This window comes from Nestor notabilis, unplaced genomic scaffold, assembly GCF_000696875.1.
Source record: "Nestor notabilis isolate BGI_N333 unplaced genomic scaffold, ASM69687v1 scaffold386, whole genome shotgun sequence".
NCBI lineage: Eukaryota > Metazoa > Chordata > Aves > Psittaciformes > Psittacidae > Nestor > Nestor notabilis.
The window spans coordinates 1-64842 of NW_009933079.1; the positions used below are offsets into that span (position 1 = coordinate 1).

The window sequence follows — 64842 nt, forward strand, 5'->3', positions numbered from 1 at the left end:
CGTCGCCGCCCCGGCACCTGGGACACTGCCCCCCAGGGGCTGAGGCCCGGTTACAGCCTGGCACCCGTCGGTTCTGTGCTCTCGGAGCCCTGCACCCGCGGTGCTGAACGCCCCGATGTGTGCACCCTGCTGGCAGGCAGCTGCTGTTCACCTGATGGGCACATTCATTTGGAAGATGTCTACCTCAACTTGGCCATTCTCCCTCTGAGCAATCAGACACTGTATTTGGTACATAAAACTGAAATAAATTGGTAATAAATGAATTCCAAAACAAGGAAGTGTGCAGCAGCTTGTGCTGTCACCGGGACCTTGTCACTGGCCACCTTGTCCCTTTCTGCCTCTCTCTCAGCCCTCTTCTCTGTTCCTAACATTGTAGCCAAAAAACCAAACTCCAGATCCTGAACATGCACAGTTATTCCTCGCACTGCTCATCACCCAGCACAAACTGACCGTTCTCACTAAAACCTGCGTGTGGAAACTGCAGCTGTAGAACTGCATCACCTTGAGAGACACACTGAGAGTCCCCACTGGGGGATGGACACCTCACCAACACCCAGCGAAAAGCAATTCCTGCCTCAACATGCTCATGGAGAAACGAGCACCTTATCACAGAACCATATTTAACATTATGAGGACGAGAACGTCTTTCCGAGATCTTTGGCAATGTTTTTACCTGCCCTTCAGTTCCCCACTAGCTGTGTGTGAAGTTCGTGCAACACTGTTAGGACTGAACCAGTGCAGAGTCCCAGCCGCTGCAGGTGCAGCAGCAGCAGCCATTTGAATGCCTCTTTCAGGAGTACAGCTCCAGTGTTAGCACATGGTGCTCAATAGCGTTACCACTCTGTGTTGGAAGAACACACACAACACGCAACACCAGGAGCCTGGTGAATTCCAGGTTAAAACCCGAGGATGGGAGCTCAAACTGGAGAGAAGGGCAGGTTGTGGGGCTGGGTGTAGGACTGTCAGTGAACCAGCACGCTCCCTGCTCACAAAGCCGCTGTCTGTTCTCTGGTGGAGGGGCAGGATTCTGTGATTCCATGTACACACATATTTTATTTCCCCAGGTTGAAAGAAAGGTGCACAAGCTGCTTCACAGTTATATATCTGTACAAGAAGAACCAATTGTTTTGCATTTAACTTAGAAGAAATATGTGCTGATTTAAGGACTCTTAGTGTGGTGCTTAATTACAAATAAATAATTATGTTCAAAGTTCTTGGTACAGAAGATGGTCACAATGCAATTTTAGAGTACTGGATTTCAGAAAGAGGTTTTTTTTTTTTTTTTGCCAGAAAGGACAGGAGGCTGAAAGGAAAAATTAGAAAAAATTATCTGAGAAGTTACTCCACATTCTGAACTGGAGAAAAGTCATCATCAGAGGAAGGTCTCGCCCACCTTTTATACTTTTTATGAAAGGTGAATCTCGTTGAAGGGCAAACAAAGCCCAAGAGAAGTACACTATGGTTTTTTTTGACAATCTGGACCAAACCATCTGCTGAGATCACTGGACAATCCTAAGAGATGACTCACAGGGGCTGTGTTTTGTCTCCTCTGCTGCTTTCCCCTGCAGCCACCAAGACAGGAGTCACTCTGCAGCAAACCTTTGATTTCATTGTGCTCAGGGTGAGCGCACTGAAGACAAACCCACAGACCCACTTGCAGTGAGCCTCTAGCAAACCTCTGTGCACTGTAACCAGTCTCGCTCACATCATGCCTGACACTCAGTCCCAGCACACACAGTGCTGCCCTGGGGGGAAAACAAGGTGCCCTGGGACAGGAGGGACGAGTGGAGCCGTGCTGGAGCACCGGAACCCCCGGTACAGCTGAGAGCCCAGTGGCACCTCCGCTGTGTCACAAGGCCCGTGTGGTTCTGGAAGCCCCAGGGGTGCCCAGAGCAGCCGGGTGCTGCACAGTCTGCAGTGGCTGCCCGAGCCCAGGGCACCATGGAGTTCCTGGGCACCACACAGCTAGCCAGCTACTGTGGCCCCAAGAAAAGCTGCCTGCTCCCAGATATAGCTCCCACCAGCACCACCAAGGACACCTACCAGGCCTACTACCTTCCGGGCTACCGCCACCTCAGCACCTGGCGGCCTGGTCTGCTCCACAAGGTGGTTTCGGTCCCTCCCAATGATGACAATGGGCAATTTAACCCCAGCGGGCGGCCGCCCACCGTCCTGCCGGCGTTGCGCTCCAGCCTGCACGCCCGCTACAGCACTCGTGACTGGCACCATGCTAACACGGTCCAGTTAAAAGGCTCTGAAGTCTCCAGGTACTGTGCTGGTAGAATGAATGTGGATTCAGTGAGATTGATGCAAGACAAGGATCAACTGACTTACCAGATGCAAGAAGACAGCCGAAGAAATCTGATAGAGAGGATCTCCAACATTGATTACTGGCGATCTGAGCTCATGTATGAGCTAGAGTGTCTGCTGAAAGAGAACCAAGCCTTGGAAACAACAAAGAAGCGTCTGGAATGTGCTGTGGATGAACTGCAAGGACCACTGAAGGTAGGTTTGACATCGCTAGTTATCGCCTGACTGCAGAATGAAAACTCCTTTCTCTCTGTTGAATACTAGTATGACTTTTACTGTTAGCATCAAGACAGATCTTGGTGAAACAGTACGCTCAGCGAGCAAGAAACTTGGCCACCACAGGCTTTATATATAAAAGTCACCACAGGAACCTTATCAAGCCATTTCTATGCCCTCTTTGCATTCCTTTCTGCTTGAGGCTCCCAGTCTCCTGCAGGCACTGGCCAGTCAGCTCAGTACATTACAGCAGAGCAGAAAATGGCCCTGTAAGCTGCAATATCCCAATATTCTTAACTAACTCTGAATTTTCTGCTCTTAGTTGGTGAAAATAGTATTTTCACCCTAGAGAACATACAGTTTGTGTTACATTTTGAAGTTCTCCAGAATCTTGAAGGCAAATTAATTGCAACAGAAAAAAACACATTAATGTAAGAGTCAATGAATGATGCTACCAATAACTAGAGTCAAAGTTCTCTCATAAACATCTGGAATACTGCTGATGGAGCCATGTCTATAACGTTTCTAGGCGAGTACAAATAGAAAACTAAAATTCAGTATTCAGTAATGACTTGTTTAGTTGTCTGTATCTGTACTGACTCAGAGTGTTTGGCTGAGGATGCTTTCTACGCAGGGAACATTTTCTGCTGAAAGGCTTTGTGCCAGCTAATGCCTTTTCCTTTATTAGTATGGTTCTAAACAAGTGCATGGGACCTGGGGCAGGTTAACTGAATTCTCTATTGCCTAGTCATGCAGTCATTCTCTTGTACAGGTATGCAACTTCCAAAGTTTGGCATTGGGTAAAGCAGAATGAAGGGAGATGAGATGAAAAGGGTTTTGCCTACCACCACAAGTGGTGGTTTTGACAGCACTTAAACAAAGCTCAGTCATGTTGAGGTGTAGGCCTTGCTGCACATTAATAACCAGCTTATCAAATGGCAGCTATAGTGGCAGGTAATCCTTAAAAGCGTGTATATTGATAGATTAAGTAGTAAAGAGCCACTAAGATGGATCATTTGAGCCACCTCCTATTCTGTTCCACCTTTGATAGATGGTCTTTACTTGACATGTCAGCTCAGTGGCCCCTGCAAGCAAGGTTCAAGGTTTTACTCCATAATGCAATATTGAGCCTATTGCAGATGTTCTTTGGTTTGCTTGCAGATAGCCCTAGAATGCTTGTACCACCGTGAGAAGAGAAAGGGTATAGACTTAGTTCATGACGATGTGGAAAAGAACCTCATAAAGGTAAGATCAGGCTTACTAATTTATTTTTCCAACTGTGGAAGTAACTAAAATCCAACTAAATATTTACCAGGGTAAAAGCATTGTAATAATTTCTTCCTTTCGTTCGTTTGGAAGACTGGGGAGGGGGAAGAGGAAGAAATTTGGTAAACCTATATCTATTGGGGATGGTTAACATTCTGTTCATCCTTCCTGGAGCAAAAGGAACAGCCTAGCACTCTGTGAGGTCTTGACCAGTTCTGTCTTCCCTGATCCTATAAAAAACAAGGTAGAAACATTTCTCAAGACTATTTTCTGAGCCATGGTCTATAAAATCACAGAAGTTCTTTGGTCTTACAATATAAAATGCTGGTTTACTGCCTTGCTGTATATATAGCATGTTACTGAGCAAAGAAAATGAGATGGATAGTAGTGATTGCTAAATCTTTTAAATAAGAAAAAATAAATCACACAACATTTTGCTAACATATTTCAAAGAAGTTATACTGCATGTGGGTGAGAGCAAAAATACTAGAAAAGAACATTATGGGACAATGGCATTTCTTCAAGCACTTTTCTGGATACAGAAGAATGTGCAGACCACTGGGATAACAGAGATGCATCTGCTGAGCCTACAGCCTGCAACTTGGACTTTCAGTTTTAATGAAGAATCAAGGGTTAATATACATTAGCTTAAGTATTTCAGCACTTAATTTAGCCTGAGAATTCAGGGTAGGATAAAATACTGGTAAATGTTTCTCATGAACAGACGAAACCCCTATTGTTTCAAAATGACAAATAAAGGCTGCTTGCCGGATCTCCCCAGGTGCTCCTGTGAGCAGTGGAGTGAGCTAGACAGTGACAAGAAAGACCAACAGAGGCTCATTTTGTAATAACAGGAAAGCCGGTCCCTAAAGTTGTTGTCACTCTTATACGTACTGTACAAGTACAGAGACATAGCCTGCAGTTCTAAATCTGGGCTGTCTTAATGACTTCCAAATAAAAAATCCCTTTATTCCCCACTTCAAAACTCACAAAACTGTACACACTTAGTGAGAGGATATGTTGGGGTAAAGCAGAGTTTTTAAAAAGGAAAGAGACTGGAACACCATAATGTCATTTGAGGGACCATAATTACCATGTTTGCAGTTTTCATATTCAGTATTTTTTCTTTATTTTAAGCTGAGTGGAACCAGGCTTTGAATTTCTTTGACTAATACTTATAGTTTTGAAGAATATTACAATATACTTCCTCAGGGAGCCTGAAATTAGATTTTCAACCTACTCTACTATTAGCAAAAGATTTGTATTGTTCTAGGAAAATGCAGAAGCAGCTGGAGAGGGTAGTTTAAGGGATTAAGGTTCATGTTTCAAGTATCTTCATTATACTTAAGCCAAGGAAAATTTGACTTTATCTTTACTAAAATGACTCCACGCAATAAAACCTCCTAACATGTTTGATTGATAGAATATAAAAAGCCATACAAAACCAAGTCAAAAGATACAACTTTGTAGCACTGAAGAAGAGAGGGACCAAAACCCATCCTTTCTTGACCTAGACTGCAGGTGAGGTATGCAAGATGGTTGCAACATCTAGAATGCAGAATAAAAAGGATACATTCACCAAGACAAATGAAGTTTGATGAAAGCACTGACACTGTATTTTCCACTGTAGGAAACTGATGTATTCAAGGAATGCCAAGAAATACTGACAAAACTTGCACAGAAAATCGATCAACAGCTTGGGTAAGGCTTTACATTCAATTCCTCTTTTAAAAACAGGAAAGCTGAAATCAGTGTGGGCTAGTACCTAATGAGAGACTGGAAACAGCAAATGCAAAGCAGAGAGTTGGCCTGTTAGATGCTCATTGCCCTCCACTTTTAATTCTTACCAGTGACAAAATTTACATGTTGAAATGCAGAAAAGTAATACTATTTCAAGATAACTAGGGTTCAGTTTTTAAAGACACATTTAATCTGAAATCCTTTATTAAAATTAGGGACAGCAAAATTATAGCTTCATTGTGCCATTGTTGTTATGTTGCACACTGGAGTGAAATTCAAATGTAAGGTTTTTTTGATTACAAAAGTAAATGCAAAGAAAATTTATTATTGACAACAGAAACAAGAATCTAAGCACATCATAAGATATGAAAGGAGTTATAGAATGGAGTTAAATTATTTATATATATAATCATATATGTTTTTGTTATGGGAGGCTTTGGAATGTATTTTATTTCTTTGAGAGTACACAAATATTCTAGTAAATGTAAATTATATTTAAGTCTTTTCATTTAATTAAGTAAAACTATTATAAAATTTATAGTAAACACTATAAAGTGTTCTGTTAACTACGCAGAACTGACACAAATCTTAAAAGTCATGCCTATGTGACATGATTCTCAAAAGCAACAGTTCAAGTACGCACGGGCAAGGAAGATCAAATTGTACAGTTCTTGGTTAGTACATTACAGGAGAGGAAGGCGCAAGTAGATTTTATAAACAATTGCTCTTATTAATGGCACTGGGGACTTGCATGTGTCATGATAGAGGGATTTCTGCAGTTCATCCCACTATGGTAATGTATTTGCTGTATGATCAGATGAAAGCTAAGTTCATGTTTGTTGGCATGAACTCTGTGTATCTCTCCAGGCTGGCATTTCTGGTTCCCTTTGATTCAGTTCTGTCACCACATCAGCAGGCTGATAGCAATGCCAATTGACAAGTGCAGCACGGAAACAGCAATGTTTGTAAGAACGTCACTGTGTCTGCTGTCTTCCTGATGCCCTGGAAAGCAAGACTTTGAGTCTGTCTTCACCCACATTACTCTCATTCTAGCCAGGGTCTGCCAGGCCTTCCCCCTTATTGGAAGAGCCAAAGGAGATTAAGTTCCTCCAAAAATTCCTGTGGGTAAGAAGGCAGAGATGGAGCAACCTATTTCCCTCCTTGTGATCAAGATGAGCAGAAATATTTAAACAGATCTTCTAGTGATACATAATTTGAATCACGCTAAGTGAATGTCTCTCCAGATCAGGAGAGATGGGAAACCATAACTCTGGGCTCCCCTTTTCTTTCTCCCTTACAGCTGTGCTGGTATGAAGGTTATCAATGAAAACCTCCTCCCTTTTGCGTTCTGAGGCTTTCCTTCCTGGCACACAACAACTACATGTTTTTCACCCTTGTGGTTGTCTGTCATCAAAATGACAAACGTTATTAAATCTGATGTGTTAAATACAATTCTTTGAGGAATACTCACTGGGGGCTAGAAGAGGTGAATGGTACAGCAATTCCCTCTAGCTACCATGCAGCACCAAGTGTTTTTCAGGCACTGTAAACAGCAACAAACTATAAAGTGAAGCATTATAGGAAGCTAATGAAAGCAATTAACTGTTTAGCACAATAGCATTAAAGGTGGTTCAGATTAAGTTAAGCCTTTCCTCCATCACAGCATCAACAGAGATGCACAGCATGCCCTGGAGCAGGATCTTTCTGACAAGAACTCAGCCCATTTTATTGATGAGAAATGCTTTAACCTGAGGAACACATCTGACAGCATCAACTTTTACTATGGAGTGGAAAAAGCAGATAAGACGTGAGTATCAGTGGCTGTTGTAGCCTTCCTCCTCATCAGTGCTGGACAGGAACATTTTACAAGGGCCTGTAGTGACAGGACAAGGGGAATGGCTTTAAACTGAAAGAGAGTAGATTTAGATTAGACTTTAGGCAGCAGTTCTTCCCTGTGAGGGTGCTGAGGCGCTGGCACAGGTTGCCCAGAGAAGCTGTGGCTGCCCCATCCCTGGCAGTGTTCAAGGCCAGGCTGGACGGGGCTTGGAGCAACCTGCTCTAGTGGAAGGTGTCCCTGCCTGTGGCAGGGGGTTGGAACTGGATGAGCTTTAAGGTCCCTTCCAACCCAAACCAGTCTGGGATTCTATGATTCTCTTTCCATACTGCATGCTGTAAGTAGGAGCCTGATTACAGCACAAGTCTTAGCTTTATCTTTGAGAAGTGATTTAGAAAGAAGTGGCTTCTCTCTCTCTATGGCCCTGTTTCATCTTGATGTGAAACCCTTCGTCATCTTCAGTTATTCCCTGCCTCCTAACAGCTGCCACTGTTGGAGGCCAGGCAGAAGCTGGCAGCCTGCAGCACCTGGAGCACTGATATGGGGTGAACTGTGGTTTTCAGCAAGGGCCACTGTTCACAACCATTGCAGCTGACTCCTTGCCCTCAAACTCCTTTGTGCAGGGGGCTGCCTCTGGTTTTGATTTATGCCGTTTGGTGGCCTTCAGGTTTCAAAACAACAATAAATAAAAATTCAGCTAAGGTGTGCAGTTGAGTGCAATATACACAAGCACACACGAAGGACTATATATGCTTTCTGCAAAAGCAGCTTGGGTTATCTGGAAATGAGTCCATCAAGCTATACTGAGATATGTATTAAACAGGATGATCAATAAGATTTGGTACAGCTTTAGCAGCACAGAGTGAATTAAAATTACTGAATCAAAATGTCCCAATTGTATACAGTTTTAGAAGTGTTTATTAGTAGTGGCCTCATCAAAACCTGCGTCCAGTCCAACAGCAGAAGACAAGCAGCTTGCAATAGAGGGTAGTGTTTTTGTGCTAATGACTTGTTAGTTCCCTTCTCACTCTTTAACATGGCAGTATCTGAATGGTGAGTGTGCTTCACAATCTCTAATTATAACGATTCTGTCGTGTTGGATGGAGAAAAAAAAACACCCCAGTATTATTTGTTTACTTATGTTCTGCTTTTCATTAAAAGCTCACTTCATGCACTGCTGCAACTAGGGCATATCTGAAGTAAACTTGGCAGGCATTCTGCTGATTCTAGTAACACCACCTACTTTTAGGATTAGCCATGAATAAAATTATTCTTGTCAGCTCTAGTAAAAAGCAGATTCATGTGGATAAGTTTCACAGCCTCCTCCTTTCTGACCAGCCATTATCCAAAGAAATGCCATTTTTCATTAACATTTTCCTGAAACCACTTGGCAGCCTGAGCCCTACCTGCAGCACTCCAGAGCAGAGCAGGTGCTTTCTGCCTCAGCAGAGCCAGCCAGATAAATTACAGTCTGAAAAAGCAATGTTGGAGAACAGATTAAGTACTTCAGAAAGTCAACATGGAAACCTACCTGGAATTTAAATCTCTGCTGAGAAAACAAATATAATTCATGAGGCCATAGAGGGGGTAAAAATCCCACAAAACCAAATACCCTGCAGAAAGTACACTGGGATTGTCTGGATCAGCAGCTGTAAGCACTGTCAGCTCAGGTTTACTACACTGATTTACGTACTTTACTACAGCATCAGGTAGGCAACTGCCTGAAATGTGTAGGTCTGGAATTCCAAATCATTTAGGAAGATCAGTACTTCAGTTTGGAGAGCAAAGAATACCCTATGAAAAACTGAAGAATCAAAAAAGACCAGCGAGAAAACAGGCACTGACAAAATTAGGTTTTTTCTTTTTGCTCCCCTTAATACTTACTCTCAGTGTTCAGTTAAAATCTAGAGTAAATGTGAAACTTGCAAAGTAGTGACCTATCCCTGCAGAGTTTAACATACTGGCATAATTCTTAGAAGACAGGTTTGTATGCAGAAGGAAGTCTCAACACAGACTGAAGTTTGCTTCAGCCTTTCAATTTGGCGAGTAAAATATCTGTACCTTTTTATAAAATACCCTAAATATTTCTGGGTGACGACAGCAGTGATCTAGTAGGCTGAGCATGCATCAAAAAAGTGGTGAATTTAACACCAAACAGAGTAGCTTCTGCTGCCTCAGCAGTTTTCAAGCCAGGGGCTCAGGCTGCAGTTCCAGAGCCGTGCAGACTCCTGGTTTGGAAAGATCTGAGTCTGGGATTTATGTTCAACTGATCATGAAAATGATGGCCATCTTTGAGGCTTGGACATGAAGCCAAGCATCCCAAAGTTTGTTCACATGCAGGACATTGCAGCAGGAGTGTTCATAGTTGGTATTTTACAGTGCATGAGCCCTGTATTCAGTCTTTACATTTGGATTTATAGGCTTTGCAGTAGTAGAGCCATTTCTGTTTGTCTCATAGATATTACTAAATTTAACTGTAAGACTCCTGAAAGTTTAAAGCAGAGGTGTTCATTTTAATGCATGGAGAAGTACGAGGATGGAGATAGTTATCCAAATGACAGTGGGACAGTGCTGGTGCTGGGAGAAACTTACAGTTCTCCTTACTTGTAAGTCAGTGCTTTATCCATTTTCTTGCTATTATTCCTTCTGATGAGGAAGGCTTCTAGGAGGTTGGAGCCACATGCTTTATTATGCAAGTCATACATGAGGTATGGCTGCTCTGATAGCAGACCAGAGCTGGCCGAAGGGCTGTGGAATGCTTCTTGCCCATTTTCTCTAAGCTAGGCTGGGCTCTTAGGTTGTCTAATGGTTGGTGACACACAACTCGGCCTCCCCAAGATAAATATTTGAGTTCACAAAAGTAGGTGGTATTTGAGTCTAATTTGATGGTGTGTAATGTACAGGAGATCATGCTGAATAATCTAATAATCATCAATGCCATAAGCACTTTGAAACTTGACACAGAAAATGAGGCAAATAGGCTGAGGTACAGCAGGTATGAACTCAGACCATCACCTACCCTGTTAAAGACTGAAAAACTATTTTTAAGCATCAATAAACAAAAGGTATGCAAGAAAAGCCTGTTCTTTATACAACAGAACATAAACCTACTTACGTGGGAGTTGATGCCAGGGCCACTAAGACCTTTAGTTAGCCGTTACAATATTTAAGCAAGCCACAGAAACACTGTTGAAGCAACAGCTCTCCAAAAATATTTGCTCATTGTTGCCAAATCTTTGGTTTATAGAGGAAAAAAGGAAAAAAAAACCAAAAAGAGGGTGTGAAACCCATAGTATCACCTGATGCATGTGATTGCAGGGGTTGCAATGGATTAACATTTGGTGTTACTCCGTGTAATTAACACTGAAAGGAAACAACTCACCTAAGCTTCTATTTGTAAAATTTTCCTCGTTTTCAATTTCTTACTAGTGTTTCAGTTCCTGCAACATGGGCTAAATTCAGTGAAGACAATATCAGGTACTCACAGCATGCCAGGGCCAACTCTGTCAAGCTGCGAGAGGATGCAGAGGTTGCACTGGAGAGCACCTCTGAGGAGATGTGGAATCAGTTCATCAGTACCAACCTGGCCTTTAATAAGCGGATCGCTGAAGTGGCTGATGCAAAGAACAAACTCCAAGCACAGCTGGCCAGGGTAAGATTCACAATGAGGAACCATGCAACAACTGTCCATAATCACACATTGGTTATGTTCATTCTCAATTTACTTGTTTTAAGGAGGGAAAGATACCTTGGATGGTATTTTATTCTATTTTACATTTATTGATGATACTCCCTGGCCATTTCCTGACATAGAAATTGTGCATTAATTGCCTTTTTTTTTTTTCCCCAACAATGAACTAACTTTGGAAAGTGTGCAAATAAAAAGGTCCACAAACAGCAGCATGTTTTTCAGATTTAGAGGAAGTAGAAGACTTTAAGATTCTACATTTTCATTTGCAGCAACAAAGGAGGAGTCCTAAACTAGCTAAAATTTAAAAGTATTTACATACAGAATGTCATTAGTCTACCTTTGACAATTAAATTCCAAGTTTTCCTTCCCTTTTGATACATTTCCACATCTTTAGCCTGAATTTTGGCCTGAAAACAATCTGATATTTCAGAGCAGGTCAGACAGTGAACTTTTTCAGTATTTGTTCTGCTTTGTCTTCACATTATACAAAGCAGAAATGACACAGAGACAGACCTGTATCAATCTCTGGCCATTTTTATTTTTTAGTATGTTTTCACTGAAACAAATGATGTGTTGGAAGTGTATTAGTTGAATTTTGAAATATATATTTTGAAGTTAACAAGAGGTGCAGCCTTTGTACTGACAGATAAAGTCTTGTTAAGCTAGCAGGACTCACTGTGCTAGTTTCATATGACTTCAGTCAGAGTTCAGTAAGTTCTTAGATTAATATTCTTTCTCTTATGGAGGAGCCTTGCATTCATTCTTTTCAGTGTACATGTGGAAACGATAGAGTTTTCCTGCCATTCTATTTGCCATAAGTAGTTTTCAGGTTATTTTTAGGGACTCTTAGGAAAGTGTAAAGTAACCAGCTAAATATGTATTAAGCCACAGCACATAAATTCACATTTTCTCTCTCCCCTCCCTACACCCCCTGCTTATAAAGCATGAAAGATGTTGAATGCAGGTTTTTGTGTGTTTTAGACTGTATATGATCTAGCCAGCTACACCATTTTATCCCTGAATTGGCCATCTATCCAAGTTTCTCATGGATTTAAACCTATGAACATTTGCTTCACATTTTTCATTGACCTTTTCAACGCTTTTAAGTGCCTCTTTTATAAAAGAACTTGTGGCACAGGGCAGCACAGGGTGCACATATGGAATCACGAAATACATACAAGCAGGGATTTTGCCACGGAGTCCAGCTGACACTGACCTAACTTTTGACAACTGGTATAGACTAGGAAAGCCAATATTCATGTCCCTATACTGTCACACCATTAAATAGCAATAATAAGCTATCTATCTGGAGAAACTTCAGTAATTATATTTGTATAAAGAATAATTAGTTTGTACCGTATACATGGATAAAAAAAAAGTACCAAGATTGCACTCTATGAACTAATGCTGCCGTTACTACTGAGCCGCTAGTTAGCACATACATAGCAGAGACACTTTACTCATCACAAACTCCACAGTAATGTAGTTATGTCAGAATAACAAAATGCTAGAGGATGAACAAACTGCATATGCTGCATATGAGGAGTAATCCAGTGTTGGAAAGGAAAATACAATACATTTACAGAGCAAAAACATTGTGGTTAAGATGTGAGTAAAGTTATATGGTCAAAGTCCTGTTAATTCTCTTGCTTATGACCATACCTCAAAAGTACAAGAAGAAGGAGATGCCTCGTGAGAGCAGAAGTAAGGAGGGAGTGCTCATTTAACTGTTTTTGCACTGAATTCTCAAGCAATGAATGCTGTTCTCCAAGATACCCTTCTTTCTGCCTAATTATTTTCCTAGCTAAGCAGGCTAGCTCCATATAATGAGAGGAAAATGAGCATAGAAGAGGTTTGCTATCTTGGAAACATGAAAAGCTATCTTTTTAATGAGGTCTGGAGCCCATTTTGGAATAAAAAATACTTTTCCAATTTGTGAAACAGCAAAATCTCTTCCAGACAAAAAAACAACCAAACCAACCCAAACCCCAAAATGAACCAAAACCCTAAAATCTTACAGGGAACCTCCTGCAACCATTTCTGAAGTCAGTACCCTGAAAAAGTATGCTCTACTAGTGTCTGTCATATATACTGTGGCGATGACTGTGCTGTGTGCTATAGTTAGAATTCATCATATATATACTTTAAAAGTCTCTTCTGGCATCATCTTTTTTTTAAATTTATTTTATATGTGTATACATGTATATATTTTATATTATTACATATGCCTATATAGCTAATGGCTTTATGGCCACATGTTTACAGTCCTGACTTGCTGTGCAAGACTCCTACTGCTTCAAACTTGATTAGTGGAATCTACTAAAAATCCAAAGGGAACATGGGCATTGCTCTAGTAACGATCTGCTGGAACATTCTGGCATTGCTGTACTTAAATTGTAAAGGGACAGAGAACTTGCTAAATCCACAAGTACTTATAGAGAAGAAAAGAGAATCATTAGAATTTTTGCTTGAGCAGACAAGACCCAAAGTAGAATCAGGGGCCAGACAAAAGCCAGACAAATCCAGGTGGGCAACATAAGCACTTATTTTTCAGAGCAAAGGAATTCATCACTGCATCAGCTTAACACAGATAGATGGCTTCATTACCTCCAGGAACTCAAAATAATGATCACTGTTCTCCTTGAAAGCTCTGATCTCTACAGGCATTGGCTTACAAAGAGGAATTTCTACAGGATAGACTAGTGACCCGACGCAGTGCAGACTTAGTGCATAACCAAGACTTCTTTCTGACCCTAAGATCAAAAATACCTCATTTCCATTTCCGTCCAAACTGCACAAGTCTATGTTTAATTTATTATACTTGATTCTGGGCTTAATCTTGGTCATAACAATGTGAGATTCATCCAGAATTTGGACAGCAGAACCCTGGAAATACGAGGTGCTGGAGAGAGAAGCCCAGAAGCTCTAGCAAGATAGGTGGCAAGGGTTAGATCACAAACCAAAGACAGCATTACAGCTCCACTGTGCTTCATCATCACTGGTTTTACAGAGCATGTGGTTGTCTGGGGATGCAAATATTCTGCAAGAGTTTAATCACAGTGTTATGACTCTGGCCAGGCTCAGAGCTGCTGTAGGACCAGATTTTTAGGCAGGTGAACAGCAAATACAGTGCAGGCAATTCAGTGTAGAAGAGGGTGGTATGTTGTCTTCAGCATACCTCCAGAAACACATGAATTATGTCAAGAGACATTATGGTAAAGATATTTTACATCTGGTGTAAAAGTACACAAATCTTCAGGAAAAGAAGGAAAACCTTTAATCAGGGTGCCAGGCCCTCATTAATATGTTTATATCTCTTTTCCATGAAGGTAATGTTAATGTAAATAGTTACCTTGGCTCCAATCTCCTGGAAATAACCAATAGGGCAGGATGTTTATGTACATCAGCTCTGGGAATGTCAGACCAGACAGCAAGTGACATGTTTGCATAGTCCAGTATTTATACCATACCTCAATAGCAGATTGTCCCTGCCAGCTCCAACACCTGTACCATGCTCAGAAGTGTTTCTATGCCCAGAGGCAGAATGCCCAGCACCACCCGTCCTGCAGATCTTGCTGTTCTACCACCTGAGAGCACAGGGATCAGAAAGAGACTAAAAAACCAGGTACATGTTTAGTAAAACCATTAAAAAATAGCAATGCACTTCAATAAATGAGTTGCCATGATTCTAAGAGTATTTCTACTCTTAGCCTATACCTGAATATGTATACTTTTAGTCAATATCTGAAGAGCCTACAGTATTTTGTTTCAGTAAGTTACTCCATCTCTTAAATAAGTTACTCCCTGAGAGTCTCCATCTTTCACACATTTTTCTTAATTTTTTTATTAATTTAAGAAAAAATACCTTCTCTGTCTTAGCAAGTATTATATTTATATAGTGGCTAGAATAATTGAATACATCTTATTTACACAGCTTTCTTCTAATTTGAGGGATAAACCTATTTAATTTCACAACTTGCATAAGATAGAGAACAAAAGCCAGGAAAACTGCTGTGGCAATAAAACCAGAAACTGCCTCTGAAATAGTTTGCAAACTCTTTATCTGAGAGGTTCTGAACAGATCTTTCCTATGGCTGTTGGAATGGACAGGCCTGTTCCTCTGGATAGAAACACAAAGAGATACTGATACCTGATCGAGGTGCCCATGCAAGAAGCCTGTAGGAGAGGTGCAGCAATGCTGTGAGCTGCATGAAGGATATGTGTATAGCGGGGGGAGTACTTTCCCCCTGGCACTTGCCCCATAAAGGCTTTCATCTCAGAGCGCAGTGCATCCTCACACGACTTTTTTTAACTCAGTTTTGTTGATTGTTTTTTTCCCTCACACCTTAAAATTTCGGTTATTTATGGTATTTCATGCCCGTTCATGGTGGCTGGGTACACAGTTAATCTTATCATTTAATATTGGAACCTGCTTGAGAGTAAAGTTTTCAGGTGATTAATGAAGACCAACTCAGAAGTGGTTGGCAAGGTGTGTGCTGGTTGGTGTAGGTAGCTCAAACTTTCCTGGATAAACCTGTTTGAAGGAGGAAATAGTTATTTAAGCTAGGAACAGACTTTCAGCTAGAAACCAAGAAAAATTACAGATGAAATCTAAGACACTCACTTGAAGCCAAAACTAGATTTTTCTGTCCTAAAATTGTTGCTTGATCTCATGAAATCATAAAGACTTGCACAGACTAACTACATCAGAGTACTCACTATGGGCATGTAGCAAAACCATGTAGGAGAAGCCTGGCTCCTCAGCATGCCATGCAGCAACGCTCCACTTCCTGGATTAGCCTGAGGGGAACATGAAATGGGGAAGGCTAGAGCTGTCATAACCCAGTAACAGCCACTGCGCATCAGGATGTATTCAGGTTGTCATGAATCCGAGTCTTTATTTGTAAAATAACCTTCATGTCTTCTCACACTGAGACACACAGAGCTAAGTAAAGGCAGCCTGGGTGTGAGATGCTGCTGGCACTGATAGAGAAGGTAACTTCTTTCTGCCACAACATTCACGTGTGGGAAACTGAGGTGGTTGCTACTATTACTGCTCCCTCCCCTGCAACCCGTCTGCACTCATGCAATTCATATGAGCTTGGCAGAGCAAAGAGGATTTATTTCAGGGCAGCAGTGCTCGTACGTATTTATAAAACTGTTCCTTGTACTCAGATGAGGCTGTCTTGCAGAAAACAGAGAATGGATATCTGTAGCAGCTTTTCTAGAAAGGAAGCATATTCAGGCTCTGAAGATTCACGAGAGAAATACACTTCATTGATTCTGAAGTCAGGCCAATTTAGCTTACCGTGGCTGGGTTGAGGTTTCATTATTGACTTGAAAGAATTTCATTCCTGACAAGAAACAGAATTGCAGAGCAGCTCTATGAGCCATAGCTGTTTTGCTCTGGCACCACCTCTTTCTAGAGACATCTCTCTGTTAAAGGGATGTATATCCTCCTCTAGATGAGAACTTGAGACAGAACAGAGCATGCTCAAGGCCCAGACTGCCTGTTTTATTGTTATGTTGACCAGGTTTAGCAAAACCACATTAATAACACAGTAATTCATTTTGTTCTCCTACATGATGATGCACTCTAAAATTGCTGATCCTGCAGCATCTGAAAGTGTGATATGGTGTAAACTGGAGAGGAATTACAACAGAACTCTTGAGGCTTATTCTTGTTCCTCAGTAGTAAAAAGTGGAGCAAGGCAGTATGCAGTGGGTTCAGAATCTTCTTGTGCATAGTTATGGCTTCTTCTGGTATTTTGAAAATATTTTTAAAAATCCAGGACAAGTGAAATGATCCCATGGTTTTACTTTTAATAAAGCTGGTTTAGATGGAATGGGTTGCCCAAGGAAGTTGTGAATGCTACATCCCTGGCAGCGTTCAAGGCCAGGTTGGATGGAGTCTTGGGTGACATGGTTTAGTGCGAGGTATCCTGCCCATGGCAGGGGGGTTGGAACTAGATGATCTCAAGGTCCTTTCCAACCTTGACTATTCTATGATTCTATAAAATAAACATCTTGTACATTTTTAGGACCCCTGGAAAAGTTAAATAGAAAGTGACTCCATATAAACATGAAACTGATTTGATTCTTTCCAGAGATTAAAGTAAAAAAAAAAAAGCATACTGGAATTCAGTGGAAGAAGGATTTTTATATGATTGTAAATTGTTATACTTAACCAAAAGACAGGCCCAGAGTTCCTGGATCTTCTGTTTCAATTTATGTGGATCAGAGCAATCTCTGTTAGGGCACAGATTAAACATCCAGATGTATATTTAAAACCTTCTTTGTTTAAAAAGTATAGTATTGCCATTCTGATATTTTCCTCTTTTTTGTGACAATGTCATGTTTAAGATAGTTGAAAATGCTGGGGATTTTAGAGGTATCCTTCAGCACAAGTAGAACTTGAGAATTTTTGTGAATGCTTTAGCTTTCAGATCTGTTGACTATATTTATGCCAGCAGTATTCGCATTGTTATGAAGTGTTTTACATAAAAACTTACAATATTCCCAAATATGGACCCAATCTCTCCTCTCCTCATATGCTTGATGAATTGTGCAATGCATTGGCCTGAAGATATTTTCTCTGGGCACAAACTAAACCAGTACTTCTCTTCGTTACAAAACTCAGTCATCCCGTATCAGTATACTCAACAAATGCACTGTTACTGTTCCCAAAGATTCTAACTCTGCTTCAATACTGTTAAACTATCTGAACTGGTTACCTGCTGATGGCACATTCTGTCAAGGAGTCTGTTTTTTGCTTTTAAATGTGCTTTTCTTCTTAAGAGATTCCTGGACTATTCTCCACCACGATCTCATTAAAAAATAAACCAAAACTTGCTAAGTCATAAAACAATGACCTGCAATGAAGCTTCAAACGAAACAAACAATCCCTAAACCCAGGAAGAGAAAGGGACATGGTAATCTCTATTAAACATTTAACAGTAAAAACTGTCAGGTCCAAATTAATTTCAGATTTGAGAGCTGGGTTATACTTGTAATCCAAAGATTGCAAGGTATCCTAGTTTTACTCTGAAATAATGTTGTCATATCCTCTAAAATTAATTGTGAAATCAGTCATAATTACACCACTTAATTACATATGATAAACTCAACAAATGTAACTTTTACAAAATAATTTGGATGAAATACAGAAATGTGGATGAAAAAAGTTTAAAAAAAATGAGAGGGAAATATTAAATAAAAATAAATTTACAAAATGAGGAGGCTCAGGAATGTTCCTCCCACCATGTTACCTGGCTGCTGCTGAGCAAGCCTTGGAAAAAACAAAGCAACAAGGACAGCTGTCAGACTGTAGCCATGTTAAAAATGCTGATGTTGTACAGAAGACCATGATGCTTACATGATGAAACCATGCAACTTCAGCACCTCCTTCTCTCAGTCTATCTGTCTCCAGCCTGTAACAATCATGGCCTGGGTGAAGTGAGAGAACAGTGAGAGCGCAGTTTCCTACAGGCTCTCAAGAATTTGTGCTGCAGCACAAAACTTTACTCATGTCCTGGAAGGGAAAGTTTCCGGATGGGCAGCTGCTGGAGCCAATGCCTCACCACGCTCTCCTAGGAACACGCTGCTCAGCATTTGTTGTTTTTGCTTCCTGCCTTTGGAGGTCATCCAGAAATGACGCAGACTGATGCAACGCTGTCTGGTGATCCTCCCCACCAATCCGTTCATGTAGAGAAGATTATCTAAACCATTTGGTCCAATGTGCGGCCAGAGTGAGTAATTGAAAACTGTTTGTACAAAGCTGCTGCAACACAGTGGAAGGGGTTCCCCTGAGGCCATTTGTCTTTGTATGTCTTAAATGATGACACCTTTTTCTTTAAAAAAAGAAAAGTAATTTGAGAACACACAATAAACCCAAACCACATCCACTTACACGCAGCCAAGCGAGACTTGAAGATGGATCCATAGTTTGACATTTGAATGTTGAGTTCACAGGCAGGCTTAAACAATATTTTTCCTTAGCAAATGAACAAGGGGTTTGTTCAGTAGCATGAATCAATTCCCTTGGTTGTACATAATGTGCCTGCAGACTACTCATACCTTTATGAGCAGGACACCAGAGCACCAGTGAAGTTGTGTAACACAGGAGTGTAGTTACTGCACACTGTGCTGACACAAAGTGGTATAAGGATTGGACAGAAAACTGAGTTTTTAGTGACTTTCAGATGAAAGCTCTATTTTCATGACTAATGAACTACTGGATTCTCAATAAGGAGTAATATTTTCTATCTAGACTTCAGAGCTTGCCCTTTTCAAACATTAACATTGTGTGAATTTGCAGGCTGTGCAAGATCTAAATATTTCGAGTCATTTCTAGATACAAGACGACTCTTGTCCTATGTCAGTTGTATTTATGGGGGAAGTGCATACATGGCAGTGTTCTGAAGAGGACAATACAGTCTCCTGCTTATGTGTCACTTAGGGGAACACCTATGTGTTCGCTGTGTGGGCAAGGAGGCCTAGCCAGGTGCTCTCTGACAACACAGCACAGTAAGTCCTATAAAGGAATGGAAACAAACCTCAGCTCTGATGATTACCAACATTCATGCACTTGAAAAGTTACTACTGAATTTAAAATACATGGGTTTGTGGTCTGGTGGGTGTACCTACACTGTAGCCACACATGAATGCATCAGAAGAGGATTTGAGAAGAGTGAGGGTTCAGAAAACCACTCTTCTAGTTCTCTCTGCTAGCTGAGCTTAATGGAAACAGCCTTTCCAAGAGACAGTTTATACATGGACAGACTAAGATGCAGAAGGAAAAAGCATCCAATACATTATTTTTTTATGCAAGCAGAATGAATGAGTAAAGGGCACCTCACCATAACACAAGCATTGTCACATAGTACTGGAATGCTCATGGTTTGCTATAGGCAATCCTTATATAATGAGGATTTGTGGCAGAGCAGCAGCACTGTTATCTGAAATACTGAAGACTACTTTACTTCTTCCCTGGGTCCTCTTACAAATTTGTGTAATGCTTCCATAATCTGTTGCAGTACAGTTCTGTGCCCATGCTGTGTCCCCTTTGATGGCTTCCTGCTTTCCTTCCACATGTGGAATAAATACGGGGTACCTACACTGCTTTCAAATAAAGAGAAGGCAGGAAAAAAGTTTCTTGCAGAAAATATTAATTTCTTCCTCTTGTCTAACCTGATTTCACCAATTAGCACTAAGAGAGCTTGTAACCTGACTTCACTGAGTAAGTTAAATTGTGATAATATGAATCAAAGCAGGACAGAAAGCATCGGCACAGTGACTACACTGCATACTTACTGTAACATGAGCAGCATCACTCTGGGGAGCTGTTTTCAGTCATGATTCATTTCTGAGTGCTCTGGCCTGCTCAAGTTGTGCTGTTTCATTGATAAATTTGCTCCACAAAGGTGAATCACCACTTCCAACTGCTGCCCAAGAGAGGAAGTGTTATCACCAATAAAGCTCAAAGCCTGAACCACAAAGGTCCTACCCAGAATCTGAACTGAGAGTGGAAGTCCTCTGCTCCACCATAAACAGAAAACAAATAACCCACTCAATCCTTTCTGAAATGGGACATGACTTTGCCTAACTCTTACTGGGCTGATACCTGCTCCTTTTTCTCATTGTTTTAACTTTGAATTACACTTTTTATTAAAAAGAAATAAACCTACTTAAAACTTGCTCCAAACTGCAAGTAGAATTAGAATTAAGGTAAGAGTCTGACATGCTCACATAGCCCACTGCAGGTAACAGAACTACAGCACAGTGACTTTGGCTCACTCGCACACAGCGAGGCGTAGCATGGGAAACACGGCTGCAGGGACAGAGCTGGAACATAAACACAGGAAAGGAGGACCCTGCTGAGCAGCGGGTGACCTCCAAAAGCTCTGTGTACCCTTTGCCTCGCAGCCTTGGTACGTCACCACAGGTTGCTGTTTTGATTCACAATGAAGGTGAACAGTGGGAACAAAGGATAGGACTGACAGGCTTTAAAACTCTCCCTGACAAACATTCACTTACTCACCAGGAGCCTGGCTAGGAGCTGTCACGTACAGAGCACACACTGGATTCTCTCAGAGAGATTAAAAACAGCGACGTTCTGACAACAGCACAAGCTACTCAAATTCTGCTTCTGAGCAGCAGAAGACCCAAATTCCCAGTGTTTTCAGGGAAAAAAGAAGGGTGTGGGCTTGATGCATAATGAAAACATTTAACTTCATTAAGACTCTTTCACTGGGTCTTTATCTATAGAAATAAGTACATATAACTGGTAAAATTCTGTACCTAACAATGCATTCTTGTAAGTAGTTCCTCTGCAGACAGCTGAAGTGCACTGGATTACCTAAAACACAGCTAATCTACAGCAAGTATCTAATTAAAAATTAGATTTTTAAATAGACTGCAAAAGACTAAATAGACTACAAATAGACTGAAGAATTATAGGAATTTACTACCATTAGCTTCACTGTCTTCCATACTATGTTCCCTTCATAACAAACCAGAGTTTTTCCCCTGCAGCCTGTAAGAGTAAAAGCTGCTTCTCGGGTGAAGATGCTCTCAAGCTAGCTCTGTGAGAGCCAACCTTGGACCCAAAGGGCTCAGAACAGTGTGGAGACCTGGCTTCAAATCAGTAGGGTTCATATGCTGCTGCTCCAGGCTCCAATTCATCTATTGCAACATTGCATTGCAATGTGGCCTGTTTTATGCACAGGTACTGAGGGCAGCCCAAAATTCAGCTTTAGAGCCTTTCCAGCAGCATTAAGAACTTCAATGTTGTTCCAGCTCCACTTTGGTATAGGGGCACTAGAAACCTTTGAAACAGAGGGAAAAGATTGACAACTAAGAGTGTTGTAAGCATGTTTGTTCCATGGTAGTTATGATGGATTAGATGTACCCTCCCCATTAACAATAAATAAAAGCATTCAACCTCCTTTCTGGGGAAAGGTTTTACCCCGTAAGTATTCTGTTGGCAGATAATGAGATAAGAATCTGCATATAAGTAAAGGTTCCCTTGGTGACCTTATGTTGACCCATGTGAACCCTGATCCAATGCCCACTTCAGCTAAAGGAGGGTCCCATGACTTACAGAATCATAGAATCACAGAATAGTTTGGGTTGGAAGGGACCTTTAAAACTCATCTAGTCCAAACCCCCTGCAATGACCAGACAGTGCTAGCCAGGACATAGTTTACATTGCTCTACTGTACAGCATCAACAAGCCCTTAAGGATTTGGACTGAGGTGCAGGTTCCTGGCGTCCTTAACTCTGGGTTTTGTCTATAAATAGCCTTTCAGCAGCAGGAACTAATGCAATTTTCAAACCACACATATCACTGGCAAACCTGGTACAACTTAGTGTGTAGGCAAGTTCTAAATAGCAGCATAATTTAAATCACATTATGCCATTTTTTTGTAGCTGTTGGAATTCAAGGTGCACTGATTTTAGTAGAGTGGCTGAGAAACTGCAGTAGTTCAATTTGTTATCTTCCATTCTAAAGCTGTCTAAAGGGAAAAAAAGCTTGAAGAACCTGTTCACCACACTGGCTGTAATGAATCCTGATCAATGAAAGTAACACCAGTCAATTGGTTGGGAAATGTTGCCTGATTATAAATATTTTCTCCCTTCTTTAAGGCTGAGCAAAACTTTTCCCTGACAAGTTTGCTCATTTTTTTCATACAGATTACAACATATAAGCAAGCACATAGAGAATTTATAGGGATAAGATGATTATATGATGACATGCACTCAACCAAAAACTATGCTTTACTGCTTCCATGGGCCTCTCCCTTGTGGTGATGTTGCCACTCGTATCTTCTACATTTACAGAAAATAATCCTTTAAAGAAGTTGCTCTTCCCTCTACAGCTCCCAGTGGAGTTTTCATAACTTTGAGAATTTAGTTACAGTATGAAACTATGACCTGTGTTAATATGTTCTTGCAGCAAATGTCCCCAAAATACTTGGAGTATGGAACAATTTCAAAGGGGACATTTTTAATTCCTTCTCAATTTTTATGAGGCATTGAATTGAATGAAGGTTTAAATGAAAATGACAGCTAATTGGAATTGTACCTTTGCAAAATGTTCATAGATTAAACTTCAGAATTTTTTTTTATTTAGGAGAAAAATTAGGTAATAAAGCAAAATGAAAATAAGTCCCCATAGAGCAGTAAACACCACCTCTATGAAAATGGCTTTGTCACAAAAAACACATTTGGCATTTCCCCATCACAATAATACAGTGCTTCTCTTTCGCTTGTAATAAAATTGTATTCCAATTTGCCTACAGATTTCTTCATTTTATTATAGGAAAGCTATATAGGCTGCACATTTCTTGGTGGAAGCTGTTTGCCTGTTTTCCAGGAACAACTCCATTAAATGCTTCCATACAATGTATGAGTGTACAGCCCCCTCCTTCTGGCTCCCCTATGAGATTTGATTACCATATGTCCCTTTAAAGAAATGGCAAGATCAAGCCAATACTATACAAATCCATCTGATTCATGCAAGTTTATAGTTATCTCCTCCCCTAAATTAAGCAAAATGACATTCTAAACTGGAAGTAGTTCCGATAGGAGTGTTTAAAAGTGTAGGTTGAGTTCTGATTTTGTGTGCATACAAAGCATGAAACCATTCTGCCTTTCTTCAGGTACTTCAGGAAATCTTCCAGACCGAAGATACAATCATGTTATTGGAGAGATCCATAAAGGCAAAGGAGTATCCACTGAAAGTGGCTCAGACCCGCCTGGAAGGACGAACCAAACGACCCAACATAGAACTCTGCCGTGATGCACCTCAGTTTCAGTAAGTAAAGGCCAAACTACTCTCTCCCTTCCACCACCAGCCACTCAAGAACAGGAAATTTAACAACAGTATGAATGAATCAGATGAGATGAGAATTGCATTCATTGTATCGTGATACAAATTCTGGGAGGAAGAAGCAAAATCCAAGTAGCTACATTGAAATAGTAGGCCAAAACATCTAATGTTCAATGTGTGTAGTTGCCTTAACTGTCCTGGGAGAAGGACTCTAAGGAGCAAAATTCCTTGTTGGTAACCAGTATCTTTTGGGATTCAGTCTCGTGTCTTGAGCTGGGACTTAGGAATTGGTTTTAATCCCATTCTGTATGAAACACAAGATTTCACTTTAGGAAATACCAAATTTTAGAAACATGTTATCCCAGACAAATGTGTTTAAATGCAAAAAAAACCCCAAACCTATCTAATGGTCAAGCTCCTTAAAAAGTTAATACTGCCTCAACTAATTTTCAGGTCTATAGTGACTCCAGTACCACCTTGGTGCAGGTTAGCTCATCTAGCATACATTTTGGTTGTATAGCGGTGGGAGCTTCCCAGCACACGTTGGCACCAGCTTGGTGACCCCTGTGCTGTGATCCACTATATAGTGTGTACTGTGTCTTCCTGGATATCGAAGATGATGTCTGAGATATTAGCCTTCCTTCCCTGATGACTGAATTTTCATCCCACTTATCTCTCTCCAATGCAGCTGGAACACAACAGTGTTCCAAAAAAGTATATCTTATTTAACTACTGTCTTCCAAATACTCTGTGAGGGGGGTTTCTCAAGAAATACTGTTCCTCCCATAGCTGGAGGGAGTTTCACAGTCCAGCAAAAAGAATTTTGTGTATTTTTATGAAAAGTAGCAAACTATTCCCTTTTTATTTTTGCCTCTAGCAAAATCCCACTGTATACAAGAGCTTCACTTACAAGGAGATTAATGAAGTACATAATACTTAAACTGAGGATTTATATTCTTTTTCCTAAATGATGTTTTGTTAGCTCAAAAAGCTTCTATTTAAACAAGGAAGTGGCAATCAATCATGGTTTATTGCACTGGCATTTTTTCCACTTTTTCTAACTCCTTAAACCATAAATTGCACAATGCAATATATCTTTTTTCCAGCCTCATACCTCTTTAATTGGATCCTGACCTTTCCTTTAGCATATCCATATATGAGATTTCTTCAACTTCACGCTCTGCTCTCCACATCCATTCTGTCAAAAAACATCATTTTGGATCTGAATTCTTTTATATTCATTTGGGGAGTTTTATTCATGTGGCTTTTCATATCACATAAATCATGTCTTTTGTAGATGCAGGAGTTCAGCTGTTAGAAACCAGAAAAAACAATGATTACACTGTAGCATTCACTTAGCAGTTACATTTACTACAGGAGCAAACCATTTCCCACTTTAGTCACCATCACACCATCAAATAAGTAAGCAAATAAACTACTATCAGCATTTTATTAAAAAAAATAAACCCACACAAGCCCCAAGATGGCTTAATATTAATACATAATATTAATACATAACTCTAGCTTTATACTCACTCTGAGGCTTGTTCTCTCCTTCCTCCCTTAAGATCTCTTCTAGAAAAACGCCTGCAGCTTTGTGATTGGCACTGGTCTGGTCAGCAGGATCACTTGTATCCAAGATATAAAACTTGTTTGATTTAGGATCAAAAATGCAGTGTGTCACATTGTCCCTTCTTCATCCCACTATTGCCAGGGATGCTGTTGATGTTCATAAGGGTCCTGTCTAGAAAAGTTTGGAAGCTCTATTTCAAGGCACTGGAACATCAAAATGTCTTTGAATATTTTCTTTAATTAGAGTGAGAGGACATTAACATGACATCCTTAAAAACTATTAGTACAAAGGGGTTCTGAATTAATCTAACATAACCTAAAAGCTAGTAGGAATAAGAGCTTCACAAGCTGTTGCACAGCTACTAGGAAGTATTTTAGGTGTAACATACACACAGGTTTTCTGTCAATCTAATATGACTTCTGATATTTTAACCAAAATGTTTATATAAATACACTGTTGGTGGCTAGATGCAGTTATATTGACAGAGAATTAGCATAACCTGTTCTCCTTCCTCCAAAACATATGAATTTAGCTCTACCCAGCTCCCTAATCCAGACCAGGACATGCTAGATCCAAAGCAGTAGATATTATATTCATCAAAGCTGCAATTACAAACAGAAATTCTGACAGGTTACTTGAAATTTGGGCACTTTTTTCTACCACAGTTTTTGGATGAGCTCATGTCTCAAAATGTTTTTTCCCAGAGACAAAATCCTATCTGAGAAAGTAAAACCATTTGCTAATTCACTTTTTAAGGATTTTTTGCTTTTCAATGATGTTATGTGTATTTCTCTCATGTGGTTTAAAGCAAGAAGGAATTCAGTCCAATAGCTCAACTGTAATAGGGAAAGTAAATATCAAATGAACCACTTCTTTGTAACATGTAAATGTTATCTAAGTTTGCTGTTTATTTAAAAGGAAGTGCTGATGTTGGCACTTGTTCTCCGTGTGTGCTGCCAACTTTGTAGTTGAAGGGATTAGACAGAGAACAAATTATTAAAGTCTAGTTTTTCTGTGCTGAAACAACTGGGACTGACCCAAAACAAGTGAAAGTAGATTCTGGAGAAATCAATCTTTCTTATTTCTACAGTGCACTGAGCAATTAATACAACATGAGACAAAACACAAAGCTGACAGTATTAAAGAGTTTACCAGCTCAGGGACTATACAAGACAATTTGCCATACCTTCAGTGATAAGCCACTGGAAGAAATGTGGTTACTATCATCTCACAGAAAATCTTGACTTCAGAGCCCTACACTCAATGGTTATTCTGTCAAGTGATTCTTGTTCCAATTAACATGCTTCAGTGCCAAATCTACACTGTTCAGCACATCTTGCTGCACAAGTTCAAGCTAGCATGAATTACATCAACACTCTCCAGTAACATCCATCCCAAGTATATTTCTACAGGACCACATCCAAGTGCTCAACACAGCTGTGCTAGCCCTAGAAAAGCTACACAAGTGAGAGGCTGCAAGTGAAGAAGATAGCAATTAGAAATAAGTATCAAAAGCAGAGCAGCTTAATCTGCTAATGAAGGGCAAGGCAAGCAAGAAATCATCATTTACAGGTGCTATGCAAGCTAATTGGGCAAACAGGTTTCATACTGATTCAGTCCAAGGCAGCTGTTTAAATCCTTCCTAAAAGCATGACCTGTCCACTGTCAAAAAAAGAATGTGGTGAGGGAATACTGAAGTTACGCAAGCAACCTGTCCCCTTCTCTTTTATCAGGCTCGTGACTGAAGTCTATACCATAGATGACACCATACAGACCTTAAAGCAACGTCTGCAAGAAGCTCGTGATACTCTGCACATGCTGATGGTCAACAAATCAAACCTGGAACATGACATTGCTGTGAAGGCAAACTCCCTCTACATTGACAAGAAGTGCATGGACATGCGCAAAGGCTTCCCCAGCACCCCCCGACTCATTGGCTACACATGAATTGTAACCTTTGATAACATAGAAGTTGCAAAGGTGCAAATATTTCCTGAAGAAAACCATTATTATTCTGTTTTCTCAAGTAATAAAACCCAATAGAAATAAAAGTATTAAAATTAATATCAGCCCTCTTTCCTTTGAGCAACCTCATATTCTTACCTGTAGCTGCTACTCATTCAAACAGAATTTGTAGACTTAATTCTAACAGAATCAGACCACATGAAAATAAGCAGACAAATATGGCAAGACATGTGAGTTACTAGACAGAGATAACGTTAGACTGAAACACTGTATTTCAACAGAATTAGTGCAATACAGGAGTTAATTGTTCAGGGTAATGTGCTGTCTGTGCTTCAGTCCTTGTCTGGAGAAGTCCAGTTGAAATGCTTACCATTTACACTCTCTTCCTGTCTGATAAGGCTAGATTTGGTGTTTGGAATTAGAGGAGGTTGGACACACTTGATTCACAGCAGCTGATGGGCAGTTTCAGTGCAACCACTTCAGCTACACATGTAGCCTGTATTCACTGAGAGGGAATCTTTCCATCTCTACCTCTTTTTTTTTTTTTCGTTTGATTCTTCATACCATTAATTATGAAGTATGTATTTGTCTATTTATATAAATTGTTTGTGCCTGATGTGATATTTGGCCAAGTCTGAAAGGTCTTATTTAGAAATCTGTAGTATCTATCATTAAATCTTGAAGGACTTCATAAGCAAAGACAGTACCATTGCTCTATTGTGGCTAAAGAGAAAGCTAAGACAAAGCAGGGATGGAAACAGTATACAGCAGCATGATGTGCTTATAGCCCTTCAGTCTGTAAGTCAAGATTGCTCAGCTTTCTAGTTCTTAATGGAGCATTACTCTGTGTGGTGAGGAAAAGGATGGAATGGACTTTGAGATCTGACTTCTGTGGCTGACAGTTGAAACACGTTGACAGTGCAGTAATCGTAGCAAAGGATATGAGACAGAACTAGTTTTAACTAATGGTAAAGCAGTCTGACTGCTTTGGACAAAATGGAGAACCAATGTTTCACTGTTATTTGTGTTCCTTCCTGAAGTTGTTCATGCTCATTTACAGAGTAAACAGCAAACTACAACTGTAATAACTGAGCTGTTTCCTGCTACCTTGGGCTCGTCTCTACAGGGCAGCTCTAGGAACACATTTTACAAACGCATTTTACACTGGACCAAAGCCAAATCTGAAACAATGCTAGATTTGAAAGTCTCCTGCATAAACTGGCTCTGGTCCTTATCATTTGTTTTGTGTGGGTGGTGGCTTAATCTAGCTACCATCAAAAGTAATGTTCCTGAGGCTGAGCAGCACCCATACTGCCCTGTGAGCTAACCTCAGCTCTCACTGAGCCTGGCTGAGGCTGAGCCACATGACACTCAGGTTCTCTCCTTCAGGTAGTACTGAACCACACATTACATCTTTCTAAAGATTTAAAATCATGGGAAACCATCTTGGAGCACAGGATTGGGAAGTCACACCCAGGCCTACTTCTGACATTCATTAAACCCATCTCACACCAACTACATTGCATCTTGATTTCCTAAATGAGGATAAACCGTAGCCATGTTGCACATTGACTATGGAGAAGGCAGGCTGCTCCATCAAACAAGCTAATGCCAAATAGTGGCTTTTGGGGAGGATTTTTTTTCCAAATATAGGGAAAGGTACAGAAGTCATTTGATTTTGTACGGCAATGTAGGACTGCAAAGCAGTTCAAGGGGTCCTGGTGATGTGCTGCTGGAGACAGAGCTCTGTTACTGAAGGCTTCTGGTAATCTGGTTTGAACTAATAGTCATACCTTGCTGTTTCTCACTCACAAACACTTCACAGCAAACTTCTACCACAAAACCCTGCCTTGGGACATAACTTTAGGTGGGAGGAGTGGGGAGTCTCACGGTTTTGTTTCCCAGCAGGGAAGACTGTTACCACTGGTAACATTTTCTTCCCTCTCTATGCCTTTGTATGGAAGCAAGGGAGATTTTATCATTTGCTTCTGTTACTACTAAACCTAGGCTAAAGCACTTGATTTGCATTTCATATACTATTTTTACAATGTATGAATAATATTTGTGTTGAGCCATTAAATATTGACAGTAGTCCCACCCTGTTTATCAAATACTGACAGCCAACCAAGCAAAGGAGTAAAAATTATTTGGAAATTTGGATCTTCTTGAAGCCTTTAAATATATTTCTAGAAGTTGGAGGCTTTCCCAGTTCACACAGCTACTCTAATAGCTAGAAATAGTTTCTCCCTTCTTTATGCCAAGAACTCAATTAAAGAAATATATAGCAGAAGAGAGGCACTTCTGAGAGAGATGAGTTTTTTTAACAGATCTTGACAGAAGAAGAGGAAAAAAATTGCCTGAAAACAATCAACATCAGTGAAAAGTCAGCCTGAATCAAAGCCCTGAACGTGAAAATTTGGGAGATTTGGGATGGAGATGGTGGCACTGAACAATAGTTCTGAACATCACAATTTGCAGCTCCTTCCTGACTGTGCCTTTGTTCAGCAATGTTCTCTCCAAGACCTCTGCTCTGCTTTTGGGTGGAGTGCTCACTTGGTACATTGTCAGTGCAAACAAACCGAACTTGTTTGAACACAATGTGAACTCCTACTGAGAGTGACTGCCTAAAATCATGGATCGGTGACAGTTAGTACTGTTCTTTGAGAGAATCATTTTCCATGAGAACAGTAATTCCCTAAGAATCAGCTACCATCAGCAAGAATAAATTTTTACTGAGTGCTGCAAAAATAACACTTCCAAAAATCATCTTCCATAACTATAACTGACCAGGAGATGCCAAGTATATTATCCTAGTAGAACAAACCTCAGTGAAGAAAGTGCTTTTATCTTTCATTAGTGGTATCCATACATTTGCACACGTTAGTTTGCTGATGGTGTACATCCTCTTTTAACAAGTATAGTTTTCATAAGGAAACTTCCATGGAGTTTGGCTGTAAATACATATAGATCAAAAAAGGCTAGAAATAAGGCACCATTTGGTTCTTAGAAGTCAAGGTGGATGGATAATGCAGAAAACTTGGATGGCAGTCTTGTTTTGCCACTGATTTATTGTGTAAATGTATTTAGACTCAGCCTACAGAATGCAGTTAGTCCCAGTTGTGATGGGAATATGTCAAAGTAAAGAAATTTCTAACAATTGCAAAGATATTCACACAGAGAAACCTGAGGATCTCTTAAAAATACCCAAGCCAACAGAATGCAAACATTCTTTCAGCTTTTTCCATAGATCTCTCTTCATATAAACTAGATCATTAATACAGTACTCGCATGCAGCCACAGACATCAACAAGCCAGATCTATTGTATTTCCATGTATAAACCCAGAAATTTAATGTGCAGTTCCATAATTCTTGAAAGATAAGATCTGTTTCATAGCAAATAGACTAATGCAAAAAAGACCAAAACCTGTTCCTGCCTGTTTCAAACAATGAGATAATTTTAGTTCCAGACAAGCTATTTCCTAACATTATCTAAAGTATAGCTCATAAAAGTTTATGGACTAAACCTCCAAAGAGAGTGAGAAAACAATGGATCCAAGTACCTTCAGCAACGATAATCCCAGTCCAGTGCCACAAGGGTACTAATTATAATGAAGGTAGCTTATTTTACCTAAATCTATTGGTAGTTTATTCCTCCGTTTTAATTTAAACTCACAGCAAGGAAGCAGGATTGGTCACATACAGATTAAATGCCTTGCCACACAGAATTTACAGATGGAATCCCCAGTTAATATTGGGATGGTGCTCACATGACAAGCCTTTTCACTGTAGCTGCTCACCTGGGTAAGACCTGGCATATGCTTTCAGCACAGGATATTGTGGTGTGAATAATAGGAGACAAAGAATATTAACTGTGGAGACAAAAGAGTGCTGAGTTTGGGAGTCTGTGTTTAGATACCATTACAGTTTGATAACACAGTTGCACAATTGTGCTTTTTCATAGCATGCCTATTTTAAATTTAGTAGGGGAATAGCATGGGAGGTGCCTCTCAACACCTTCCCAGAGGTGCATTTTAGCATTCCCATTTTTACCACAAATCAGTTCTGTGTTTGCTTACAGCATATGCAGGCCTACTGATGTAGTAAGAAATCCCAAATCCAATGAAGAATACATGCCAACAGATTGGTAAGTAGCTGCTATCTTGGGCAACAGTATGTGCCAATTTAGATCTTTGCAATATTCTACCTGAAGATACAGAGTCAAACCTTCAGGTCTTCACTCTGCAGCTGCTTCAGCAACACTGATTTCACAGAATCATGGAACAGCTGATGTTGGAAGGGGTCTCTGGAGATCATCTAGTCCAGACACCTCTTGCTCAGGGACAAGTCAACCAAAGCACATTGCTCAGTGCCATGTCCAGTCGCGTTTTGCCTGTTACTAAGGATAGAGACTCCACAACCCCTTTGAGTAGCCTGTTCCAGTGCTTGATAACACACACGGTAAAAAAACGTTTTTTCTCAAGCGTAAATAGAATTTCCTGTATTTTTACTTGACCCTCCTCTACCGAGCATACCTCTTCCTTGCTCCAGGCTGGTCTCAAGGAGATGGGATTTCTGAGGAGATATTATACCAATAAACACCAAGGGTGAAGAAGGCATTGAGTATCTCAGCCTTTTCCATACCAAGTCCCCTGCCCCGCTCACCCAGTGGGCCCACATCTTCCTTCAACTTCCTCACCAATACACATGTAAGATGCCCTTCTTGTAGCTCTTATGTCCCTTGTGAGATTTTGCCTTTCCTGACCACCCCCTCATGCTTGGACAGTGTCTCTGTAATCTCCTGGGTGACCTGACACAGCTTCCACCTCTTGCATGCATCTTTTTCATGCCCAAGCTCTGTCAGCAGATCTTTGTTTATCTGTGCAGGCCTCCTGCTACCTTTGGTTTATTTCCTGCCCATGTCAGCAGGCCATTCTCAAGCTCAGAGGAGGTCATCCTTGAAAAAAAATCAGTATAACCTGTGACCCCTCTACTCTCCAGGATGATATTCCACAGGAGCCCCAAACAGGCCAAAGTCTGCTCTCCTGAAACGCAGGGTTGTGATCTATTTGTCTTGTTTTCTTTCAGAGCCTGATCTCCAGAATTACGTTCCTGGGAAGAAGGAAATAAAAAAAAAGATCCACAACCTGGATGTCTCGTGTGAAACCTCTGAAATTAAACACAACCCTCTCCTGATGGAGAGGGCAGCTCAGAAAAAACCCAGATATTATTTAAGTTTGTTCATTAGATACCAATTCTCTCCTTTTTCCTCACAAGAACAGAGGTGAGTATCATTAAGTTAGAAGAACTTGGGGAACCCTCCCCTTTCACTCTCCTTTTCAGATCAGCTTTTCTTTCTTATTTGATAGGGCAGTGTGACTGTAGCTTGTTCCTCAGCATGCTTCTCCGTGTTCTTCTTCAGAGAACACCTTGTACCTTTGAGGCAGCAATTCAGCATAAATGACCTCCAAGCCTGTTTTGCTTCACTCACTGTTTTCAAAACTACACATTTGTTGTTCATCAGGAGATAAGAAGCAAAACTGTACATTGATACTGAAGCGGTGCACCACTCTTCTCCCTAAGGAAGCCATCTTCCCTCCAGCATGTTGACCGTACAGCACAGCTTGGCATTGTCAGCAAACATGCTGAGGGCACGCTTGATCCCACTGTCCATGTCACTGACAAAGATGTTAAACTGCACTGGTCCCAGTACCAACCCCTGAGGAATGCCACTTGTCACTGCTCTCCACCTAGACATCAAGCTGTTGACTGCAACTGTGAGTGCGATCATCCAGCCAGTTCCTTATCCTCCAGGCAATTTTGGCTCATTTTCTTTCACCACTGTAAGATAAAACTTACAGGGCAACACATTCTATAGAAGAGGTTCACAGGAGAATTGCAACATCACAGAAGTAGATACAGCAGTGACAACAAAGGCAAAAAGCAGATGGCTCTGGACCTGGGTTCCAAAACCAAAGAAGTAGTTTACAAACTACCATGAAAGTTTCAGCTTATTGCTGCACTTTATCCAGAAAAATTCTTTTAGGAAGGAAACCATCCCAAGTAAGTTACAGGCTTATTTTTAAACCAAGGGATTAAATTCTTACAGTAAAGGTACAACCAGTTCCAACACAAAAAATATAAGTATCCAGTAACAAATAAATAATGCTTTACTGTGCAATAGAGAATTTAAATTTATAGAGGATGTAAACCAGCAAATCCTTCTTCCAATGCAAATTGCTTAGAAGTATTAAAGAATGACAGAAATTTCAGTATCACTGAATGATGATCCCACATCATGTAAGAACATGCTTGCTCTCCTCAAGTCATAAAATAACTGCTGGCTCCTTAATACGTGCACTACCAGTTCAGATCTGTTCTCTGGCCTCAGGCCTGCTGAAAGCCATGCAATAAAACAAACCTTCTATTAAAACTTACTGAGGAGAATGAAGACACAGGTCAGACAGGTCTAATTATTATTTGGTGAAGGAAAGACCCTCCTAACTCTTTGGACTTTATAGCTCTAGTTATTTTTCAACTGGGATCCATAAATGTTTATTCAGTCTTCCTATGATGTCCTTTGATCTCCTACATTTTTAGTTTTGAAAGTACAGATAACATTCCTGTATCCATATTAGACAAATAAGTAGAGGAGACAACATAGCGGTCTGAACTTGTGTTTGGATTTTCTCTCAGTATTTATAAACACCAAGGCAGTCCTTCATTGGTTGCCAATGCAAAGAAGGTCAAGCTTATATGAAATAGCCATGCTGATCTGGTGTATTTAATATAAAGCAGACCTATACAAATGAGAATCCTGGTCAGTTGGGGGGGGTTGGGGGTGGGTATTATTTTTATGTTTTTTAAAGGCACTTACTGTCGTACGTCTACCAAAGCTTCCAATACTGAATGGAATTTTTAAAGTGATAAAAATTGAAGGGAAATACGTCTAAATAAACAGGGCAGAGGTTGTCTTCGGGTGGGAAATTCCTTAATGCTGTGAAACAAACATTCATCAGAAAATTCAGCTCAAACAACAGACAGCAGAGAAAATTATCTTCAGCTCAGGGGGAAACAAGCAAAGCGTGGTCAGGAAGGTGGTGGGACAGTGAGTGTCAGCGGGTCCCTATTCTCCACAGCCTAAAAGCCCATCTCAGTTATTTCACAACCAAGCGGAGCTGACACAGCAAGAGCAGAGAGTGACAGTGACACCATGGGGTACTGAGGAGCACAGACTGATGCACTGAGCCACGTTTCATAAGTCCCAAGAACCATCCCACATGCTGCCCACTGCCTAGATCACTGGCATCCTGCAACCACCCCTGCACAATGCTCCCTGTGGCCCATGCAACCTGGTTTGCTTTAGCATGGAAGAAGGAAAAGCCTTTATTGAACAGGCACCTGATATCACAGGGCTCATGCTAAGCATCTAGGCTCTTCCTGTGTTATGGTGTAGTTAAGGCACTGCAGGAGGAAGAAAAACACTGTTTTAAAAGCTCAGCTCCAAAAACAAAAACAGTCATGTTATTAAAAACACGCAACAAAGAGAGGAGTGTATTCACCCCCTCATATCACATCTGTGCCCTGCAGGCAGTGTTCCGAGAGAAGTCTGTGAAACTTGTACTTGCAGCTATCTCAGACAGCTCCACCTATAACTGTCTCAGCTCTGGCTCTCTTTCTCTGCCTGACACCATGCCAGAATTGTGGACGTGATCCCCTGATGTTCCTTCTGATGATGTTAAATCCTGATGGCTGTGTTTAACTAGCAAGCACTTACAAATACACCATACAGGAAAACAAGGTAAACATGAAAATGGACTCAGGAGTTGTATTTGCATCTATTGTGCTCATCTGCGTATACTGCAGATAAGCACAGTGATCTAAACACACTGACAAGCTTTCAGGGAAGGAAGAATTGTGCTGCTGCTCAGTCCTGAGGGAGCTCAAATCCAGCCTTGTACCATTGGTTTGTGAACTTGCACACTGCAGATGCTGCTGGGACTTCAGCCCATGGACTGAGCTGATTAAATGTGAACCATGATTCTGTATATGTTATACAGGACTGGAGCACCTCTGCTATGGAGGCAGGCTGAGAGAGCTGGGCTTGTTCAGCCTGGAGAAGGCTCCAGGGAGACCTTAGAGCAGCTTCCAGCGCCTAAAGGATTCCTACAAGAAATCTGGCAAGGGACTTTAGAGAAGGGCCTGCAGGGAGAGAAAGGGGAATGGCTTTAACCTGCCAGAGGGGAGATTGAGATGAGCTCTTAGGCAGAAGTTCTTCCCTGTGAGGGTGCTGAGGCACTGGCACAGGTTGCCCAGAGAAGCTGTGGCTGCCCCATCCCTGGCAGTGTTCAAGGCCAGGTTGGACACATGGGCTCAGAGCAACCTGGTCTAGTGGAAAGTGTCCCTGCCCATGGCAGGGGGTTGGAACTGGATGAGCTTTATGGACCCTTCCAATGCAAACTATTCTACGATTCTAAAACTGAGCTCCATGCCACTATAGTTGCTGCATTACCTCCATCAGTTGCAGTAGTGCTGGATGCATTTGTTGCAGTCTATCTGTCCTGTCCCTCCAGCATCAGCATTTCTAGACTTCAAAGATCCAAACCCATAACTGGCACTACCAGTCCTGCTGTTCCTTGTTCCACAGACCATTCCTAATCTCACTTCTTTGAGGAACAGGAAGGGTCAGCTTCAGAGCTCAGCCAGACATCCCTTATCCAGAGAGCACGAGACGCAGCAACTGCAAGGCTGGTCTATCAATGGCTGAACAATAGCTGGTTTGCTAAACCTGGCAGGTGGATTTCAAACTGAACTACCCACAACCATCCTTTTATGTGTTGCACACATTTTACTAGATTGCAAGATACACTGGCTAACTGGCTACAAGAGTTATTTGCATACACAGTTTTCTTCGCATGTGCTTTTTACTGCTTTTGGAGCTTGCCTGTCTTACAAGCATGTATTAAGCTGAGCTACAGGCCCCTAGTTTTCAGTAGCCCATTAACACTAACATGACAGAGCATTGCACAGCATTTTGCAGAGTACACAGGGATCTGCAGTGGCTTTCAGTTCCCCCATTGGTTGTCACAAAGCTTTTAGCATTCACCTATACCGAGGTCTACTGTAGCCACTGTTACAGAATTGTGCAAAGGTACAAGAGATACCAGAAAAACCTCATTTGTAAGAACACAGCAATTCCTGCTCCACTACTGCTGATGGCTCTGAGCAGGAACTGGTATCACTGGTGTCTAGAGACGTGTGCTCACGAATTTCAGTATCAGATCTGCACTGACTTCAACAGGAAACTTCGCCATCCTCGTGTAGCAGAGTACATATTGAGTGAACCATGACAGTACTGAAAGGGATAACTTCTGTTATCAGGAAGCCACCTATCTTGGTTAGCTGCTCTGAGACCATGACAACTGCCTGGCAGTGCCAGCAGGTCAACAGTTCTACCTGTGTTGGAGACTTGTTATTAATGTTGTTTACCTCTGACTTGTAAGCACCAGCAATGTACCTGAAACATCCACCTCTGAGGGAATGGCTTTTCAAATGAGAATAGAATTGGTGATGACAGCTACATGTCCTACCTCTGACCCTTTGAAGGAACAAGAAACTGCTTTCTTCGCAGGGTTTGGGGGGCATGGAGATGCCTGTGCACACTGTCTCACTAGAGTTTCACAGGGCAGTGCCTGAACAGTTAGAAGATACTGAGAAAGCTCAGTTATGTATGTAGCCATCGCAGAACTGGGATTGTGCTCTTGCTGGTTCAGTACAGTTTTGTTGAACCAGCTGCTAGAATGGCAGTTGCTTGTTCTAACGTGCCTCTAGCAAGCTCTAGTCTGTGACACTGTCCATGCGCTCTACCCTGCTCCCTCTCCTTGGGTGCTACAACATGACCACTTCTCCTCCCACTGTAACTCGTCTCTGCTTGCTGAGGCTGTGCCCCCACTTTACCTTTCTCATATATGGGAGAGCACACCCCATGCTGGGCCTCTCCCTCCAGACACAAAAGAAAAGGCACCACCATGCAGGAAAATACGCGCTAACTAGAGCCAGGGAAAAAGCTGTTAGATGCCAGTGTCACAAATGCTGTCTGCACAGTGCAGCCTCCTCAGTGTCTGCAAAGAACACTTCTTCACTCCTATGAAGAGGGCAAGTCACAAAGAAAGCTTGGCTTCCAGCTGAGGTTTTTAACTAGAAGGTGCCATCCCAAGCTATGTTGGCCCAGGGTTGCGATGGAAATTAAATTACACAAAACCGATGTTCAAAATTGAGAGACACTTATGACTAACTACTAATGGATGCCCTGTACCACACATGACAAAGGGTTTCTCCCTCTTCCAGAGCCTTCAAGCGGAGCTTATTCCTTAAGTCTACTGGAAAAGAAAAAAGGAACATTTCATCTGTACAAGTTACTACTGCAGATTCAGTTTTGTACATTGGATTGAGCACGAATGGATTGATTTGCCCAATAAAAATATCAGTTTATACATTTTTCCTCATGTTTGTTAGTTTGAGCAGCGTGAGTACAGGTTTACAGCTGGATGGAGGAATGCCTTTAAAGAATGTTCTCCGAATACTTTGTTGAAGGGTTTTGGCATAGCTGAGGTTTCCTGTGTCCTGAATGCTGAACAGAGAAGTGCCGAAGTAAGCAATGGTGCTTTACTGAAGTCACAGCTCTATACAAAGGGAAAACTTGGGAATAATATGGCCTAGCAGAGAAGTTAAGTGTTGGGGAGAGACTGCTGGGCAGGTTTGGCTTGTTTGTTACCCTACTAGTGATGTACAAGGCTTTGCTGCTAAAAAGGTTATCCAAGGGTGTCTGCTAAAAAGGTTATCCAAGGGTGTCTGGGAAAATATTAGCTTTTCCTCATCTGTAGTTTCCACGGGAAACCTGACAGACCCGCCAAGCAGACAGTCCTAAATGAGACATTATGTTTTGCACCCCAGCTGAAAGCACTTACCCAGAAGAACTGCTACCTGGATCTTCCCAGGGGCAGTTAAATTATAGCTATGCATTGGAGAGCTCCACAAGCTCCATACATAAACATTGAAGCACTGTGATTTATCACTAGCAGATAGCTCCAGCATGTTAATGTTCATTTACCTTTCATATTCCAAGAGCAGCAGCAGAACTATTCTTGGTATGACAACATTTATAACTGAGTTTATGCAGCCAGCTTTATCTACTTAAGGCCATCACTTTGTATTTATACCTGTCATAGTCTCAGAGAGAGTCCCCTGGCACATGGCACTGAGCCTGATGACAAGGATGTTTAGTATCTTGAGCAGAGCAGAGGCAGGGCTCTGAGGTACTCAAGACACTGATAAGGGGAAGGGGGAACAACTGATGGAACAGTGACAGGCTAATTTTTTCTGAGCGGAACAATATGCAGGCCTTTAGAACAAGCTTCCAGAGGGAAAACCAGCTATAGATATGAGTGCAGCTGAAAAGAGGACAAAATTATATGCATTTACAACAGGCAGAAAACATCCAGTAACCTGATCTCTTCCCTCAAGAAGACTTCTTTTAGTTTCTTTCTTTCTTTTTAACTAGGCAAATGCAGCACATGTAGCCTATCTGCATTTTTGGTATAACACTTCGTAACTCATGAGTAATTAACTCAATAGGCAATACAAATAATACAAGAACTGTAAGGTAAGTTGCTGGCTAACATGAAGAGTTTACAGTCAGAAGAGTTTTACTTTCCCTCCCTCCTCTCCACTAGTTTCCTGCTCCTGATAGTTCCCAACTGGGTGCTAGGCAAGGAGCAATCTGGCTTCTCCCCCACCCACAAGAAACAAGTGTGATCAGCCATCCACTGCACAGTGATAACAACTGGGCAAGTATCTGTGCACATCCCCTGGAATGAAGGATTTCCTTGAGGTTTGGGTACCTGCCTAGAAGACAGGTCAGAATAATGCTACATGCCCTGTTCCTCATAGCACCAGCACCCTCCCCAGGACCTGCAGGAACCGTGTTAGAACTTCTCTACATTTCATCCTTACAGCTTTGTTTTTTCTGAGCTAAGATTGGTTGCTTTAGAACTCCAGAAAAAATAAAATCCGGAAGGACTGCAGTGACCAGTTGTTTTCCCAGCAATTTTTCACCAACTGAGAAGCATGGAAGTTGGAGTGGCGCAAGAGAGGTCCAAGCTTGCCTTTGTGTCTACTTTTATCAGTTCTGAGGAGTCAGAATTTTTGCTTTTCTGCATTCCAGTTCTTTATTGTAGGCATTACGGAGCCCAAAATGGAGTTTGTGTCGTTTTTCAGATTTCTCCTTTTTCATCAGGCAGTTCTTGGTTTGGTACTTCTGCTCACCAGAGGAAGACACCTAGCTGTTCCTGTGAAGGAGAAGGCTTTATCCTACAAGGTGATTCCTGACCCAGCTGCAGATACTCTAGAGCAGTCAAGAGACTATAGTTCCAGCATGACCTAACAAACATGCCATAATCCTATCAGGCATCAGGAAGAGCACCTATTCTCACCATTCCTCCTGGGGTGTGTTTGGGAAAACTACTTCACAACACTCTCAGGTTTGTAAGTAACTGCAAAAAGACCCTCTGAAATAGTTTATAATGAAAAAAATCCAACCAAGCAAATAAAATATGCAGTAAAGTCAAACAAATGAAACTCTGCATCAGCAGTACTGTGTCTATACAAAATTGTTTCCCAAGAATGAGACAAAAATTAGAGCTCTGCAACAAGTTTCTTTGCTTGCCTTTTCTCCCCTCCAAATTCAAATTACTTCTATTTTTCAATGCTAATCATAGAACTGAAATCTTAGGATTTTATTTGAAAAACATGAAAATGCTGGAACTGTCAGGAACGCGTTCACATAGAGTTAGATGAAGTAGCTGTGGACAGTACTGAAAGGAGAGTCACTAAACCACAAATAATTTTCAACAGACCAGACACTGATTTCTGCCCAAGGCAAGAATGATTATCCCAGGACCAAAGACTATCCCAAAACAGCTGAAACTGTATTTCCCAAGAAGCTCAGGATGCAGGCTATATTGATCCTACAAGAGGTCAAGCCTCCAGTCTCCCTTGTTTGCTGATTAAGTTTTCTTGCTTTAGATGCCTCTAAAATTGTCAAGTTCTCTCTCTTGTTACAATTCAGCAGCAGATGTCTACAAGTCAAATACCAATGCAGACAGACTACTAGTATTGGCCAAAGACAGCTCCTACTTTAACTACACAGCACTCCTCCTCTAAGATCCCTGTCACTGGAATCAATACCTCTTTCCACTCAAAAGTAGTAATTAACAAGTACAGACTTGAAGAGTAGCACTAACTGCTTTCTTTTACAGATGACCAAAAACTTTAAATGACACAGAAGAATGACCACTGAATTCAGTACTGACCCAGGTATAGACCTTAGGTATCCAAAAGGTGTTTGGCACTACATTACCTGGCCTTTTCCTGAAAGAAGATTGACTTGACTGGGAAAAATAATCAAAGGTAACATGATTTGGCTCAGCAAATGACTTACAGGAGAAGGCACATGAAGTGCCATGATTTTTTTTTTTTCACCTAGCCTCCAATTATTTGCCTGTTCCAAAGAACAGTAGTTACAGATTTCTTACTGACATTTAAGTGGACTCAAAGTCTGAACTGCTGATACACAGCTTTTCACAAGCGCCTTCCTGTCAGCTCACCTTATCTCAGGTGATAAGACTGAGACCTACTCATTTAACAGTGGGCTAATATACTTGGAGTCATAAACCAAACTCTTTCACTACCAAAGGAAACGACATTTTCTCTCCATCACTAACTGGCAGCCACGCGTTGACTGCTGCTTCCTGGCACACGGTCCTTGCAAAACAAGCAGTGACTGCCACCCAGAGCATAGGAAGCATTGAGAAGGCTTTTAAGAGAGAAGGAAATGGGTACACTGATACCCTTGAGAGACAAGTGGTGGAAAAAGAACGGATCTCACCGAGTGGAAAGAGTAATTTGGAACAAGTGGTAAAAGGGGAGGGGAGAAACATACTGGCAATACAGGGACATGATGTTCAGAGTAGGAGTAGGAGTTACAGGAATCAGCATAATTTTATCATATACACGAGCGAAGTAGAGAATGTAATAGTTTAATAGTTACCATCCAAATTCTTCCTTGCAGAAGGCATTTCCTTCCTGCCTGGTGAGTTTAGCAATGACAGTTTTAAGCAAATTGTGACCTTTGCTTTTCAGCTTGTCTCAGTAATGAAGTGAAAGACCTGCAGTGAACAGCATTGGCTGCAGCATAAATACACTGATTTTTCAGTCTTAGGCACTGACAATGAGATATCCCAGACCTGCAGTTCATTCTGTGGTAGAGTTATAGTAAGCATTCCCACTGCAAAACCGTATGTGCTTTATTATGTCCACCCCGTTCCCTCACTTGCCCGCTTCCGTACAGTGAACAGCAGACTATGGTCTTAGCCCATGATTCTCTGTGTTGAGGTGTTTTACAGTTCTTAGCCAGGCCACTACAGAAGATCTAGCCTGTCCTTGGAAAGACTCATGGCAAGTATGCTGAAGGGGAACCAACATTTGAATTATTTTTGCCTGCTTCCTCACAGCAAAACAATCAGGCTGCACCAAACTTACAAGTTTGCAATTCCAGCTGAATGCTAACTTTAAAACACTTCCATAGGCCAATCATACAAAGTACAACTGCTAAAAAGAAACATGTACCCTTCCCTTGTGAGCGGAAGGAAATGACACTGACAGCTCATCACTGAGAATCACTCACAAACAAGTTCTGTTGATGTTAGTTGTCAACCAACCAGCCATTGCTTACAGAAGTCTGCCTTCCTGACAGCTGAATATTGATTCTGGATGCAGCAGGCTCTAGTACCACAGCTCTGGGTGCACATTTTTGTGAGGGAATGTCCTACTCTATTATTAAAGGCCTTCAGCACCAAACCTGTGAACAAGCTCTGACCAAGCTTATAAAGGAATAAGGCAGGGTTTTGGTCGGTTGGTTGCAGTGTGCTCCACTTTCAGTAATGACAGTAATGAAGAGTAAATTGCTTTCTTTAATTGCTCCTTTACCCATTGGGCCCTTCAGTCTATATGATTTATGTGTAATCTTTACGATTTATCTTCATCAGTAGCCCAAATGTTCAAGTAGTTTGTCACACACAGAAAATGTGACATTTCTCTCTTCAGAACAATTAGAAATGCCTGGAGAGTCAGATATTGTAAACCTCTCTACGCAATATAAATCCCAGACTGTGTTTCTTTCTCAAGATTTCTCAAACCATACAATTACCAAATCAAAATCAGAGTCAAACTTCTCATTTGTTACTTCTTGCAAAAACTAGGAGAAAATACTCTCTTCAAGTGCATGGCATTCTTCTCTTGTTTAGAAATGTCAGGGTGTAAACACAAAACAAAGTAGTAGCTTGTTTCCATTTTTGCTTCCTGGAGCACACTGAACAAGTGGCCTCTCACATACTAGACAGGAGAAAAAGAGTGGTGCAAATTATTAAAACACCAATTTTATTATTTCAGATTTATTACATACAGAATATTCCTCAACACCAGCAAAGCTAACACCCATTTATTTTAAAAAGAAAATCCTTCTGAGAATATAAAAAAAGCCAGAGGAATTTCCTCCAGCTCTCTAGGACTGAAGATGTTTCCATACAATACTACTCAAACTAATCTTCCCTCTATAAAGCCTTCTACTTGCCAAGATTTTTTTTTCCTGTTCCTTAAAAAAACAAACAAAAGCTTGTTTTGAAAGAAATATGAAAGGAATCAAAGGAGTTGTGTTGAGCCAAAAGACCTCCTTTCTCCACCCTCACTGTACTCATCTGGAAAGCATCTGGCAAACAAATCCATTGATAGTTTAGAAAAGCCTTTTATCTGTCCTCGCAGGCTTAAGAAGGAAAGTGGATAGCATACACACTCCATGGACTAATTGTATGTTCCCTTTATATTACTCCCATTTTGAAGATGTAAGAGTACAGCAAAGTATCTGCCATGCTCACAAAGAAACTCCACCTTCCCTGGTAAGGCTGCCTGAAACCCAAGTTAATTAACCTTTCAGGATAGGCAGCCGGCTTCTTAGATTCAAACCCATCCTCTCAAAAAGCAGCACAGCAAGGAGACACCAACATATGGAACCTACCTGAGCCCAGCTGGACTTAGTGCTCATTATTTGGTTATGCTGGATCAACTACACTCATTGGCTCAGCTTCATTTTACTGCCTTATTCTTCACTTTACACCACACTTCCCAGGTCTTTGAGATAAGCAAGGGGCTGAACTGCAGCTGAACCTAGAGAAAAGGAGCAGAAATAGGTCCAGACTCTTTCTGCACGTATTTGCTGGGCTCTCCCTTGATCCATTGAGATCATTCTATAACTTTCCTAAGGAAAACCAAACTATAGAAAGTAGTCAATGGCTCTTCAAGGAAGCAGCATATAAAGTAGCAAGTCCACAAGTCCATCTTCACACAGACTAAAGTGGGGATACCAAAAGCAGGGTATCTCTTCAGAAGCATAAAATGTAGTATTTTTCTATTAAAACTACATAAATACAGACACTGTAGCTAGACACTAAACTGGCAGGTTGGGAGGCACATGCGAGTCCTCCAGGACATGATTAATCCCATATGATATTAAACCACAGCCTTGTTCTCCCCCTTTTCCCTATCTTCAATCAAAACTGAAGTTTATGCAGCTGAAAAATTACTTATGGTATGGTAGCACTTGTAATGGCCCCATAATCCATGAAACCACAGTACAGTCTCAGCTGCCTCAGGAGGTCAGGTACAGTTCCTGCCTTAAAGATACTCTAGTCAAAGCAGAGGTTTCTGCTGTTGCTGTCAATGAGGCAGAGGTGCAAGACCAGAGATGGACCCAAACCTTTAGCTGGTGAAATTATACATCTGCAATTTGACCCCTTACTATACCACTGACACAGCCATTAACACGGAACACACTCCCTAGTTCAACAGATTCCTGAAGTATCTTGTAATACCAGAAAGTAGGATTCTTCCCTAATACAGACCGTAACAAGTTCCAGTCTCCCAGATGACCACCTTTCATTTCAGTTTTTGGCTTTTCTGAAAAAAATGTTTTCATGCTATTTAATTTTGATGATGAAATTATAATACTGGCACACCAAAATCATAGCGGAGTACAGTGTACTCCACACAGAGTTGGTTATCAATAAGTAATCAAATAAACACAGATGAAGAGCAGCCTGTAAATCCTGCCTCCATGTAAGTCATGTAAGTCCAGGCACATCCCCTCCTTAAGTGGAATTACAAAGTACACATCCCTCTCCTCTTACAGAAATTTAAAGCATGTAAGACCCAGTGGGAGGAGGAAATGATGAGCTGCACTGCCCTTCATGCACATTTATGTAAATTCCATGATTAAGTAATCAAAACAGCACTATGTAAATTTGAACATGCAAAGAAATGCAAATATTTCTATAGCAGTTTAAGTGGTAAACATTATGTCATCTTCTCTATGAAAAGATTAATTTTCAAACAGTTGATCATTGTAAAGTTGAAAGTTGGCTGTTTATTAGAATTCAGGCATTCAGCAGACCTTTGGGGACCTAATTCCCTTCTGCGTTTACAGGTACCCTCAGGAATAGAATTCTCATAGTGAAAACCCTAAACCAGCTTTAAATGCCTAACTGCTATTCTGTATATAATAAAAATCCCAAACTTCTTGAATTTTTAGTTTTCTTAGTATTTGGCTTTCTACAATGCCAAATACAAGTACTCCAATGCCACTTCCCATATAAAGCGACCATGGTATCGCTTTCTCACTCCTTCCTTGAATGTAAGATTTACTTAAGATGTACATGCAAGATTAAAAAAAAAAAAAAAAATCAAACTTCTGTATGAATCATCGCAATATATTCTCTGGCAGATGCACAGCCTCAAAAGTTATTTTAAATCTGTTGAAGAAGTTAAACCAGGTTTGCAAATGACTCAGTCTGAGGAGAGCTCTTGGGAATGCTTTCTTGGCTATCTTGCAATCCAGAACTGAGAAGAGAAGGGGAAGGATGAATTAGTATTATTGTTTTCACACTGCCAGGAGCAAAGGAGAAAAGAAACTTATCTGCTGAGGTAGTGGAAAGCACTATAAGGCCAACTCTGCTAGCAAAGCAGCAGGTGCATTTAGATTCATTATATCCTGCCTTCAACAACATAAAAGGAGAGCTAAGCTTCGGTTTTAAGACCCTAAATGTCCTGAAATGACATGCTTGGGCTGCGTGCTGAACATTTAGCACCTGTACACATGCTTGGCACTCTAGTAGGCTTCTGCTCTGCCTTTCCCTTTGCAGCACTAGCTAAGGTTCCAGTTATAAAGAGTATTAGAATCTTCAGAACAAAGACATTTCATATTATCCATGTTGTCCAAAGACAACAAGCAAACACCAGGAACATTAGTCACGCTAGAGCACATATCACAGCCTCATGAAACAAAACTTTTCCAGTCTTTTGCTGAAGACTTTCAGCAGAAGGAAAAATTAAACCTAGATTTTGCTATTTAACACTTTCTTTTCCCCTTTTCAAGTCTGCATTCCGCTGAAGAAATACAAGCCAAACAACCATTTACTTAGGTTTGCTATATCTGCATTCCCCTGCAGCGGCTACATAGCTAACTGATTACTACTTGTGTTAGTTTTATTAGAGATCATGGAGCCCTGTACCTTTCGCCAGTTTACACAGCTCACAGTTTACGAAGAACTGAAGCCTCTCCTCCCATTTCCTGGTTCACAGTGTCCAAATTCTGCTTATTTCAGAATCTCTTTGGAGATCCTGAGTCTGCTATTAATGGCTAAGGTTACAAACCAAAAATATCTCGTAATTCTCACGAAGGATCTTGAGGTTAGACTCAAGACTACTGCACCATATATATTGTTATTGTTTTGTCAAGTATTTCTTATTAACATCTGGTTATATTTAGAAAAGACACTTAACTAAAATGTGTTAAACCAAGTATCGTTCTTTGCCCACCTTCCACTAACCAGGATCTTGTTCCACATCCAAAAAAATCTCTCCTGAAGTTCTACTCACTTCAGAAAGAAGAGTGCTTCTCCTGTTAACTACCCAAGTATCATCTCAATTTATAGCTGGATATTAATTTCTTATAACAAAAGATGATGCTTAGTTTATGAGATGGAAAGCAGGAAGAGGAGAAATATTTTACTTACACCAAGAGAACTAGAGCTGAAAATAAAACACCAAGAAAACTGGAACTAAAAAGGAAGCTCCAAATACACAGAGCATTAAAAGCTTACAAGAAGAACTAAAATAATGAATCAGTAGTCATTGCCTTTAAGGTGATTCTGCACCTGGGGCTGCCCTCAGCCCCAGCTGGGACAGCATCCAGCCACGACTCACCATTGAACAAGCAGCAGTGAGAACCTGGCAGCTTTCCACATCTCCAGAGGCCAGGACTTGTGATGTCCTCTGCTCCCCTCCAGTTCAGCCCATAGGACTGCTGCTAGGTCATGCCTATAGGTGAATTGCAGCATCCTGCTAATAACAGGTTTGTGCTTCAGCAGGGAGCCTGGTTAGGAGCCTGTCAGGTCTGCACTCCACAGCAGCAGCTAGGCCAAGGCACCCAGTTGCTGAACAGAGCACTCCCTGCATCTGCTTGTAGCTTTGCCTGCTCTGACAGATGTCAATGCTGACTTCTGCTGAGTGGCAGTGGGTTATCTGTGCCCCTTGGGTGTCACCATCCTGGAGAAGCAGTGAGAAAGAAGCTAGATATATTTTAAGTGGAATTGCTTTTGCTAACACATACAGCCCTAAAATTAGGTGTCCAGTTTGTCAAAGCAGTATTATAGATGGTCCCAGTTCTTTCACACCAACCATATAATGAATCCATCCCTTTCTACTATTTGGGATCTACTTGTGTCTCCCAGATCTGAAGCCTCACAGATTTTGGCATGTCTGAAGTTACCTTTTCTTAGGCAAGGGTTTTCTCCTTCCTGTTGACCCACCCATCATAAGTAGGCTTACTCTTACCTATACTCCCTTGCTAAAAGCTGCTTGTAAGCTGACCGTTACTAGATATGTAATAGGTGAGAAACACGGTATACACTTGAAATTGTTACATGCTTGCTAACAGCATGATGAGACAGCGAGTACATACCACGACAAGGCTTTAGGCAAAGCAATCTCCTTCAGCATATTACCTATATACTTCTATGAAAATCCTCATAGCACATAGTCATGTGAAGCAAAACAACCTCTTAGTGCTTTTATTTTTCCACTGAAAGAACGTCAAATCAAAATTAGCCCCTAGATAGCACTGCCAGTGGTACCATTACGCATACACACGTTAGATAACCAAATAAAGCCTCTATGGAAGTCTGTACTAACAGGCTATGATGACTGGCCTTTTACTGCCAAATCCTATAGCCTAATGCTTCTGCAATCTTAACTTCTCTCTTTGGATCCCCTGAATTACTGATTGCTGCTCCCTGTACATCAGGATTTGTTTTGGCACAGAAAGCACAGGAACAACTGGTTTTAATAGAAAAGGACAAATAATAAGCATTGAGTCAGGATCTCCACAGACATCTAAAGAGGAACTTAGATGAGCAGGGCCCAGCTCCAGGCTGCCTACTGTATCTTTCTGATCATAAGGAAGCTCTACCCACAGAAGACAAAAGCACTTAGCAGATCACAAATGCAATACTTACAGGGAAAACCTATGAAATGGCAGAGCAGAGAAATGCACCAGTGAAAAAGAGCAAACTTAAAATACATATGTTTTTACTTCCAGAGTGATACTCTGTCTGTAAACTCAAAGGAGCATCACAAGCTAAGATGACATTCAAACCCAGTGCTAAGATCAGGATTCTGCTGCCTATGCATGGTATTCCTAGTGTCATTTACCCCATACAGTGAGCCACTGTGCCTCTTACTACCATGCTGGAAAGGTGTTGGTCTCAAGTCCTGCATCATGACCTCCATCAGTCCTGTGCACAGGTCTCAGACACCTAAGGGCATTTTAAACAGAACCATAACTCATTAACCCAAACATGTAACGCTTTTCCTCACCCCTCTCCCCATTTTGCAGTCTAGTGGTCTACACAGTTAGCTCCTTTATATTCTTTTGAACTGGCTACTTCTGCACTGGAACCTGTAACTGCAAGGCTGACCTGACCCAGGTGCTGCCTTTCAATTCAAGAGGAAAGAGCAATGTCATGGTTTAACCCCAGCAGGAACCATATACCACAAAGCCATTCACTCACTCACTCTCTCAGCTCTATCCCAGCTGATACCAGGACAAGCAGAAACCTTAATTTATGTTATCAGCAGTGATATACATAAGATGCTACAGCTTAACAATATTACAATATATCTAGTTTGGCTTTTTCCCCATTGTCATTTTGACAGGCTGTCTTTCACAGTTTCAATCTGTAGCCCACGGGCTTTTCTATTACATCAAGAAGTTTGTCACATTTTATTATCAGGTTTGCTTGCAAGAAACAATAGGAAGAATCCAGAAAGCTGTGAATAGATTTCTGTATCTGTTGATGTATTTTGCTCTTCTTATAGATGGGTTGGGCCTCAGAAAAAGAGAAATGAAGATTTGTTGTATCTAACCACATGTCAGGCTCTCAAGTCCTTCCTCTATGCTTTGAAACTCAGTGCAGTCTTATCTACGTTGGCTCCTTCCACAGGGATATCCATCCCTCCCACAGACCAAACACCTGGCAGAGATTTGCATTCATGCAGAGTGCCTATGGTTCATTTTGAAACTATCCATTCAGACTAATAAGGAAAAAAAGAAACTAGGTGCTTACACTACTATAATAAGCACCACTGAATGCACAACTGTAGGCAAACAGTAAGCACATTATTTCCCACAACAGCTTTTATCCACTGAGACATGCCTTGAAATTGGAGGATAAGCAAAAAAAAAAACCAACTTAATAAGGAAGAAACGAAGAAAAGGAAGATGAAAACAACCCTCTTTCACCATCCTCTTTGCCGCTCTCCAGACTGCTCCTGTTTAATCTTGTCTTGAGGTGTCATTAATAGACACTACATGGAAGTACACTGTATGGCGTATAAACATACACTGTTCTGATGGAAGAACAGGATTAGTTCCTGAGTTGGCTGACTCAGTGATGGAATCATCCAGCACTTCTCACTCATCCAGACCTTCCAACAGGCTTTCCCTGACAGTTCTTCTTTATTTAGTCTTCAATGGATTAAATTCACCTGCAGTGTTTTAGAAGATCAGGCAAAGGTATTGCCATCATCTCCTGAAATGTCTCTGGAAATAAGAAACACCTACTCCCCTTCTGCACACCCTTGCCAGTCTTGGGGTTTACACAACATAGCAGAAACCGGACTGTATGAAATACATTTAGTGGTAGTCAGAGGAATTGTTTTCTGCCTGGTCCTTGTCAGAGAATGTTTACTGGGTGGTATTTCTCTCTCATATCCAGGCCTTGGTTGTATTAGCCATCAAATCAAACTCTGCAGCTTGGTGGGAAAGTCACCCTGAATTAGCTTCCTGAACCTCTTCTGGATTTCAAATTCTCTATTACACTACAATAAACACAGCTATTTTGGGAAAAAGATGCTTTATACTTGGCACAATAGTGTAAGGCTATCATTAATGCTAGACAAACCCGAAGAGACAAATAAGTAACCTAGCAAAGCAGAGGGTTACATTCTTGATTACAAAATAGGAAATAAAAAGTTATCAAAACCAAAACAACAAGTAAGACACAGAACATACTTGAAACAGCTCAATTTTCCAGCTGTCTCAAGACTTTTCTGAGTCATGTCCCAGAAGATAGGAGAGTAGATGTAATGTAGTTGTACCGAATCCTGAGTTTTGACTTTCAGAAATAACCTTGCACAATTGTGGAAGTAGAGAGTTAGCTCTGCTGAAGTCACTCAGAGCTGAAGCTACCATTCTCTTCACTTCATGCAATATCCATTTCTTCCCCCTCATTTTTGTTCCCAGCTTGGATGACATAAACCTTTGCCTAGATGATTTTCTGACTTTACAGTCTTTGTACATTCTTTTAGCTTAAGTGATCTTCAAGATTTATAACATTCTTCAAGGCTCATCCAGGACTAAGTTACATCTCATAAGCAACACTACTATCTATATCTACCCTTTAACTGAACAAATTTCAGTATGTCATTATATCCTCAGAGAGGTCTATTCAACATTAATCATACAGATGATACACCCAGTTGTCAATGTATGTTCTCTCCCTAACATTTCAGGAAGGAGCCTTTAATTAATGTGTGCACAGTTTTGGAATGTTTGGGGTTAGAAGGGACTTCTGGAGTCCCTGCTCAGAGAGCGCCATCTTTTCTTCTCTGGAGGGAGAAGAGAAACATCTCTATCTTTGGAGTTTCCAGAACTCTGTCATGGCTGATCTGATCTAATGACAGCAATAGCCCTGCTTCACAGAAAAGGCTGGGCCAGAGGTAATTCCCATCCATATCTTTAATCCCATAAACATAAGTGTGCTTCATTCAGCTGAAAGACTGGTCAAAAAGTACCCCCATCCAGCAAGTCAAAGACCAGTTCAGTCAGCGTGCCTTACTCCACCCAATTTTACTTGCACACTACAGCTCTACATCCTCTACTGGCAAGCAAACACCTCCCTACAAACTGAACATTTCTGGTGCTGTCTTACAAGAACATATAGAGCTATATATTTTTTAGTGCTGTGGTGGCTTGGTTCCTTAACAACTCTAGTTGAACCTTGTCTTCCTTTCATGAAATATTTACAGCTTTTTGGTAATTCTCCCCACCCCAATTCATCTAAAAGCCATTGCTGATGATTGCATAAGAGATTGTTGTAGTGAACAAACCTAACAGTAGCTAGGTCAAGAAACACAGAACAAATAAAAACTAGAAAAGCAAATAAAGCCACTTAGAATTCAACAATACACAGCCACAATATTTAAGTGTATTATTCCCTACTAACATTTAGGTGTATTATCTTGTACTATACTATTCCTTACAATATATCTTATATTGAATGAACAGAAGACAGTATATTCCAGTCACCTAAAATAGCATCATCAACCCTTATTAGATGTTGGGGACACTTCTGGTATGTTTATTTAGCATCTAAAAGAAGCTTCTATTTGAAAGCAACAGAAACAAATTTGGATCTGTCATTGAAAGCTACACGACACATTGCCTTTTCCCTACTCACAGGTGAAGTCTGTTCTTGGAATAGTCACTTCCCTCCTTCTCTTAGTATTCCCCACAACTGCCTGCAGAGCACAGCCATCACCAGAGCTTTGAACATTTGGGCCCTTAGACTAACCCTGTGGAAGGTTATGACACAGTTCTTTGGCCTGCTATGGATTCGCATTGAAGGGGAGTACAGTACAGAGGACAGCACACAGAAGGCAAGCATTCCCTGGAGTCATTTATCCATGGCAGACAAACCGTGACTAGGATTTCACTGTGATTCCGTTTGATGATGAAAATTTGGTTTCATAAGCACACATATGTAGATTGCAGATGAACATGTATCTTTGGTATGAGTTGCATCAGTTGGTAGAAGAGTACATCTAAAGCTATTTAACAGTCTTAAAATATTTGTAATTTCTATTCCCTTAACTATTCCCTTAACTGGATGAACAGGCTCAACACAGTAGTTTTATACTGAATGAGCAAGAGACAGGAAGAATAAGCAATAATTTGATCTATTATCTTGTAACCATTTAAAAAATCATCACATACTAAGAAAATAACTGGATTATTGTTGGTACATACCAGCTTCCACCTTTGATAGTCCAAAAGCACTGGATGCACACTAGTGGATTTTAAAGTTATGTTGGGAAAACGTGATCTAGCTACTGGCTGTAACACGAGAAATACATGTAGAAGACAGACAGGAACAAGACTCATCATTTCCTTAGTGGAGGTGGAATAGGACTGGTGGAAGAAACTCCTTAACAGTCCATAAAAAGAGATCATGTAAAGACGTGGATCACTGTTCTGATAAAGAAAAGAACGTTCTTTTTTGCTCAATGAAAATTATACTTAATATATGCCACTAATCTTCCCACATGCCCTGGAGAGCTGTGAGCCTGTGCACATTGTTCTCTGATGGTTTTGATGGGAACTAATTCATCTTAATGAGAGGGAGTGCTGAGTTCAGGGGGTTTATCTCACTGCACTGCAATTTGTTTTCACTGGCAATTGGTTGACTTTTCCTTTATGACATGCAGGTTACGAATGTCTTATTTTGATGACACAATCACAACGATTGATACATCTGTGTTTAAAGCTTTACATCTTAAAAACTGCACTTCAAAGTCCCACTTAGGTACCAAACCAACAGTGATTTATTTAAGGGTTTACTATGCTCCCATTTACTAATTTGGTTGCTTTTGGAGTTTTTTTTCCTGGCCTCCACCCTCAGTTTCTACTTGGACACCCTTGCAATCCTCCATTTGCTATTCTCTGAGGACTTTGGTATCCAAGCCACTGCCTTATTTTTTTCCTTGCTCAACAACAGCAATAGAGAGCCAGTGGCAAAGGAATCTGTCAGAGAAACAAGTCACCACTAACCAGCTCATTAAAGCACGTATCACCTGGAAGAAGTTACTGAATACTAAGTATGCTGCCTTGATTCCATTAATCAAATAGCAAAATTCTACTTCAACTATAAAATCGGAAACAAATACAGAAATGAGAAAGTAATTCACTATGCTGATGAGAACAAAAAGCACTCATTCCTTCAAGGTCCTAAATTTAAGTAAGTGCTGTGTTAAAAATGCATTTGTGAATGTTTAGAGCTAAAAAGACCTGGGAGCAGTTTGTCAAAGTTAGAATTAGATGGGGTTTGTTTTTGTTTTGTTTTTTAAATAGAAGAGCATAGGGGGGAAAGACAGAAGTAATATGGTGCTGCAGGCCTTGGACTTCATTTGCACAGGCAATATACCACCTGGGCAATTACTGTCAGCAACTGGATTTATTTTGAACCATTAATTCCATCACAGATCCTTTCTACTGAAGAATACAGTATTATTTATATTTAAATTTCCTCTTCCAATCAGATAAAACCATTTAAATGCTCTGGTAGCAATTGCGGCACTTCTGGTGACATTTCCTATGGAGAGTATTATAAGCTTCCATCTTTTCACTTATGCAGGAAAATGAGGGATGTCTAAACATGAGGTACTTTTAAAATACAAACTTCTTTCATTAAGCTGTAAAGCAGGCAGGACTTGTCAGGACGCTCTAGTAGTGGGTATGTCTGGTAAGGAGACTGCTGGATAGGAGCACATCCACAGGAGGCTCCCTGTACCATTTCAGATAGTCTTTCATCAAGTGGCACACTTCCAATTGCGCACATCTTTAAGCAAAATCTTCCCAAGAGTTTGCAAGGCAACAGGGACAGTTTCTGATTTTTCATGAATCCAGCCAGATTCTTCTACCCAAAATCAGAAGGCTCAGGCAATTATTTGATTGCAAAACAATCCTGAGTGCATGAATGTAATTGGCACCATCTCTGCTCTACCAGTGATGCCCTGTAAACGACCATTACTAAGCCCTAGATGCTTTCCTTGGCAGCCCACGTCCTTCCATACCCACACAGCAGTGGAACACAACCTTTTAGGTTGAGGCTTTGTTACTCAGCCTCATCACACAGAACTGTAAAGATGCAGAAGTGGAACAAAGACTGTAAAGATAGATAGACTGTGGTTCCTACATTCTCTCTTTCCGAGCACATGCAAATCTCATTTCAAGCATAGCTCTTAATGACCTGCAAAAAAGACTTCATACTGTAACACCAGCCATCTGCTTCTTTTGATTAGCTATAGATTTAGTTCTTCTAAGGTGTAAGCAGAGCAAAATGAGCCCCCCTGCTTCCCCAGGGTGGGGGGAGGAAAGCAATCCCCTCAGTCAAAACCTAGTTTGCTTTCCAAGGCTGCTGTGCAATGGAGACTAGTTACTGCTAATTTACCTTTTAGTTTCCTTCATCTCCTAGATCATTTGAACAGTGAACATTGGGTTTCATGTTTACTTATTAAAATCTGTTAGTGATTTCAACTGGCCCAGACTAAATGCTCTCAGAGTAACCAGCACAGGTCACAGCATTGCCATAAAACAGAAACATGAATTGAGACCCAGCAGTACTAGTACTGTTGGAACTTAAATGTGTTCAGGTTGAACAATAGGCTACCAGTAATTTTCTGTACAACTCTCTGCCACTGCTTTCTCTTGGAAAGTGATGATGAAATTTGAGAACTACTCAGGCCCTAGTTTCAAAAACAACCTCAAGAGTTTCTCAATACATCAGAATAATGAACTTCAACTATTCCCTGGCTGGTCAACTTACAACAATAAACAGAAACAAGAATCCAAGTTCAAAACCTCAGAGTTACTTTGCTATTACTTCCTTAAGTACACATGAAGGCAGAAGCACGTTATTATTGCATTACAGATGTGTTCTTAAAAGCCATGAATTACTTGCATTTTAAGCTGCAGAGCTTGAACAGAATCATGTTAGAGGAACTTTACTAACTATAAAGCTTAGAATGGAAGAGTTGTGAAAATTCACAAACTTACCCAGGCATACTGTCCAGAAGTAATGCAATGCACGAAGAATAAACCCCCCTGAAACTACTATTCTGCTATCGTCCATTGCCGATTCATCTAATGTTCAGAAGATCTTCCTGCCGCTCCTCAAAAGTTACTAAAAAAGGCAAATGAGTGCACTCACCACGTTGGGAAAGCACTCTACTAGATTAGTCAGCTTTACTGGAGTAATTTTCATCATTAACAAACACATGTGGCCTATCTGTGATTTAGGAAGATCTCATTTATAGCATACATTTCTAGATAGGTTTGCTTGCTTTTTAAATACGTGTAACTTCACCCACAGGCAGATTTCTTAAGTGTTATACATAGAGGACTTCCCCCTCCCCCCAGTCTCTTACCAGTGTTTTTAATAATGCAAGATAAAAAACCCAATAGCTTGAGTACACTTCTTGCACTGCACTTGCTCATGTTTCCCATAAATGCTAATGAAATTGTTCCCTTGGTTCTCTGGCACCGCAGCAGAAGTTTTGAGTCCAAATGTAATTTTTTTCCGTGAAAATTACAATTAACTTCCTACAGAAATGCCCTCTATCTCCTTTAAGAAGAGAGACAAAAAAGTGACCAAGTGAAGACCTATGGAGAACTGCACAACTTCAGACTGACCATGGACTGTCTCATAAGACTAAACTACATTCTACCCACCTCTAGTACACTGTCTAATACACCGTCATGTGAAACAGGCCAAATGTTTGTGTGTTACTATGGACTTTTCCCACTATTTTCCATTCCTTCTCTCCTTTTCCTGTACATTTTATGCACATTTTGAAAAAGCTGCACTTTTCCAGAAACATTTCTGCTGACAGGAGGACGTGCTTACAGTTCAAGTATCAGAACAAACTGTGGGAGCTACCTTCCAGCACTGCTGTGCTATTCCATGACAGGACTCTGTGTATCTGTAAGGTAACACCTCCTGCACAGAGAGACTGTGCATCAACATTTCTTCATGATCAACACTCTGCATTGAACCCTTATTCACAAATGTTTCTCATTGGTCTCACGTGACCTAACCCAGCATGTGCACTTCTGTTACTTCAGTTTCTCCCTCTTTTCCCCCTCACAGCAATACTGGCTTGGCTTCCACTGCTCTGGACTGCTGGCTGTAGAGGGAACGGGGACAAGCTGCTTTTAACCAGCAGCAGATTGTATTTTAAACCCTTTTGCACAGAATACAAATCCTTGAATGTTTTCCAGGAATCTGAAGTGTGTTGACTTCTGTACTCAGAATAACACACACAACTGGGCTTGTCCAACTAAAAAAAGTAAAAAGTAAAATGCAGTTAATTCTGCTACCCATCTGTGATAGAACCACCAAAACACTTTCACCCTGTCTACTCTCAGCAATGTAACAACTGGGTTTCTCTGTGTGGGAGTGGTGGGTTGGGGGCGGGGCAGGGAGGAGGAGTTTGATTTTTAGGTTATTATAGTTTCTAATTAGTTCTTGGGCTAGCAGCCAAGATTTCAAATCATTCCCATTACACAGGTGACTAATAATCAAGGTGCTCCTCAGTCTCTCCCACTGAGTTGTGCAATTCCTTCAGTAGGCATTACCCTATGCTATGCGCAAGCTGAGTGCTCCACTTTGCACCAGCAGCAGAGAGTCTGGGAAAACACTGCTTGACTGGCAGCGTGACTTCTTAATTAAGTAAGTAAAAAAGCCTTCAAACTGTAAAGCCTCTAGGGATGTTAAGTTTAGCTAAAAATCTTAAAGTTAAATTATACCCAGCTGGGATGCACAGCAGCATCTTAAGATGCTGTGAGTAAGGATATGGTAATGCCAAGAAAGAAAAAGAAATCAAAGCACAGCCATGCCCATGCCAAGTATAAAGCTGACTCTGGTATCACAGAAAGCAAGTAATGCCAACCCAGAGGGAAGAATCACCCAGCTTCACCTCATTCTGCCCTTTCTTATTTTTATGTCTATGCAATACTGACGCTTCAGCTGACACACGGTGAAGTCTATCCACAGCCCCAGTCTCAACGCCACAGCCAGGCTTGCTCCGCGAAAATTAAACAGTCAAACTGTTCAGGTCACAGCCCAGCTGGGGCAATAGGAGATCAGCCAAGGACACGGATTGTGGCAGCTCCCTCTGAAATCAGCATGAGGTCTTACTATAACCATTTCTATCAAAGCATCAGCCAGATGAGAACAACAAAACAAATGTGGCCAGAGGAAAGAGATGCATTTCAGGTACTGGCACTGCCTCCTTTTGTTTATGCCCATTTCTGCTGTAGATAGTCATAGAACGTTTGTCTGTTGCTGCACGTTAGTCTAGTTTTCTAATTGTATTTATGCTGCTTACAGAAGTGTGAGAACAAGATCTGGCCTTCAGCTTAAGATATTTTCCACTCTCATTTGGTATGAAATCTTAACTACTTTATAAAGTACAATAGATATTGTGTCTATGCTTTTTATTAACAGTCTAAAGAAGCTTTGGGATATTTTTTACTACAATAGAATAAGAGAGATATGGCATGAACTGAACACCGTTGTCACTCTAACATCAAAATGCATCAAAGGTCACAGCATCTTTAAGACACAGAAAGCTGCTCTTTGTAGAATAACTTTTCAAATGGGAAGCAATTTTCTTGTGGAAAATCCCTCTTCCAAGTTTCATACAGAAAATAGTAAGAATTCCAAATGGGAATTAATTTGAGATTATGTATTGCTGTTGTTTTCCTACTCAGTGTCATTTGCTCACTAAAACAAAGAGGAACCTGTCAAAATCTTTCATTCCTTTATCCAAGTATCTGAGCTGATGAATGAGATCTTCAAAAGGCAAAAATTTAGGGTTTCTTACAACTGACCAGATTTCTGACCTGCTTCTGAAATATTCAAGTACAGATGTTAAGTAGACATAGACAATTTATTTTACTACAGCTTTATTCCATCTGTAGTCAGAATTTATCTGTTCACCCCTTGGGTAAGGACAACCCATTTTAAAACACTGCCACTCATACTGCATGTGGCGAAGTTCCAGCTCCACATGGGTTCCCTGTTTAGAGCCTGTCAGTGCCTCAAAGGCTCAGCTCTGCTCCAGTTCAGCTCTACCACAGCCCCACTCCACCTTCACGTCTACACACTATCTGAACTTGTCCTTTAAGAGCTTAAAAATAATCAAGCCTTACAACTGTTGATAAGATTCCATCAGTATTTTGCTTTCATTTAAAACAGCAGAACAAAAGATAAAAAACCACAAAGCCCAACCCACCAGGAGTTAAATGGTCAGAGAACATTCATCTGGAAGGAAGCAAATGAAAAATTTCTTTTCCAGCTTTCGGGAATACCTGACAACCTGGTTGCCTTTTCAAATCACAAGATCCCTGCTAGGTTCCCATGGAGGCTTTTTAATATTGCAAAATATTAAAATAAACATTTTAGTTTTACTCCACCAGGTGAAATCTTCATTGCAGCCCTCAGCACACCACACAGGGACTTCTGCTGTGTCCTGCCATTGATGCATGGCCAGTGAGATACAGCAGGCACCAGTAACGATTTTGGACTCCCTTGGAAAAGTGTCTAACTTGTGCTTGCAGTTTAGTTTTGTTTTGATTCTTCCCAAGCCAAAACCCATAGTTCTTACAGTATATGTCAGTCTGGCACCCACAAATCTACCCTGGATCTAAAAGAACCATGTAAGTACATTTACCATTTGATGTGGTTGCCCCATGAAAATAAAAGCAAAGCCTCAACATGGGGTTTCAAGCAATCACCCTCCAAAGCTTTGCTGACTGTGACAGAAAACTGCCTTGAAGGGGTCTGCAGACGAACCTAATACAGACCATGGCACCAAAACAAACTAGGTTGGCTGCTAGAGTGTTGTGAAGACATTGCCGATGGGATCTCCTCCTCTGCTGTACTTTCATTGTACAACAACAATCTGCACGTACTTTATTGCACAACCCAGGGGAGAGGAGGAGGGACATGCCTCTGATGCCATGCCAACACTTTAACAAGGAGTCCCCTGAAATGTTCCTATACTAGTTGGTGATAAAACACACACATTACAGAAGCATAAACAGAGAAGAATGGAAAGAACTAGATCACCTGCCTTTCTGTCTAAGCCTTTACTTACCCACTAGATCATTACATAAAATTAGAGTAGGGTAATTCACATTTATCAAATGCAAAGGTCTTCCTTCTTCCTTTATGCTTCAGATTCTACCTGAAGACCTTTGTCTTCAAAGCCATCAGTTGTCTGTCAGTGCTAGAAGCACCCCGAAATACTTCTGCCATTGATAACACTCACTCAGAATCATTGACATCTTGATATGTATCACGTACTTTAAAAAAGTAACTTAGGCTACACAAACTTAAGCCACCTGGATGCCCTTCCACCGCAGGGCTTCCAAGCCTGCCACATTAATGGACTGTATTAGAACTACTAATAAAAAAAGTCTTATATAGATGTGAATGAAATACCAAACTCAGCTAAGTCAGAAACACTTACCCATTCTCATCACTGAGAACAGCCAAAATAATCATCCCCTTTAGGGGGATGCAGCTCCAAGTTCTGGAGATAGGATCCTTTTGATCACAAGAAACCAAGCTCCAAATTAGGTCAAAGTAACAAAAAACTCATACCGAGACACATGCAAGGCCAAGTTATAACAGGAGGAGATTTTGAAAGAATGGGAAGTGGATGATGGGGAGCAACGTGTATATTTCAAACACTGTCTTATGTAACAGGGAAAGGGGAAGATAAGATGCTGTGGGAACAAGGAACACCTGGGGACTCCCAGAGAAATCTAGTTTACATAAGCAGCCTTTAGTACTATCTGCAAGGCTCAGTGACTACAATATTTAAGAAATGTGAAATGGCATCCAAACATTTAAGGAGTCATTCAGTAAAACAAAACCAAACAACAAAAGACACACAGTGCAGTTTTGTGCATTCTTGAGGCAACCTTTCAAGCCAGTTCTGCAGTCTCCAGCACACAACAGGGTCTTCACCAGCAGTGGAATAATCCTATCAGTTCCTGCTCAGGTACTAACACCCACTTTGACTAGACATCCTCTGAGCTGAAGCAACTGCTGAATCCTTCTGATCCTTTTGTTGTGAAGCAGAGAGCAGTATGTATTATGCTGCTGATGGTGAGTTCACCGTACCTCAACTGTAAGGAACTGGACTCACCTGTTCTGATACACAACAGATTTTGTTAAGAAATACTAGGTTATCCATCAGATGACTGTTTCCAACTTACTTGGTTAATTCGTTCTCTTTTTTGCTCATAATACTAGAAAACCCTTGTGAATAGAGAATTATGTGAACATCTATTAAGAATAAAAGCAGTCTGGGGTGTTATCTGGAGATATCTTTGAGCATTTTGCTGTTCGTACAGCACAATATCCCAAGATTCTGAGGATCAATGCTCTGTAAGTTCTCTGCTCAGTAGTACCCTTTCATATAAATCATTCCTTCAAAGATCCTGTCGGCAGAGTTCTGCCCTTCTCATGTCTGGAATGAGCACAGAGAGGGCACCTGAACTCAAGACAGGATTTTTCATGTTCCGTGGGTGGCCCTAGGAGTGTCTCTATTGAACTAGACAGCAACAGATAAACAATTCAACAGCTAAGTCAGAAGGTGAAGCAGCACAAATCCTATTAAGTATAAATCCAGCAGTTGTGCCTTTTGCTTTCTGTCCTCCTGCCATTTCTAACTTTGGCTGACAGCGTTTCCTTTGGGAATGTAGAAAAAACATGCAACTCCCAACAGCTCCAGCTGCAGTGATGAACTTCCTCTTGGTTAGAGGTACACACAACTAAACCTGTTTCCTTAAAACTGGTCAAAGCCCAGATAAACTTCTGTAAATTTCATTAGTCAATCTTTAGAGGTATTATGGTGAAAATAAAAATCCACTCCATGGCTTTATTTGTCATAATAACAAGGTTCAGACTTGTGGGGGCTATTCTTCACTAGCAAGGAGCCAAAACTTAACAGCAATAACAGCTGGGAGGCTGAGAGTTATAAATCACAACAATCTGCAAAGAACCACAGCAAGTTTAAACCCATTTTTTTTCAGAATTCTCACACAGGATAAACCATTTACTGTTTGGAGTCTGTAATCTAATCCTCATTTCTATTCCTCCACTTCCCAAATACAACTTTATGTAGATTGGCAGGCAAAAATTCTATAAATTTTGGTCATAATAAATGCTACTTTATTCCATGAATAATTTTATAAATATATTATTGAGCCTCAATGAATATCCACAACATCAAGGTGGTATTTCTTAAGCAAGAGTAGCATTCAGCCACTGCTCCATCCTACCTGACCATTTAATTTTAAAACTAAACATTGCAAAAAGGAAATCACCTGTTATGCATGGATTACTTCAAAATATTTTGTCATTAATTCTGCAAAGAGTGAAACAAGCCATCAGGTGAAAACTTGTTTGATGTAAGAAGATATTCTGGCCCAGATTTCAACAGACTTCTACAGAGGTAATGTTTATTTTCCCAAACCATTACAGACTCAAGATACAACAGGGGTAAAATTCTATTAACCCTGAAAACCAAGGACTAACAGACTACACTAGGTGGCACTGCTACACATGGCTTAAGTTTCTTCACTGTGGGTTCAAATTGAGCTTAATTTTTGCACAAATATCTGTACTAAATTTGAGGGAAGAGTTTCGAGGGAGCTTTGGCAAGCAGCAGGGAAGCACTCTTTGTTCTCCTGTAATTACAGGCAATTTTTGAATTTATGAAGTTATTATCTACAAACCAGCCAGTAGGAGTCTTGATGCTAATGCTGTTCCCTCCTTCAGGAATTGCATACCTGCTGTTTAAGCCAGTCCTTCAGTCATACACACAATCAAAACCAACCGTTGCCTTTGCAGCACAGATGGAGCCCAGTCACTGACTTCGGCAAGATCGAGAACTTGACCCGAAAGAGCCAAAGACTATAGAAGGATGATAGCACTTCAGAAGCCAACTGCATTAAAGAGATAGGCAATTAAAAAGTTGTTTTTATATACTGTGTAAATAACGGATGTAGATGTCTACTTTTAACATCATTCCATTGTTATTTCTGCATTAATGGTGCTCTACAGTTCGTATTTAAATATACATTACTTTTGTTTACTGTTACCACTTGGCAGGACACTTAATAATTACCAACAAAAAGGAGAGAATAGCTGGTAAAACAGACAGTTGCAGGCATAGAATCATAGAATGGTTTGGGTTAGAAAGGACCTTGAGATCATCCGGTTCCGACCCTCGTCATGGGCAGGGATGCCTCACACTAGGCCAGGTTGCTGAAAGCCCTGTCCAACCTGGCCTTGAACACTGCCAGAGATGGGGCATTTACCACTTCTCTGGGCAACCTATTCCAGTGCCTCACCACCCTCACTGTAAAGAACTTCTTCCTTACATCTAACCTGAATTTCCCCTGTTTAAGTCTAAACCCATTACCCCTTGTCAAATGGCATCAAAAATACAGGTATCCAAATGTCGTTCACATTAATCCATAGGCCTGTGCATTGCACTGCAGGATACTTAAGTGTCTAATTTCATTCGTCTTTTAAATCTAATTCCTTTATAGTAGCAACTGGAATCAACTGAAAGCCTCTTGGCATTGCAGCCCTGTGGTGGGGGTGAGGGCACATGGCCAGTGGGCTACCCAGTGAACTGAATAAACTCAACTTTCACTTTTTGTCTTACAGTACTTAAATAGGAGCAGCAATTCCAACAACCTTTTGTTCTCAGAAAATCTAAAGGGTAGAAGAGTCTACCTGCACCACCTGCCCCACAAAAAGATTTAGAACTCAAACACTATCCTTTATTATTTCATCCCCTTGAATTCTTCTTAGGTAAAAGACAGTGATACTAAAATTATCACAGCTGGACCTGGCAAGGCTTTCTTCTCAAACACATCAAGTCTTCAAACTAGAGATTGTTTAAATACATGAAGCAGTTTCCTCAATAGAAAGAAGGGGGTGGGAGGTGGGGAGAAAGTTGTTATCGTCATGTCTTTTAGCCAACAGCTCAGTGTCTTCACACTGGACTGAAGGAACCATATTCACATTATATTCTGTTTTACCAGATAGAAGAACAGTGCTTCTTTCTTTACCAGAAAGAAGCAGTGACAAATCTTCTACCACATACGTAAGCTAAAGCTGAGGTTCTGGAAATCATGAAGTTTCTGTTATTGCAAAATAGCTACCAAGACACATATGACATTATAGAAAATTCAAACAAATGGCTAGAACCACAAAACCCATACAGCTAAATAGGAGAACTAGAAATCCTGCTCCACATCATTTTATTTTTGTGCTGCATCTGGCAAGAGCAGCACTTACTCCTCTGCTTCCATACCTGAATAGCTGAGGATGCTCACTTTTTAATGTACTATTAAATCTCAAGAAAAACAGGGTGAAAAAGCTCATGCTGCTCAGGAAACACCCCGTGATACCATATTCTAACTGAGAAAGTGCCATGAGCTATGCTCAAGCCTCATTAAATCATATATTTGGAGATCACTGTCTGAAAAAAAAGGCATCAGCACTTTGCCACACACACACGCTCACATTTCAGCCCAACTGTGAGATGTCCCCTCTAAGAAAGCCACGTGGAATTTAAGCAGAAATTCTGGCAATCCTGCAACCCATCTAATAGCCTAATATTTGTGGATGTGCTTCAGGAGTCAGCAGGTTGTGGCATGAGCCATTTTTAAACATGGATCCACTTAGGAAGATTTACTCTGTATTATCATACAATGAAAAGGAGCTGACTTGTGTTCTCCCCTTCCACTTAAAAAAAACATAAAGCCTTGGTGTTTCACTGTATGCATAAAGGCTTGATAAATTCGGTGCGTTACCACTACAAAACTTTTCATTTGTAGCCAGTAAGTGTTCAAACACAACAATTCAAGAGTGTGAATTAAACTCCTCCTACTCATAGTGATTGGAGAGGGGCAGAACTGCAAAGATTTGTCCCACAACAAACAGGACAGAGTGATTTTTTGATAGAAGCATGAGCTAACTCTGCAGAAGTACAAAGTTCCTGAAAGTAGGATTTATCTTTCATTAATCTTTCATTCTAAGGTTCAGGATTTTTGATCCCATTGTCAAAGAAAGTACCGAAACAGAAGAATTAGTGAGACAAGTGTCTTCTCATACACCTAGAAAGGACTGTATGTTTGGTTTACATCTACTTACGTGCCTTTAGACAGTTACACTGCTATCTTCTGGGCATCACACAACTCCAGGAATTATTAAAAATATGTGACTTTAAAAAAAGGATTCCTATGACTTAGGGAGATGAAAAAACTCAAACCAAACCATTTTGTAGCATTCTTGCTCTTTTGTGGTAAATATCAACATTTCTTTAGAATCTCCTCCCAAGCCTTCTCTGATTACAAATGTTTTACAGTGCAGTCAAAAAATCTTGCTAAGCAATTCAGCTTTAAATACCAAATGATCATAAAAATCAGTCTTTTTACTTAAGGCTGGCTTTTTCAGTATAATCAAAAAGTCAGTCTCAGTACGGGAGACTATAATATTTTTCTTTCAGACTTATCTCTTCACTGTCCTTTCCCCAGAAAAAGAAAGCACAGCCTCCAAATTCCAGTAGAACTTTTTCATTCATTTCACTGATTCAAAATAGAAAAAAAAAGTAGAAAAAGAATTATAATCTTGGCAACCAAAATGTTTTCACTGTACTAAAAAGTCCTAAAAGCCAGATTTTATAGTGGCCTTTCTTCAAAGGAAGTGTTAGCAGACATAACTACACCAAAGAGCAATCTGTGGGATTTCTGTTATCTTTAAACCAAGCCTGATTCAAATTTCATGATCAGAACAGGAAGCAACGAACTGAAAGCAGA

The 64842-nt window shown here is 40.7% G+C and overlaps 1 protein-coding gene across 1 annotated transcript; it reads left to right on the forward strand.

The window, feature by feature from the left end:
• The first annotated feature begins 1941 nt into the window (after positions 1-1941).
• TEKT5 (tektin 5) lies at positions 1942-27409 on the forward strand. The gene is made up of 7 exons (XM_010016676.1): positions 1942-2509; positions 3692-3771; positions 5423-5493; positions 7196-7339; positions 10796-11018; positions 23720-23874; positions 27196-27409. The coding sequence occupies exons 1-7, from the start codon at positions 1942-1944 to the stop codon at positions 27407-27409; spliced, it is 1455 nt and encodes a 484-aa protein (XP_010014978.1).
• The last annotated feature ends 37433 nt before the right edge of the window (positions 27410-64842 follow it).

Excerpts from the sequence above, each read along its gene's own strand:
- TEKT5 (XM_010016676.1), top strand. The coding sequence starts at position 1,942 with ATGGAGTTCCTGGGCACCACACAGCTAGCCAGCTACTGTGGCCCCAAG. Across the intron at positions 2,510-3,691 it reads GCAAGGACCACTGAAGGTAG|CCCTAGAATGCTTGTACCAC; the intron begins GTTTGACATCGC and ends GCTTGCAGATAG. Across the intron at positions 3,772-5,422 it reads TGGAAAAGAACCTCATAAAG|GAAACTGATGTATTCAAGGA; the intron begins GTAAGATCAGGC and ends TTTCCACTGTAG.